This window comes from Ranitomeya imitator, chromosome 1, assembly GCF_032444005.1.
Source record: "Ranitomeya imitator isolate aRanImi1 chromosome 1, aRanImi1.pri, whole genome shotgun sequence".
In the NCBI taxonomy this organism is placed as follows: domain Eukaryota; kingdom Metazoa; phylum Chordata; class Amphibia; order Anura; family Dendrobatidae; genus Ranitomeya; species Ranitomeya imitator.
Window position 1 is genome coordinate 193,270,929 of NC_091282.1, and position 72,089 is coordinate 193,343,017.

Below are 72,089 nucleotides of genomic sequence, written 5' to 3' on the forward strand. Positions count from 1 at the left end.
AAAAACGCAACGGAAACGCATAAAAAACGCAACGTGGGCACACAGCCTAAATCTTAGAATAGAAATGTTAGGTGCCCTGGACAATTGACCACTTTGCACCCCCCCACCCTATCAAAACACCAGTCCTGACCTTAACTAGGGCTTAGATTTCAAGAATACTCCAAGAATGCTGGAAAATCATGTAAGCTTATTTTCGGGGTAGGATTTATTTTCAGGAAAGCATGGTACTACAAAAACAAACAAACCTAGAGTAGACATCTGTACCTGTGAATGCTGTCCGAGAGTGGTTGTCATAACTTTGCTCCCCGTTCTAGATTCCTAGCTTCTTTGAGCATTGAGTTCAAAATTAAAAACAGGGGTGAGGGGGGGGGGAAATTTTCTGCCAAAGGCCATATGGGCAGTTATATCATGAGTCATGTACACAAGTCTCAATTTGAAATTTATCCTGCTATACTGACAAATATTCAATTAACTCATCCCTAATGTAATGGCTTCTTTTTTGGGAGTTGTGTGACATTCGGAGGTAATGATGTGGCTACTTGCAAATGATTTTTCAGGTTTGTGTCAGTCTGGAGCGCAGTCAACTTTTTGCGATAAGTTTTGTAAAGAACTGATGGCAGCAGCAAGTTGTTCCGAACATAGATGCACATTTCATGTCCGCTCATAGTGGAAAATTCATGAATCACATAACATAGTAACATAGTAACATAGTTAGTAAGGCCGAAAAAAGACATTTGTCCATCCAGTTCAGCCTATATTCCATCATAATAAATACCCAGATCTACGTCCTTCTACAGAACCTAATAATTGTATGATACAATATTGTTCTGCTCCAGGAAGACATCCAGGCCTCTCTTGAACCCCTCGACTGAGTTCGCCATCACCACCTCCTCAGGCAAGCAATTCCAGATTCTCACTGCCCTAACAGTAAAGAATCCTCTTCTATGTTGGTGGAAAAACCTTCTCTCCTCCAGACGCAAAGAATGCCCCCTTGTGCCTGTCACCTTCCTTGGTATAAACAGATCCTCAGCGAGATATTTGTATTGTCCCCTTATATACTTATACATGGTTATTAGATCGCCCCTCAGTCGTCTTTTTTCTAGACTAAATAATCCTAATTTCGCTAATCTATCTGGGTATTGTAGTTAATATTAACGTTAATAGAAGTCAAGCAGTGGGACGTCTGCTGACTATATCTCATAGGAGACACTGGGGCTGATATACATAGAGCACATGCGAGCAGGACAGGAGCAGAGCGTGCGCCATCTCCACCTAGAAAAGATGAAAAATAGATGTTGGCGTGCACTCCGAGTTTCACTAGTGGAGGTGCCAATTGAGGGGATTGGCAAAATCCCTCATAGACCATGTAGAATAAATTTCAATTGCACACTCCTTTTGAATGCAAACAAGATTTCTTTTATTAAAAAGGTCAAAAATAAGAGCAACCTTGAATGTCAACTCGGCTTTTTTCCCACAACAGTTGCACTCAGACTGAGTGCACATTTAAGCAAGCACCCAGTCTGGGACATGTGAAATACAGGCTTTCCACATTCATCAATCTACCCAAGGATCTCATGAACTATACCTTCCAGATTTAACAAATCGCACCTCCAGGGAAGAAAAATCCCTGTCTAGAAGAGAATACCTGCTGAGTGCAACTGTTTGCATTCAAAACGAGTGTGCAATTGAAATTTATTCTACACTAGATGGTTGCCCGATTCTAATGCATCCGGTATTCTAGAATTTGCATGCCCGTGCAGTACATTGCCCAGCCCGCGCAGTACATTGCAATGTGGGCATCATATCCCTGTTAAAAAAAAAAAGGATTAAAATAAAAAATAGTTATATACTCACCTTCCGTGGATCCAGGAAGCGTTTACCGATGCTCCTCGCACGCTCCGGTCTCCAGAGTGCATTGCGGTCTCGCGAGACTGCTGCGTCATCATCTCGCGAGATCGCAATGCATGGACTGGTCACCGGAGCGTCGCGAGGAGCGGGAAAGGCGCCAGAAGGAGAGTATATGATTATTTTTTATTTTTTTTTAGAACATTACATCTTTTTACTATTGATGCTGCATAGGCAACATCAATAGTAAAAAAGTTGGTCACACAGGGTTAATAGCAGTGTTAATGGAGTGCGTTACATTGCGGCATAACACAGTCCATTAGCGCTGCCATTAACCCTGTGTGAGCGCTGACTGGAGGGGAGTATGGAGCGGGCACTGACTGCGGGGAGGAAGGAGCAACAATGTTGCTGCCGGACTGCGCCCGTCGGATTGGTCGTGGGCGTTTTGCTACGACCAATCAGCAACTTGGATTCCATGACAGACAGAGGCCGTGACCAATGAATATCCGTGACAGACAGACAGAAGGACAGACAGAAAGACGGACAGAAAGACGGAAGTGACCCTTAGACCATTATATAGTAGATGGTCCACCTACAAAAGAACGTCCTGACGCTGGAAGTAATGAAGATCAGGACGTTGTCCAGCATGGTGTGTGCCACAGCCTTCAGTAGTGAACACTGTTTGCATGTGCCTGTACTCTAGGGCAGACCTGGGCAAGATGCGGCCCGCGGGCCGCATCCGGCCCGCCTGATGATTTTAAACGGCCCAGCCAGCCGCCAGAGTCGCTTCTAAGGAGGACCGCTGGCGGCTGGAGAGAAGGCCCCGAGCTCCTCCACCGAGCTCATCCACGCAGCGCATATAGTTCCGGGGTCAGGATGTGATAGACACAGCATCAGGAGCCATTGGCTCCTGGCTGTGTCAATCATTCATGTGACCGGAGGCAGCATTATGCCACCGGTCACAAGAGGCTGAGCTCCACATCGGCCCTGTACGTCACATGCGTACGTCACTTCAGTGCCTCGCGGGATGTGCTGCGGTGAAGTTGCTTGCTGGCTGGCGGTCTCCTTTGGGTGAGTATCCGCGCCCGATACAGAAGATTCATTTGTATCCGCGCGGTCGGGGGGAGAGGGGGTCCCTGTGTTGCTAGGAGTGTGAGGGGGGCTACTACATGGGGCTGCCGTGGCTATCACACATTAGCAGCGCTAAGCTAACGGCACTAGTACCAGCATTGTGTGTAGCATGAAACTACTGCAAAGAATATGTTAATGGCCGGTGCTGCAGATGTTTCTGTGGGTTTTATCAGCCCTTTGCTTTGTAATCACAGAATTTGCACAATAAATACATTTTTGCTAGGGGGTCTGTAGAAGAAATGTCCTATGGATGCATGCCCTAGGAGAGAATAAAGCCTAAGTTAGTTGCATATCCATATTTGCATTGTGAGACGAAGCTTACATCCAGTTAGTCTACATTAGTCCGGCCCTCTAAAACCATTCCAATTTCTCATGCGGCCCCATGGCAAAATTAATTGCCCACCCCTGCTCTAGGGGAAAAAAAAAAAAAAAATTAATGGGCTGGCAGCGCAATCACAGACCATTGGAACACTGTTCAAAGGTCAAGAGATGCCAAAAACAGCCCATGGACCAGACATTACGCATGCTTTAAAACATGGCAAAGAAACAAAAATAAAAGGTTGTTCTCCATAACGCCTCTTTGCAAGTCTAGTACAACATTCGGAAGTGCTTACAATAGTGTAGAAATGTAAAGCAATCAAACAATTAATTTTGGGGATTAAAGTGGAGGGTGGGGAGATAATTAAGGATACACTTACTACAAATGTTCTAAACACACACACAATATTAAAACCGTCAACACAAATGCAAAAAGAATAAAATGAATTTGAACTTTATTGTTCCTGGTGAAGATTCCAAATTCATATGCCAACTTTTTTCTAAAAATATATATAGATCGAAATGTACATTTGTTACAAGAGCAGTAAAAGTCTATACACAAATCTTGGCTTGGTTTCCACATAAATGAACTGTCCTTTGAAAAGCTAAGAAACAACTTGTAAGGTTAAGGCTAAACATTTACAATTATATACTTAAAAATTGGAAAGAAAGAAGGATTCTTTCATTTAAAAATATAAAAGTTATATTACTATTTATTTAAGGCTTAGACCCTGAGGAGAACTTTAAAACATTTAACATTCCAGAACGGCCATCTTGTGGGCCCTACTGAGGGAGTATGTACAGTTTGGTCAAGAACTTCAGAGGCTACAAGATTTTCATATGATCTTCAGGGCTCCACAGTATTTCAAGAACAATTCCAACAAAAATTCTGCAAAAGTTAGTTGTTTTCCTGGGATTGTGCGGTTGCCTGCAAATGAGAAAAATCAAAAAGTTTTATTCTACGTGACCCTATGGGCATCGAAATTTTTCACCTCATGTCAATTATTGGAAGAGCATTACATTTAGCAGCTTCATTATAAAGCAAATTGTGTCAAATTTACACAAATTAAAGGGAACCTGTCAGCAGGATTGTGCACAGTGACCTACAGACAGGGTCAGGTCGGCGCCGTTCTACTGATTAAAATTATAACTTGGTTGATGAAATCCATCTTGTGGTTGTTTTTAATCTTTATTTTCAGTTGTGTTAATCTGTTCTGTGATCTGCTCGTGCTCCGAGGCTGCCTGTGGGGGGGTGGGGGTCTGCATATGGTACTCTGATTAGATATTCATAATGCAGACTGCTGACAGGTCACTGTCCTGCCCCCTAGTTTATATAATGAATACCTGTATATACTGAATAAATTAAAAAAAAAAAAAAATTAAAAAAAACAAAACACGCTTCTGCAGGCAGGACCCAGCCGTGGCTCCTGCACTGCAGCATAAATCGTATGTTTAGTGGCCGGTTAATAACTATTCTTGATGTTACTGAGCATGTTAACCCCTTTACCCCCAAGGGTGGTTTGCACGTTAATGACCGGGCCAATTTTTACAATTCTGACCACTGTCCCTTTATGAGGTTATAACTCTGGAACGCTTCAACGGATCCCAGTGAATCTGACACTGTTTTCTCATGACATATTGTACTTCATGACAATGCTAAAAATTCTTTGATAGTACCTGCGTTTATTTGTGAAAAAAATGGAAATTTGGCGAAAATTATGAAAATTTTGCAATTTTCCAACTTTGAATTTTTATGCAATTAAATCACAGAGATATGTCACACAAAATACTTAATAAGTAACATTTCCCACATGTCTACTTTACATCAGCACAATTTTGGAACCAAAATTTTTTTTGTTAGGGAGTTATAAGGGTTAAAAGTTGACCAGCAATTTCACATTTCTACACCACCATTTTTTTTTTTTTTTAGGGACCACATCTCATTTGAAGTCATTTTGAGGGGTCTATATGATAGAAAATAACCAAGTGTGACACCATTCTAAAAACTACACCCCTCAAGGTGCTCAAAACCACATTCAAGAAGTTTATTAACCCTTCTGGTGCTTCACAGGAATTTTTTGAATGTTTAAATAAAAATGAACATTTAACTTTTTTTCACAAAAAATTTAATTCAGCTCCAATTTGTTTTATTTTACCAAGGGTAACAGGAGAAAATGGACCCCAAACATTGTTGTACAATTTGTCCTGAGTACGCCAATACCCCACATGTGGGGGTAAACCACTGTTTGGGCGCATGGCACAGCTCGGAAGCGAAGGAGCGCCATTTGACTTTTCAATGCAAAATTGACTGGAATTGAGATGGGACGCCATGTTGCGTTTGCAGAGCCCCTAATGTACCTAAATAGTAGAAACCCCTCACAAGTGACACCATTTTGGAAAGTAGACCCCCTAAGGAACTTATCTAGATGTGTGGTGAGCGCTTTGACCCACCAAGGGCTTCACAGAAGTTTATAATGGAGAGCTGTAAAAATAAAACAAAAACGTTTTCCCACAAAAATTATTTTTTAGCCCCCAGTTTTGTATTTTCCCGAGGGTAACAGGAGAAATTGGACCCCAAAATTTGTTGTCCAATTTGTCCTGAGTGCGCCGATACCCCATATGTGGGGGAACCACTGTTTGGGCGCATGGGAGGGCTCGGAAGGGAAGGAGCTCCATTTGGAATGCAGACTTAGATGGAATGGTCTGCAGGTGTCACATTGCATTTGCAGAGCCCCTAATGTACCTAAACAGTAGAAACCCTCCACAAGTGACACCATTTTGGAAACTAGACCCCCTAAGGAACTTCTCTAGATGTGTTGTGAGAGCTTTGAACCCCCAAGTGTTTCACTACAGTTTATAACGCAAAGCCGTAAAAATAAAAAAAATTTCCCACAAAAATTATTTTTTAGCCCCCAGTTTTGTATTTTCCCAAGGGTAACAGGAGAAATTGGACCCCAACAGTTGTCCTATTTGTCCTGAGTACGCCGATACCCCATATGTTGGGGTAAACCCGTTTGGGCACACGGGAGGGCTCGGAAGGGAAGAAGCACGGTTTTACTTTTTCAACGCAGAATTGGCTGGAATTGAGATCGGACGCCATGTCGCTTTTGGAGAGCCCCTGATGTGCCTAAACAGTGGAAACCCCCCCAATTATAACTGAAACCCTAATCCAAACACTCCCCTAACCCTAATTCCAACGGTAACCCTAACCACACCTCTAACCCTGACACACCCCTAACCCTAACCCTATTCCCAACTGTAAATGTAATCTAAACCCTAACTAACTTTAGCCCCAACCCTAACTTTAGCCCCAACCCAAACTGTAGCCCTAGCCCTAACCCTAACCCTAGCCCTAACGGGAAAATGGAAATAAATACATTTTTTTAATTTTTCCCCAACTAAGGGGGTGATGAAGGGGGGTTTGATTTACTTTTATAGTGGGTTTTTTAGCGGATTTTTATGATTGGCAGCTGTCACACACTGAAAGACGCTTTTTATTGCAAAAAATATTTTTTGCGTTACCACATTTTGAGAGCTATAATTTTTCCATATTTTGGTCCACAGAGTCATGTGAGGTCTTGTTTTTTGCAGGACGAGTTGACGTTTTTATTGGTAACATTTTCGGGCACGTGACATTTTTTGATCGCTTTTTATTCCGATTTTTGTGAGACAGAATGACCAAAAACCAGCTATTCATGAATTTCTTTTGGGGGAGGCGTTTATACCGTTCCGCGTTTGGTAAAATTGATAAAGCAGTTTTATTCTTCGGGTCACTACGATTACAGCGACACCTCATTTATATCATTTTTTTTATGTTTTGGCGCTTTTATACGATAAAAACTCTTTTATAGAAAAAATAATTATTTTGGCATCGCTTTATTCTCAGGACTATAACTTTTTTATTTTTTGCTGATGCTGTATGACTGCTCGTTTTTTGCGGGACAAGATGACGCTTTCAGCGGTACCATGGTTATTTATATCTGTCCTTCTGATCGCGTGTTATTCCACTTTTTGTTCGGCGGTATGATAAAGCGTCGTTTTTTGCCTCTTTTCTTACGGTGTTTACTGAAGGGGTTAACTAGTGGGCCAGTTTTATAGGTCGGGCCGTTACGGACGCGGCGATACTAAATATATGTACTTTTATTGTTTTTTTGTATTTATTTAAAGAAATGTATTTATGGGAATAATATTTTTTTTTTTTCATTATTTAGGATTTTTTTTTTTTTTTTTTTTTTTTTTTTTTTTTTACACATTTGGAAATTTTTTTTTTTAAACTTTTTTACTTCGTCCCAGGGGGGGACATCACAGATCGATGATCTGACAGTTTGCACAGCACTCTGTCAGATCACCGATCTGATAGGAGTGCAGGCTGCTTCACAGTGCCTGCACTGAGCAGGCGCTGTGAAGCCACCTCCCTCCCTGCAGGACCCGGATCCGTGGCCATCTTGGATCCGGGCCTGGAGCAGGGAGGGAGGGAGGTAAGACCCTCGCAGCAACGCGATCACATCGCGTTGCTGCGGGGGGCTCAGGGAAGCCCGCAGGGAGCCCCCTCCCTGCGCAATGCTTCCCTGCACCGCCGGCACATTGCGATCATCTTTGATCGCGGTGTGCCAGGGGTTAATGTGCCGGGGGCGGTCCGTGACCGCTCCTGGCACATAGTGTCGGATGTCAGCTGCGATAGGCAGCTGACACCCGGCCGCGATCGGCCACGCTCCCCCCGTGAGCGCCGCCGATCGCGCTGGACGTACTATCCCGTCCGTGGTCATGGGGGCCCACCCCACCTCGACGGGATAGTACGTCCAATGTCAGAAAGGGGTTAAAAAAAACAACAAAAAAAACCACACAATTTGAAAATGGCACCTGTGCAGTAGCAGCTCTCTAATCTCCGAGTGCTGCTATCTTGGAGGAGGAATTTTCTCTTCAGTATATACAGGTATTCAGTTTGTAAACTAGGGGGCAGGTCAGTGAGGGATCAGTGACCTGTCAGCAGTCTTCATTATGAATACCCAGTCAGAGCACCACATGAAGACCGCCACAGGCCGCCCCGGAGCACGAGCATATCATTAACTGAAAATAATGATTACACAACAACCACAATACAGATTTCATCAACCAAGGAATCATTTTAATCAGCATAACGGTGCCGACCTGACACTGTAGGTTACTGTGCACAATCCTGCTGATAGATTCCCTTTAATGGATTTGAAATATGAATGCTGTATTTTAGATTTCCATAGAGGCAATCTACCATTAACATTTCATAACAAAAAGCCTAACATTCTTAAAGAAGTGCTCCCATCAAAAGGTTTAGCCTCTTAATATATTGCAGTCATCATATTATACAGTACATCACTGTGCACTTACAATTGCCTATTTTGCCTTTCTACCAAGCCAATTCTTCTCTTTTCTCTTAAGGTACCTTCACACATAACGATATTGTTAACGATATCGTTGCTTTTTGTGACGTAGCAACGATATCGTTAATGAAATCGCTATGTGTGACAGCGACCAACGATCAGGCCCCTGCTGGGAGATCGTTGGTCGCTAAATAAAGTCCAGAACTTTATTTCGTCGCTGGACTCCTGCTGACATCGCTGGATCGGCGTGTGTGACACCGATCCAGCGATGTCTTCACTGGTAACCAGGGCAAACATCGGGTAACTAAGCGCAGGGCCGCGCTTAGTAACCCGATGTTTACCCTGGTTACCATCCTAAAAGTAAAAAAAAAAACAAAAAACAAACAAACAGTACATACTTACCTACAGCCGTCTGTCCTCCAGCGCTGTGCTCTGCTCTCCTCCTGTACTGGCTGTGAGCGTCGGTCAGCCGGAAAGCAGAGCGGTGACGTCACCGCTCTGCTTTCCGGCCGCTGTGCTCACAGACAGTACAGGAGGAGAGCAGAGCACAGCGCTGGAGGACAGACGGCTGTAGGTAAGTATGTACTGTTTGTTTTTTTTTTACTTTTAGGTTGGTAACCAGGGTAAACATCGGGTTACTAAGCGCGGCCCTGCGCTTAGTTACCCGATGTTTACCCTGGTTACCGACATCGTTGGTCGCTGGAGAGCGGTCTGTGTGACAGCTCTCCAGCGACCAAACAGCGACGCTGCAGCGATCCGGATCGTTGTTGGTATCGCTGCAGCGTCGCTTAATGTGAAGGTACCTTTAGGTCTATGACATCACGAGATTAAAAGCTGACATTGTTAATCCTTTTAAGCTTTATGTAGAAACAAAAGGCCAATTTTCCTGCACAAGTCATCAGTCAGTGCAAAAGTCTATGGTAAGGGTAAGGAGCAGAGCAGCTGGGAAAAATTTTAAGGGGAATTGAGAAAAAAACAAAAACAAAACAAACCCCCCCCCCCAACTGTAGACCTACACAAGGCTGGGATAGGCTACAGGACAATAGGCAAGCTTCTTGGTGGGAAGGCAACAACTGCTGGCACAGTTATTAGAAAATTTAAGAAGCACAAGATGACTGTCAATCTTCCTTGGTCTGGGGCTTCATGCACAATCTCACCTCGTGGGGAAAGGGCGATTCTGAGCTCTGTCAGGAATCAGATAAGAACTACAAGGGAGGACATGGTCAATGACCTAAAGAGAACTGGGACCGCAGTCTCAAACATTTCCGTTAGTACAACTATGTAGCCATAGATTAAAATCCTGCAGGGCACACAAGGTCTCCCTTCTCATGCAAGCACATGTCCAGGCATCTGTTTGAAGTTTGGCAAAGACCATCTGGATAATCCATAGGAGGCATGGGAGAAGGTTATGTGGTCAGATGAGACTAAAATAGGAATTTTTGTTGTTACCAACTCCACTCGCAGTGTTTGAAGAAAAGCACCCTCAAAGTATGAGGTCACCCCCCCCCACCCCCCCGTTCTTTGGGATTTTAGTCATCCTTTATCCAAAGGGGACGGGACGACTGCACCGCATTGAAGGCAGGATGGATGGGGTATCCTGTATCATGAGATTTTGGCCAACAACTTCCTTCCCTCGGTATGAGCTTTGAAAATGGGTTGTGGCTCGGTCTTCCAGCATGACAATGACCCGAAACACAGCCAGAGTAACTAAGAAGTGGCTCTGTAAGAAACCCTTCACGGTCCTGGAGTGGCCTAGACCTGAACCTAATAGAAAATCTTTGGAGGGAGCTGAAACTCCATGTTGCCCAGAGACAGTCCGGAAACCTGAAAGATCTGGAGAAGATCTGTATGGAGGCATGAGCCAAAAGCCCTGTTGCAATGTGTGCAAACTTGGTCAAGAATTACAGGAAACGTCTGACCTAATTGCAAAGACAAGTATTTGATACAATAGAATAACATAATATTTGGTACAGAAACCTATTTATTGCAAGAAAATGCAAATTATGTTAAAATCATACAATGCGATTTTTTTTTTTTTTTAGATTCAGTCTCACAGTTAAAGTGTACCTACAATAAAAATTAGAGACCTCTCCATTCTTTGTAGGTGGGAAAACTTGCAGAATCAGCAGCGTATCAAATACGGATTTTGCCAATTGTACAATGCTTTAAATAAAGTGGCAGTCTTTGACATTTCCTGGTATTTGGCTTTGACCTAGCATGATAGCATCAATAAAGTTTTAAATTACATCTGTTTCTTGAGGTGTTTCTGCACCAGAAACGCAATATCTCATATTTTACCTGTGGATTTTCTTCATCTAGTGCATTTCTGTGGAGCAAATCTGTACAAACATCTCAGTTAAATTGAGGTGTTGCAGATTTGAAACAAGCACCACAGGTCAGGAATTGGAAGAATAGAGTTTGGTGGCCTTCAAGTTGAGCCAAGGGATTTTAAATGATCTGAATTACAAGATGAACACACAAACTTGCAAACCAAAACAATTGAGTTTTCTTGTTTGCCAAGAGAAAATATTCAAGGTTGGCAATATTGTGAGCAAAACTCCTATTCCGATATAACGGCTCATGTAAGCTGTTGAAGACAAGTCAAGGATGTTTCTTAAACCATTATTTGAAAAATTTGAACACTCACCACTGGGGTCCGTTCACCAAATTTGCTCCAAAAAGTCATTTTAACTGTATTTTTGTGTCCTGTTCGTTGGTCAAAAGTTTGGCAATGGTCAAATGGAGGACTGTACAAGTGAAGGCTCACAGCAGTCTCTGTGTGACTTGAGTTTTCCACTCGGTGAAGGCCAATGGAGTCTGAAAGGAGGAGAATGGAGAATTACACATTGTAATGTAGTAAACTGCTTTAAGAAGACTATGTACTTTTCGTTTAGCAAGTTAGAAACAATGGACAGAAAAAAAATACAAAAAAAAAAAAAACAACTTAAATTGTTAGTTATGAAAAATTGTGTTCCATCTATGTTCTGCAGCTTGTGTTTCCATATGCTGCAAGCTGTATGACACTGACCAAAACCCATCAGAGAAGCTCCATGGCTGGTACCTCCTCTCTATTGGTAGTGGAACCAGTGCACATGCCCGGATGAGTCGCCACTTCCCTCACTAACTCAATGTAGTATGCCCAGATTCACACACCACTCTTCTGGTCGTCATGGTCAGTTTCCTTAGTTTAGAACTTGGAACAAAAGCACATCATGTAATGAATGTGCAGCTCAGTAATGATTTTGGTAAACGATCTCTCAGCAAATGTTGCCAGTTACAGACCTTGGTGTATTGGCAGTTGTAATTTTACTAAAATCTCCACGCATACCTTGCTGTGTGATTGGACACTAGATTTGGAGAAACAACTGCATACAGGGTGTGGTAACCGGCTGGCGTTCATCAAGTAATGTGCATGGTCCCAATTCTAAGCAAGACAATTTATGAAAATGTACCACCCAATGTGCATTTGTGTGTCTCCATACCTGGGCGTCTGACTGATTATACCTGATACTTTTCTAAAAATGTAACCCAGATTTAAATATAAAAGCATATTGAAAGTGAAATTTGTAAATTTTTTTTTTTTTTTTTTTTATATATACTTTCTCCAAATCATCCAGCTGTATGGCTTTTCATCCATTTTTTAAAGGGACACTGTCACCTGAATTTGGAGGGAACAATTTTCAGCCATGGAGGTGGGGTTTTTGATTCACCCTTTCCTTACCCGCTGGCTGCATGCTGGCTGCAATATTGGATTGAAGTTCATTCTCTGTCCTCCATAGTACACGCCTGCGCAAGGCAAGATTGCACTGTGTCCTCTGTAGTACATGCCTGCACAGTGCAATCTTGCCTTGCGCAGGCGTGTACTATGGAGGACAGAGAATGAACTTCAATCCAATATTGCAGCCAGCAGGTAAGGAAAGGGTGAATCAAAAACCCCAAAACCCCGCCTCCATGGCTGAAGATTGTTCCCTCCAAATCCAGGTGACAGTGTCCCTTTAAGTTAGATACCGTCATATACTTAGTATTCGTTCTATTGCATCAGTGGCGGTACCTCTGTCCCCCCCCCCCCCAAATAAATAAATAATGCGGTATTTGGCCACCTTATTTTTTATTATTTTTACTTTATTTTTGTCCCGAGTGTTGTTTAGGTTTCTTGTTTGTGTGCTTTTCAAATTTTTTCTTAATTTCTTCTCATTTATTCCACGGCTCCGCAGCATTTTGATATTTCTGCAGTGGTGTTTTCTTGTTTCCTTCATGAATATTAATGTCATATTACCTCACTCTTTATGACGTGTTGATGATGCAGTCCCGTCGTGTAATCGTTGATTCTGAAGGGATTCTTATTACGAGTCATGTGTTGAGATCACCTGATCTCTCGCCCAGATACCTGGAAGCTATGCATGCGTTCCAGGAGATGTTCTTCCTCCCGTTGGAACGCAACATCGCCGAGGTCACCTGATCTCTCCATGTCCCGACACCTGGAAGGTATATTTGCATTCCAGGGGGATGTTATTCTCCTTTTTGAAACGCAACGCTGCTGCTGCAGTGCGTGGGTAGGATGATGTGGTGGATCATTTGGTCTCGTCTCATGTGTCCTTCCTAGGGTGACGAGCATACAAGTCTGTATAATATGTTTAATAGTGATGAGCGAGCGTACTTCTTGCTCGGGTTTTCCCGAGCACGCTCGGGTGACCGAGTATTTAAGACTGCTCTGAGATCTAGTTTATCACCTCAGCTGAATGATTTACATCTACTAGCCAGGCTGAGTACATGTGGGCGTTGCCCGGTTGCTAAGGAACATTTAAATCATTCAGCTGCTGTGATGAAAACTAAATCTCCGAGCAGTCAAATACTCGGAGGTCACCTGAGCGTGCTCGGGAAAACCTGAGCAACGAGTACACTCTCTCATCACTAATGTTTAATTAAAAGGCAAAAATGCCTGTCACTGGCCAATGACCATATAAAAAGCCTCTCCCCCAGCTACCAACCACCCCTGGACGAAACGTTCCATAGCGAAGTGTGCGTCGGGTGTGGTGGGTCCCTGGCTTGTGGCTCTTACTAGGTACCGGTAATTATAATTATATTATTGTCTATACATTGTGGGTTTGTTTCATACTATCTTATGTGAAGGTTTTTCTCTGTTCATGGTGTTTTCATGGTACCATATATTTTTACTTTCACTATTACTATGTATATGTGATTTATTTATTATTAATTTTAAACTGTTTATAGTATACTAGATTGTGGCCCGATTCCAACGCATCGGGTATTCTAGAATATGCATGTCCCCGTAGTATATGGACAATGATGATTCCAGAATTCGCGGCAGACTGTGCCCGTCGCTGATTGGTCGAGGCAACCTTTATGACATCGTCGCCATGGCAACCATTATGACATGTACGTCGATACTGTGCCCTTCGCTGAATCAGAAACGTGAGATGTCTACGTCCTTTATGACATCATAGTCGCTGTGCCCGTTGCTGATTGGTCGAGGCCGCCAGGCCTCGACCAATCAGAGACCAGCACAGCATTGACGTAGAAATCCCGTGTCTGATTGGTCGAGGCCGCCAGAGACGCAGGATTTCCAGGACAGACAGACAGAGACAGAAATAGACAGACAGACGGAAAAACCCTTAGGCAATTATATATATAGATGATGTGGTGGTTATCACCATGGAATGACTATTACATTTTAAAAGCATTTGCATTTGTTTGCTTATTTACTTACTGAGATATTATATATTAGTCTATATGTGCACTTGCACTTTGTCACACTCATGCCCAGACTGGTTGGCGTGGGCGTGCGGGGGTGTGGCCCCACTGAACCACAGACCAGACTACCCTGGAAGGGGCGTAACCAAGTAGCTTCCTTGGTCTTCGCTGGAGCCTCTGATGGCGAGGTCAGACTTGTGCGGCAGGAAGCTACCAGGTACCACTCCAGGGTGGTGTCTGGCTGTGGCTGCTGATCACACCAGGGAATGGAATTTAGACAGGCAAGCAGGCACGGCTTGCACTCTGGCAGACAGGTGGGCACGGCTGGGACACAGGCAGGCAGATGGGTACAACAGACACTGGCAGGCAGGCACGGCTGGCTCTTTGGCAGGCAGGCACTACAGAGACACTGGCAGGTGGGCACGGCTGGCAGGTACGGGTGGCTCTCTGGCAGGACAGACAGACTAGACTGGTACACTGGAAGAACCGATAGGGACCGGTCTGCAGGCAGGTATGTAAAACAGGTAAGAACCTGTTCAGACAGGAGGACTTAAGAATGGGTAGAGAAAGACCGCAAGAGCGGATGCAGAGTGAAAGCACAGTTGCAGGAGGCAGAGCCAAGTGCAGAAATGCAGAAGGCGGAGCCAAGAGCAGGAGGTGGAGCCCTGAGCAAGAGACGCAAAACTGCAAGGAGCGGAGCCAGGTAGAACCACAAGGAGCAGAGCGAGAGCTGAGCAGAGCCGCAGAGCAAAGCCACAGTGCAGAGCAAGGCAGAGTGCAGAGCAAAGAGCGGAGCAAAGCAAGGGAAAGGAAACCAAGGCAGGGATATAAACGGACACAGGAACAGGTATAGGCTAAGACAGTCAGGGACAAGACAAGGCACAGAGACATAGACACAAGCCAGGGTACAACGCCCCTCTGGGTGGCGGACATAGGCCAGGGTACAAGGCCCCACTGGATGGCAAACACAGGACACAGACCAGGGTACAACGCCCCCCTGGGTGGCGGACATACGAGTAACAGAGACAGGGCCTGACACCTCAGCAGCTAAGAACTGACTGAGGGAGTAAGTTGCACAGGTCCCCACCAATGGGTGGGGAAGTCTTAAATACAGGCAGCCTCATGGCAATTGGCCAGGGACATCTTAGCAAGGTGCACACAGTCTCAATAAGACACAGGAGTTGCTGGCGCCACCCCCCTATGCACACAGACAGAGCATGCACAGAGCAAACAGCAGACATGAGGCACACAGCATGGAGCTGGCAGCAGAGAGGAGTCACAACATGGCCCAGAGAAGTGAGTGAGTTTGAGTGTAATGCAGGTGGGGGATGGGAGGCCATGCAGTGATGCCAGCAGGGTTTTTACACACCATCATGAAACTCTGTAAATATATATATTTTTGTTATACACACAGTATATGCTATGCCACTTTAAGCCATACCCACCCCTTCTTTCCTGTATTTTGGTTCCCTTCCCCATTAGTCTTTCATTTAGGCTTTTATAAACCAGTGTGGTTTCTTTAATATTTATTGTAATAATAAAATTCATTTGTTTTAAAATCCATTGCATTGATGCATTATTGTTAGAGTTGTTCAGGAAAATAAAGCCAAGTCTGATGGAGTCTTCCAGTCTTAAGTGAGCACTGGCTTTTTTTTTTTAGCAAATTCAAGGGTTTTGAAGATATAGGCAATGGTGAGGCAAATGGCTCCGGCTGCGGCTCCAGGCCATTCTTTCGGTTGTCTGTTCTAAAACAGGCTGTGCCAACACCAACTATAGTTATATATTATAATTGACTAGAAACTTTCCAATCACACTTTAGTTACTTCTACACAAGATGAGCTTGGTGTACACCAACCCAAGAGCTCCGTCTAAAAAGGTTATATTTTAGGTTTCAGAATGTAAAAAGATAATTGAGGAGAATGGCGATTCCACCTCATGAGCGTGACACCTTTTGTTTTTCCATAACAGAATGGGAAGATAAAGCAAACAAGATATTATATTTAATATCTTCCTCAGTGATTGGTCTGTAGGAGAGGAGTGATTCCAGCAGCGCAGGTTATTTGTGTACAAGGCAGATAAGACAGCAATGACAAGATAATTAATATCACCTTGAACATAAACCCTTTGATCGGATAAATAAAACCATGAAGAGATACAGTCAGAGCTAAAGAGATTAGGGTTTCTTTAAAAACGTATGAAAAACAATAGTTTGTTATTGCCATATGGACCCAAGGAGCACAGATTCAGGACAGCGACAGTCACACAAAAACAAAATAGATAAGCCACACACACGAGTCATGGGTCCGCCAAGAGTTGCAAACCACAGATGTGTATAGAGTATGGAATACCCAACCTCACTGGTGAACATTGTAGGAGGGTGTAATTTACAGTCAGTCTTGGTCAATTATTAAGCTATCCACTAATTGAGTGCTCATTTACCTGTAGCTGGATCGGAAATGGGGAGCTAGTGGGGGAGGGGACAGAAGTGACAGTCCAAAGAAGACAGACATTTTACCATAGAGCAAATGAGGAAAATAAAAAAAAAAAGTAACATTTTGTTTGATAATGACTAAGTCTCCGCATGATTGCCCGTAGAAATTACCGTTGATATACGCGCATTGATTTAGCTTGAGTACTCCTTCCGACTTCTTTACCATCGATCCATTTGACTTTTTTTGAGGCCAATCATATAGCGTCTCTTTGAGGTTGCCTTGTAGTAGTTTCAGGAAGCAATGAGAGTTGGTGTGATCATGGATGCTGCTGCATAGGGGAAAGGGAACAATCAGATGAGAAAGGGATTTTAGATCACAACTTAATACAGGTTTGTCTTTGGAAAAAGCCATTTATAAAGACGATTGGAGTAGGACAATAGATCAATTAGTGTATAAAACGGGAAACACTGTTGGTGGTGCTTATCTTTCTAAATAACCAAATTCTAGAAAATATTTTTGCAATAACCATTGAGTTAATTCTTCAGTTCAATACGGCCGGGTGGGGGATTACCCAATACATGCAAGTTTGTTTTCTCGGCTATAATAAAAAAATTTAGTAAGTTTTGTGTAATATTTAGTGATGAGCGAATATACGCGTTACTCGAGACTTCGAGCACGCTCGCAGGTCCTCCGAGTATTTTTAGTGCTCGGAGATTTTGTTTTTATTGCTACAGCTGAATGATTTACATCTGTTAGCCAGCATAAGTACATGTGCGGATTCCCTAGCAACCAGGCAACCCCCACATGTAGTTATGCTAACAGATGTTATGTCTCCGAGCACAAAAAAAAAAAAAATACTTGGAGGACCCCCGAGCATGATCGAGAGATCTCGAGTAACGAGTATATTCTCTCATCACTAGTAATATTGTTATTTTATTGTTGCCCATGACATTAGTGAAAAGTCCTCTGAGTGGTTTAACAGCCAGGACCGGAGGATGATGCAATCTCACTTGCTAGTAATATGGTTTTTATTGACAGCTGTGTATGGGCTGCAGTATGGCAGTGGACACCTTCCAGGAGTCATAAAATAAGACCCCATAATGGAGTGGCAGTTCTTGAAAGGTTAATACGACAGGGAGCATCCCTAATTAAATGTTGATTGTCCAACTGGAAAATAAACCTGGATATGGACCATTTTATAAACCATTTAGACACAGTTGATTTAAATAGTTTTTTCTGGACCGGACTGTGGTTTGTCCCCATTCTGCTGTGTGACAGGTCATGTAACGACACAGTTGCGACTATCACCTGACATTTCATAATGCACGGTCCTAATTAAACAAGTCCAGCAGAATTCGGAATTTACTTTCCTATCTAAACAGCTAACAGAACACGATGTAACCAAAAAGTGGTTCAAGATAAGTCAAGCAAATGATTTACAGAGTTACCTAATTTTTATGTAAAGACCAGAAAAAAAAAAAAAAGTGCAAGTCGGTTGTGGTGTGTTACTTGCGCTGCTGATAACACTCAAGGCAGAGGTAAAATCCAAAAAGTTTAATATTAAGACTTAGGGTATGTGCACACGTCAGGATTTCTTGCAGAAATTTTCCTGACAAAAACCCGGACATTTCTGCCAGAAATCCGCATGTGTTTTCACCGCGATTTTGATGCGTTTTTGGTGCGTTTTTTCCCAAATGCATAGAATTGCGGGAAAAACGCAGAAAATCCGTAAAAATAATGAACATGCTCATTTTTTTACCGCAATGTGCACAAAACATGCAGAATGCATTCTAAATGATAGAATGCATAATGTATGCGTTTTTAATGAGTTTTTATAGCGTTTTACGCGAAAAAACCTGTACGTGTGCACATAGCCTAAGAGTCAATGTGTTTCAGGCCGGCGTCACACACAGCGTATGAAAATACGGTCCGTATATTACAGCCGTAATACGCTGAAAAGTCCCGAAAATAGTGGTCCGTAGCTCCTCCATAGGCAGGGTGTGTCACTGTTTTTTTGAGCATGGCATCCTCCGTATGTAATCCGTAATGCGTGTTTTTAGCGCAGGCTTGCAAAACCGACATACCGCTATACAAGGGATCCAACAAAAAAAAAAAAAAAATATATAATATAATATAATATAATATAATATAATATAATATAATATAATATAATATAATATAATATAATATAATATATATATATATATATATATATATATATATAGTCAGTAGACACATATGTTTATATTATTGCTTCATACAGCGCGAGATAGTAGAAAGCCGGTAATTCAATTTCCGGCTTTTGCTTTCTCCTTCCTAAAGGAGGCAGAGGGCGCCTCACCGCAAATGAAGCTAAATATAGCTCATTGATCTATATTTAGCTTCATTCGCCGGGGTTTTGCAGAAATGAGCAGCCTGCATTAGCGGAGCTCATGTCTGCAAAATATTTTAACCCCTTCAGATGGATCTACATCGTTGGACCTTACAGATCCTCGGAAGGTAAGTATATTGTTGGTTTATTATTTTTTTTTATTTACAGATCGAGGGTCTTCAGTGAGTGGATTGAGAGTAGAATAAATTAATACAACAGCCTTTGTGATTTTTTCAATAAAATTAATTTTTAATAATGTGTGTGTTTTTTTATTTAACCCTTTACTAGTATTGGATTAATAATGGATAGGTGTCATAATTGACGCCTCTCCATTATTAATTTGGCTTAATGTCACCTTACAATAGCAAGGTGGCATTAACCCTTCATTACCCCATATCCCACCGCTACACGGGAATAGGAAGAGAGTGGCCAAGTGCCAGAATAGGCGCATCTTCCAGATGTGCCTTTTCTGGGGTGGCTGGGGGCAGATATTTTTAGCCAGGGGGGGGCCAATAACCATGGACCCTCTCCAGGCTATTAATATCTGCCCTCAGTCACTGGCTTTACTACTCTGGCGGAGAAAATTGTGCGGGAGCCCACGCCAATTTTTTCCGCCATTTAACCCCTTATTTTACTAGCTAGAACGGCCAAATTTTGCACATACACACTACTAACATTAGTAATGTGGAATATGCAAAAAAATGGTGATATGAGATGGTTTACTGTATGTAAACCAGGTCTCATATCATGTCGGGTTTAGGAAGGAGAAAGCAAAAGCCGGCAATTGAATTACCGGCTTTTCTCTCTAACACCGCTGCGTATTCCTCGCAAGTCACACTGCTGGTCCGTGTGGAATCCGTATTTTTGGGGCTTCCATAGACTTTCATTGATGTTTTATTTGCGCAATACGGTGACAAACGCAGCATGCTGCGATTTTCTACAGCCGTAGAAAGCCGTATAATACAGATCAGTTTAATACGGCAGATAGGAGTAGGGGCATAGAGAATAATTGTGCCGTATTTTTTGCGAGTTTTACGGACGTAGTTTCTGCGCTCTTACGTCCGTAAAACTCGCAAGTGTGACGCCGGCCTCAAGGTTCTACATATGACAGTCATCAGGACAAAACCAAAAGAGGACAGCGGTCAGGAAAGTTCGTCTTTTTTTTTTTTTTTTTTTTAAAGAAAAAAAAACAAAAAAAAAACCCCACATGAACTGGGCACATGACAAACATGTTCAAACAGTTAATCCGGAAGCAAGTGTGTTATGTTTATGTCACATATATTATTCTTTTAATACAGATTATCAGTACATTTTGGACACCTTCTCATTTAAAGATTTTTCTGTATTTTCATGACTATGAAAATTGTACATTCACACTGAAGGCATCAAAACTATGAATTAACACATGTCGAATTATGTACTTAAGGGCCACTGTCACCCCCTCCAGCTGTTATAAACTAAAAGCGCAGTCTGCAAGCCTGGCTGGGACGTCAGACGGCCAGAGCTGACCGCCTGCGCAACACAGTAGTAGACAGCGCAGGCACCGGTTTTGAAGCGAAAACAGCAGAGGGGGTGGCGCTGAAAGCCCCTGAAGATTTGAGTGACGGCAGAGTACCGGTTCAAGCTGGGGAGTGAGGACCTGCCTCCATGGACAAAGACAGGTATTTTGGATAACTTTCAAAACGCTTTATTTTCGGAATACATGAACCAAAAACTAAAAGAGCCACCTTGTTAGAATGCAGCATTATTGCTCCACAAGGTGGCTCTTTTAGTTTATAACGGCTGGAGGGGGTGACAGTGGCCCTTTAACAAAAAAGTGTGAAACTACTGAAATTATGTCTTATACACAGCAGCACATGTGCATGAATCTAGGCCATGTGAAGACAGACAAATATTCAATATAGATTATACCTCAAGAATATTTTTTTTCACAAAGTTTAAAAATTTTTTCATAAAACTTACAGTAATAGATGAACTGAAGGTTCTTGGCACATAAATTGGCCAATTCAGGTGTGCCAATCAACCACGACAAGGTGACCTCCCTCTGATGGGTCCTATATTGAATATTTGTCTGTTTTCACATGGCCTAGATTCATGCACATGTGCTGCGGTGTTCTTTTTTTTAATCTATCCATCTTACTTTTTTTATTAAATTAAAACTAAATAAATTCATTAAAACATTAAGGAAAAAGATTAAAATGGAAGGTTGGGAAGCGCCTATTAATGTAAAATGTGGTCAAATAGTTGAGGAGAAAAGCAATCCCAAAGGGGGATCAAACTGGATCTTGCAAAGGGATTTCTCTGATGGAAAACCCCAATAGTAAAGCTTAGTGCCACTGCACTGGTTACTGATTTGTGGATTCCAACCCAGGTAATGGGGGGAAAAAAAAAAAAAAAAAAAAAAATCAGGGCCATCATTATGCAGCACCCCAGAGATCTGGTCGTTGCAGTATGACACTCTGCCGCTAAGGGGAGTGATGGTACGTCTGATGGCACTGAAGGAATTCTACTGACCAGGTATCACCAGCACACATTACACTTCACACTCCAGCCACTAGGGGGAGAAAAAGGCTTTATTTATTGGGCCACTCCTCACACTGGTAAAACTAGGGGTTGGATAGGAAGTTAGTCAGAAGCTGACTGGGTTGGATTCAGGCAACATCCCGTGGCAGGGGGTGTTACAGGGAGAAGACACAGGGGGGTCCCTGTCGGGCGTGGGAACCTGGCAGGTGCCTAGCGAACAGAGCAGAACGTTACGGAACCACACCTGCACACCCCGCGGCGGTATCCTAAGAAAGTGACACGAAGGGAAGGATATTGTGGAACAGTGAGAAACGAGATCAAGCACAAAGGAGAGCCAGTAGGAGTCGTGCCGTGAGACCGAGGCAACATCCTACTGAGGCGCGTAGCCGGAACACCGCGGGAGTAACTGACTAGGCCTTACTTCGAACTCCGCAGGACAGTTAATTATAGGTTGGCTGTCTACCTTAAATTTCCTACAAAGACATAGGGGGCAACGCGTGGAGAGGGGCGTCTCTAGGGTCCCGGAAGAGCTCCGAGCCTTCCCGTCATACGGGTGCGTCCTAGCCATAACATACCTGGGGGACGAGAAGCTAGTAACATCTGGAACAAAAGAGAGAAAGAACTAGAAAGAACGAACGAGAACAGCAGTTGTGAGGACTATTCCGAATGCTCAGCAGGGTAGCACTACAACACACAGGCGCTAGTGGTAGGCACTGATTTCCACCTGAAAAGGGAACTCTGGATGTGCCCATCGGACCGGCCGGTCTCAGATAGTCCTGTTAAGCGTACTCTGGATTGCGGATCCTGAAGTCTTCAGTAAAGCGGTAAAGAGACTGCAACCTTGTGTCCTCGTTATTGACTGCACCTCACACCATCACCATCTACCTTACTGGGAAGCCCTGGGGACATACTTCACCTGTGGGAAGGTATACCATCCAGCTGCCATTCCATCACCCCAGCGGACCCCACAGCAGCGTCGGTTACCCTGACTGAACACCACAGGTGGCGTCACGAATCCCTGACAGACTGTACCACATTTATTGGACGCCCCTTAGCAGCTTTGCGGACCGGGTCTAGCCACCGTGACAGCCTCAGAACCAAACCAGAGAGGCCCGGTACCGAGAACTCGTGGCCCTGTGTCTGGGGGCGCTCCAACTAAACATAGGTTTTTAAACCTTTTTGGGATTTTATCTCTGCCATGAGTTTTGTCCTCCCCCTTTTTCTGCTTAGGTAAGTTGACGAGTTGTCCGCATTTAGTCCCATTAATACATTGGTGTGGCATTTACCTCATACCATGTTTTAAATAATCCTATTTAAGGATAACCAATGTTGCCAATGTCATTGATGAGCTATTTTTTGTTTTCATGAGTTATCAGCAATTGAACTACACCACCGGCTTGACAGTCTTTTTTCTGGTCTTTCCTTGATCGGTGTCTTGCGGCAACTGTAAATATACATTTTTCATGTTGCTAGCTTGCAACCACACCAGGTGAGTGGTTCCACATCTCTTATTTATCTGTACCATCGGATATGACCCTATTGCACTTCTTGTCTCCTTGTTTTCTCTCCACTAATTTATATGTAGACTTACGTAGAATATTGCAAGAGATTATTAAAGAGAGAAGTTTGCCTTAAAAAGAGTTAAAGGGGAAGCCATCATTTTTTTAGATTAGGTTTACGTGTTATACATGTATAAAAAAAAAAAAAAAGTTTAATTTCTTCATATAGTCTTAAAGTTTTCAGCAGGCTCCATATCAGCAGAGAAAGGATTACAATGACTGGTGGATCCTATGCCATCAGCTTTGTATAGAGGAGTTACCCATCACAATAGGCAATGTCATAGTGGAGGATGCTACTCCTCCCTCCACAATGACCTTTGCACAGGCTCATTATTTATCGGCCGTCGGATCTATCTCAAGCCATGGCAATTTGATGGATGAACAATCTGTAGGAAGAGGGATTTTGTGCAACTCTAGATAGGTCCAGCAGGATCTTCTCTGCCGGTATCTAGATTGTATCAAGCCATGGGGTTGCTGGTCTTCCTCTTCACTTGTTCCTTCTATTCTTCTGACCATGATGGCCTTCTCCAGTGATTGTTCTCTTCATATGATGTGTCCAAAGTAGGCAAGTCAGCTTGGTGAATCTTGCTTGAAGAGACATGTCTGGCTTGATTACTCCCACCCTTGACCTTTGCACAGGTTCATTAGATGCTTCAATATTGAAGGAGTCCGCGACTGTCATTGTAGCCATTTATGACAGACAAGTTCAGTGCTGGTTGTAGACAGGCTCCAGTGGTAAATGACAGACAGAACAGGTGCAAAATACTAATGAACAACCCCCACCCAACCAGAGTGGGAGAGGGATGGTTGAGGGGAGGGGCTTACTGCTTAGTATTTTAAATGCACATGGATAAGAACTGAACTTATATAGTGCCGGGTAGGTTTCCTGATCTAATGATATGGGTATCACTAGAAGGCAGTAAGCAGACATTATGCACTACCCCTATCTGTGGGCATTTAAAATACTAAGCATCCACCCACTCATGGATGATCGCGGTGAGTGATTGTTCATCAGTATTTTGCACCTGTGCTACCTCTATCAATTACAATTGAGGCCAGTCTATATTGCAGAGGACTGACACTTTATTCATGTATTAGGAAGTATGATCTTATTTTCAGGGGTCTTTAAATCTAAATATATAGCCCCCCCCCCCTTCCCATTTGGTCTCACATCCTGCACTCTAGTCTTGATGAAGACTGCGCTGGAGTAATACGTGCCAAAATTAATTAAGAAGGAGTTTGTCTCATCTCTCAGCCGCCATGTTCCATTGCAAGATATGTATTACACATTCCTGTGTAATTTACACCACCCTTGTGGCATTAAGCATGACAAATTTGTTGGCTATACTTAACCACACCCCTTCCTTCAAAGCTCCACCCACTTATCAAAATTATAGTGTGGTTGGACTTGGGGGAAGGAAGGGGGAATTGAGAGACGGTGGCCGAGAGCCTTGTCAGGTGCATTACCATCGTGATGGTACCATATCTTTACTACAAATGGCCAATAACTGGAAGTCACTGTTTGAGCAGATAATAGTCTACAAGAGCAGGTTGTTATATCTATATCTATTTTTTTTTTTTTTTTTTTTTAGTTTCTCTTGAACCATTACCTAGATGTAATTTCTAGCACATGTCTATTGGCTGCCATGTTTAGCTATCTTTTCAAAGAGAATTTTTTTTTGCTTTCAAAACATTAAATGTGTATTGTTTTTGTTCTTTATTCTAGTAAAGCCAATAAACTGGCTGAGAACATATGATAGGGAGTTTTTAATTTAATATATAGTTCTCCAAATTTTTTGTATTATTTATGCTGTATTAGTGAATAAACAGGGAACACAGCACCATTGTAAAAAATAAGCAAGAAGCAAAGTTACTACTGGAAATTTGAGTAATCATTTTATATACGTGAAGGAATGCACACAACTATTAGATAAGTGATACTGGTTTGACAGCTCGAGGCAAAGTTTCCAAGTCTAAAAAGAATAAAAAAAATTCTTGATTTTACACTACAGTTTATTGGAAGGAAACAAGTAGAAGAAGAAAGCGTAAACAAGTAAGACAATGGTCAGTAATTAACAGAAAAACACCAAGAACAATAATAAGTAGGATAATGGTCATTAGATAAGAATACATTGAACAGGTGGAACTTGGACTTCATTATGTTGTGAGGAGAATGAGCGTCGTGCCAAGTCTTCTGTGATCTACTGTGTAAGTGGCCTTTGATCTATGACATACAAAGTTGTACCAAATCAATAGTTCAGTTCTTTAAGTGGTGAGGGATCAACAATTGGTCGTTGAACGTTCGTAGTCTTCCAAAACATCAATTGGATGTCTAATATTTTTATTTTCTGTCATCCATAGCAGTACCGTAGCTACCAGGGGTGCAGAGGCAGCACCGTGCGCTAAGGGGCCTACCCAGAGCTACGCTACTTTTAACTATATAGGCGTGCGCAACTCGCAGTTATAGTTAAACTTTCCGGCAGAGCAGGGAGACACAATCTCACTGCACTGCCGCTATGGGGCCCCGGTATCAGTGCCAACGGGATGCTCACTCGTCAATGCTACTTTAATTGTATAGGCATCCTAGATGCTGCTACAGAAAAAAAAAAAAAAAAAAAATTATATATATATATGTCAGCTTCCTCCCCCACCATTCTTTGGCATTTCATGTCTCAGCAAAGCAGGCGCAATGACGTCACTACATAGCACATGCTACGCTGAGATTCAGAGCACTCGCTGCAGAGACCAGAGCAGGGGGAGAACAAGAGGGGAGTATTGAATTTTTTTATTTTTTTTTAAATAATATTGTGGTAGCTTGAGTACTGTACTGAGGGCTATGGAGTGCATTATCCTGTATGCAAGCAATTCTACAGTGTATTTAGCCAGTGGTGAAATCCAAACAGTATTTTAGTATTTAGCGTTTTGGATTAAAATATAACCTTTAATCATATTTTATTTAAAAATAAATAAAAAAAAAAACACACAAAACAACCACCATCACTGCAATAAACTAAACAAAAGTGCAAGGTGCATAGGACAAAAAACTAAAAACTTATGGAGTGCACATGACCATGTGGGGAAGTCATTGTATAAAACCCTTTTTTTGTTGGTGTGGGGTTTTTATATCTATTCTCTATGGATCAGTCTTTTTTGGACAATCCCAATATTGTGGTCATGCCCAATCAGTGCATCCTCCATATACTTCAAATAGTCAGAACACCCACTCCACGGTTCATCAAAACACAGGTATCATATATTCAGTACATCATTATAGTAGGTTTGACCACTAGACATACCAGGACCCCATTAACGCTATTAGGCCTGGATGTTTGCCACACGAGACCCTCTTCTGAAACCACATGTCCAAAAGGACCAATATGCAGCAGACCATAAGGTCAACAATGTCAATCCCAGGGTGGTATTACTTATTAATGCAGCCTCTCATTCTATCAGGGCATATTATAAGATAAATCTCCCACCTTACTCTTTAAGATTGACGCAGCATGTGCAATAGGCATATTCCACAAATTAAAAATATCTCACCCGCATGGATATTGTCACAAACATGACCTTAAATCCTGGTTCAGCGGTGGACACTTTCTCCCTCACTCCCGACATGTTTCGCTATGCTCATCAGGGGATGCTTTAGGGCCAGTGTGATCATGCCATCAAAAAGACAATGTTATTGCGCGTGGACAATATAGCATTGTCTGGCCTTATATTTGCACCCTGCAATCAAACATATACAGACTTCCGGTTTCTGCTATGCATAATTTCCAGTCCCTGGAACGCATGCACAGACCAGAAGTTCGCTCGGTGGAACGCATATTGGAGCCGGAAGTCATCCACATGCGACCCCAAGCCTCTCGTGGAACGCAGTTGCAATTCTACAGTGTGAGGATTTGTGTGGGGTCCATCATGCTGTGCAGGGGCCAATATACTTTATGTGGGCCAATTATACTGCATGTAGGGCTATGGGGAAGGAACAGATGGCAGATCATCCGGTGTTGGGGGGGAGGGGGGGGGGTCACCATACTTTTCTGCGGGAGTTGAGGGGTTGGGGTACAGTGTGTTAATAATACTGTGTGGCGGAATCTACAGTGTTCGTTACTTTGAGTGAAATGAAAAGGGCAGTCTAGGGCTCCAGTAGGAGGAGAATTAGAGGGCACACAGCACCACACAGTAGGTGCAGTAATAGGGACACATACTGCTGCAGCGGCTCAGCAGTTTGTGCAGGTTGTGGATAGATGTGGACGGTGCCTGAAATATGAAAAGTCATGTGTGTCTTTGTTGTAATCGCTGCAGCAGAGTCTTGGCAGGAGAAGTGGTCACGTTGGTCTGGACCAGAAAGTCACGAAAAGTGATTGACTGCAGAGCTCGTTTCTTCCACTATATGATTGCAATATGGCGGTAATATCAGTGTTGGTCTTTGTATAAATGACTTTGTATAGAAATTTTTTTAAGTAACAGCGCTGTCATTTGTTGAGGTTCTCCTACATCAACTATTAAGTGTACGCCACCATATTTGTAAATCGGGGTTACCTGGTTAGAGGCCCACTAAAAAGTTTCACCCCTCCACTGAACCAAAACCCTAGCTATGCCTCTGAGCCATGGCATAATGTGAGGGTGTTGATTGTTTGGAAGAGTAACAAACTTAACCCCATCCACCCATTATCAATTTTTTTTGCCATACATTGAAAGTGTCTGGCTTTAACTAAACGATATTTGGACAATGTAATCAGACAAGTGTATGGTACAGATGAAGTGCCGTATGAACAACTTTATTGTTAGACTGTCATCTTATCTTTTTGGGGTCTTCATAAAAGGTGTGATACTGTTAGAGATGCATGCCAATGAAGTCTGTATTTTAAATTTACTCACCCACCGCCGTCTTCTCCAGGATCCAGCACCGTTCGGCTCCCATTCTCAGTAACCTCATAGCTCTACATACTCTGCAGCTCACTATGCATGAACCGGTTGTCTCTTTTACAATGCAAGTCTATGGACACTCGTTCTGATGCTCTGTAGACTTGCATTGTAAAAGCCACTTGCAGGTCACTCGCAGAGTAAGGCCGGGGTCACACATGCGAGTGCAAAGCTAGAAATTCGCATGAGTCTCTCGCCTCAACACCGGGCATTGTCGCCAGCACTCTGGTCCGGAGCGTGCATGTATTTCTATGCAGCTGAACGCTCTTGTCCCGAGTGCCGGCGGCAGTGCTGGGTATTGAGGAGAGTTTCTTGCATTGCACCCGCAAGTGTTACCCCGGCCTAATCCTGAAAGTCTGCAGAGACGTTACGTCTTTGAAAAGAGGAGCAGAATGGCGCTGGATCCCACAGAAGATGGCTGTAGTTAAAATAAATATGTATATAAATAATAATCTTCATGACAGGGCATCTTTAGTGTGCCATATATACATTAGGGAGAACTCAAATTAACTCTTATCCAATGTGTATGGGATTACAGCGGGAAGTCAATTTTTCCTCAATGGCAGATGATGGATTTCACCATGCTCGCACCTTTGTTTAAATAGGAGAAAAACCAAGGGAAGAAAAGGATATGCTAGATTTTTTTCCACCCAATCATTTGTTCACCCAGGAGAGTTAGTTAGTTAGTTAGCTAGAGATTATATATATATATATATATTTTTTTATTTTTTTTTTTAAAGACACACTGTTAAGAGATGTGTTTTTACTCTGGAAGAAAATCATGAAGGCTCCTTGGCAATTATAAAACTTTTGCCCTTTGCACAATTCACCCCAGTTGTCTTTAGGGATTTGAGAAGACCAATGGATGAAAATTAGTGGGATCTACTGACAAGCTAGACAAGCAAAGAAAACCCAAAACCCACCTCACACACTTTTGGTCTGTGCATTACATTAAGGAAGGAAACCAGGGATTTTATCAGACAGAGGATCAGGTAATTTTTTTTTTTTTTTTAACGATACATGAGGAAGGTATAGTGTTAAGGTACCGTCACACTAAACGATATCGCTAGCGATCCGTGACGTTGCAGCGTCCTGGCTAGCGATATCGTTCAGTTTGACACGCAGCAGCGATCAGGATCCTGCTGTGATGTCATTGGTCGCTGCAGAAAGTCCAGCACTTTATTTGGTCGCTGGACTCCCTGCAGACATCGCTGAATCGGCGTGTGTGACGTCACCGCTCTGCTTTCCGGCTGCTGGGCTTACACAGGGCAGAGAAGCAGAGCGCCGAGGGACAGACAGCGGAAGGCAAGTATGAAGTGTTTTTTTTTTTGTTTTTTTTTTACTTCTACGCTGGTAACCAGGGTAAACATCGGGTTACTAAGCGTGGCCCTGCGCTTAGTAACCCGATGTTTACCCTGGTTACCGGCATCGTTGGTCGCTGGAGAGCGGTCTGTGTGACAGCTCTCCAGCGACCAAACAGCGACGCTGCAGCGATCCGGATCGTTGTCGGTATCGCTGCAGCGTCGCTCAGTGTGACGGTACCTTTAGGCTAAAGGTACCTTCACACTAAACAATATCGCTAGCGATCCGTGACGTTGCAGCGTCCTCGCTAGCGATATCATTCAGTTTGACACGCAGCAGCGATCAGAATCCTGCTGTGATGTCGTTGGTCGGGGCTAGAAGGCCAGAACTTTATTTGGTCGCTGGCTCTCCCGCTGACATTGCTGAATCGGCGTGTGCGACGCCGATTCAGCGATGTCTTCGCTGGTAACCAGGGTAAACATCGGGTTACTAAGTGCAGGGCCGCGCTTAGTAACCCAAGGTTTACCCTGGTTACCATCCTAAAAGTAAAAAAACAAACGCTTCATACTTACCTTCCGCCGTCTGTCCTCCGGCGCTGTGCTTTCCTGCACTCACTGAGCACAGCGGCCGGAAAGCAGAGCGGTGACGTCACCGCTCTGCTTTCCGGCCGCTGTGCTCACAGCCAGTACAGAGAAGCAGGGCGCCGAGGACAGACAGCGGAAGGTAAGTATGAAGCGTTTGTTTTTTTTTACTTTTAGGATGGTAACCAGGGTAAACATCGGGTTACTAAGCACGGCCTTGTGTGACAGCTCTCCAGCGACCAAACAGCAACGCTGCAGCGATCTGGATCGTTGTCAGTATCACTGCAGTGTCGTTTAGTGTGAAGGTACCTTAAGGGTACCGTCACACTATACGATTTACCAACGATCAGCGATACGACCTGGCCGTGATCGTTGGTAAGTCGTAGTGTGGTCGCTGGAGAGCTGTCACACAGACAGCTCTCCAGCGACCAACGATGCCGAGGTCCCCGGGTAACCAGGGTAAACATCGGGTTACTAAGCGCAGGACCGCGCTTAGTAACCCGATGTTTACCCTGGTTACCAGCGTGTAAAAAAAACAAAAACAAACAGTACATACTTACATTCCGGTGTCTGTCCCTTGCCGTCTGCTTCCCACACTCACTGACTGCCGGCCGTAAAGTGAAAGCACAGCACAGCGGTGACGTCACCGCTGTGGTCAGCTTTCACTTTACTGCCGGCAGTCAGTGAGTGCAGGAAGCAGACGGCAAGGGACCTGACGGACACCGGAATGTAAGTATGTAGTGTTTGTTTTTTTTTACATTTACGCTGGTAACCAGGGTAAACATCGGGTTACTAAGCGCGGCCCTGCGCTTAGTAACCCGATGTTTACCCTGGTTACAAGCGAACGCATCGCTAGATCGGTGTCACACACACAACGATCCAGCGATGACAGCGGGAGATCCAGCAACGAAAGAATGTTCCAAACGATCTGCTACGACGTACGATTCTCAGCAGGATCCCTGAACGCTGCTGCGTGTCAGACACAGCGATATCGTATGGATATCGCTGGAACGTCACGAATCGTACCGTCGTAGCAACAAAAGTGCCACTGTGCGACGGTACCCTAAGGCCACATGGAGACTGTCTGGTGATCAAAGTTTGCTAGGTGTCACTGCTACATTGCAAAGCAGTACAAGTGAATAGGTTCACATTGCGACCCCAATAGTATTGCAACTGGGTTGGATTTTCACTTTGGAAACATGCTGGGGCAGACATTGACAGCTGAAAGGCTGATGGAACAGTAGAAGGGCCTACACTTCATTAGCTTATCATAGAGCTTCCATTTATGGATTTTTAACAATTGACAAGTAATTGGGAAACATGAAATGCATCATCTTAAGTCCTAAAATAAGAATAGCTAGTAAAAATGTGCGTTGGCCCCCTCCATTTGGCCCCTGTATGCTGGTTGCACATACATGTCTACGCCTGCAGCTGCTTCCAGATCTACCACTAGACTGCCTAGTCTTGAGGAAGGGGGCTTTGCAGGCCGCCACTGTACAGTTAGTTGGACTCTTCAGTTGGCGATATTTTCAGCTACATTAACTAATCAAGACTAAATAGTCAAAAAGTGTGAATGTTTTACCTGCCATGTCCTTCACCCCAGCAGAGAATCATGAGATTAAACTTTCCATTTCCTTCATTCACCAAGTTTCTTGTGTACCTGCAAAACAAACAGATAAAATGATCTCCACGACCGTAGGTATAACGTATGTTTAATGATTGCAAAATCCCAGTTGCATACTGAAAGCAAGGGTGGTTACACTAATAGTGGCCCACCCTATAGAGGACAATACCAACGCCAAAGAACATGAGATTAGTAGGAGAATAAGGAGGAGTAACAGGCAAGTACAATAAAAGCATACGTTTTTATTAGAAAAGCATTAAGAACCGGTAACAAGTAGTGATGAGTGAGTGTACTCGTTGCTCGGGTATTCCTGAGCACGCTCGGGTGACCTCCGAGTATTTGTTATTGCTCGGAGATATAGTTTATCGCCTCAGTTACATGATTTATGGCTTCCAGATACGCTGAATACATGTGGGAATTCCTTAACAATCAGGCATTCCTCACATGTATTCAGCTTATCTGGAAGCCGCAAATCATGCAGCTGAGGCGATAAACTACATCTCCGAGCAAGAACAAATATTCGGAGGTCACCCGAGCGGGCTCAGGAATACCCGAGCAATGAGTACACTCGCTCATGACTAGTAACAAGATAAAAGTGGCACAATACAAACAGATGTAACAGGGACACTGATCCTGCCATCCGGCTCAGGGTCACCTTCCCTTCTGGTAAGCTCTGCCCCCTGGCACTACTTGCTTATACAACTGTTAATTTGCACTTCAGCTTTTACCTCCTCTGCTCATACTTGGGGACTGACCTTACCAGCATATAGTACCTGCTACACACGCACTTTCTATCATTTAGCACAGATATGTTCTATTTCTCTCCTATATATGATGGTGTCTCTGTTATATCTGTTTGTCTTCTCCCAATCTCATATACATTATGTTTAGCAGTACCACCGTCACTTGTTGGCCTCCTCCACAATAGACATTACGACAGTCAGAAGGTGGGCAGAAAAAAAGACTGATGTGGATGATCACAAGGTGATGAAACAAGGAGGCAACTAAACTGTTCACGTGCACTGTTTGATGCAGTGGTTTTTGTCTCTTGTTGCTCTGTCAAGGTTTAAATTAAGCTGCTCTGTTTTTTTTATACTTCCTGGTATTTGGCTTTGATGAAACTTTATTGATGCAGTCATGTGCAGATTACATGCATTTTTACAGCGTTTTTGTAGTGAAAAAGCACTTTTTTTATCTGCAGATTTTCAACTTCTAATGCAATTCTGTGGGGAAAATCTCAAGAAAAACAAACAAAAAAAAAAAGAATAAAAAACACTGTGCCCCCAAGAGAAAGCATTAAGCTACTTACTGGTAGCAGCATTTTTCGGAGGCCCATGACAGCACTACGAGAGAGGGGATCCGCCCTTCAGGAACAGGAAACCTACAGATACAAAAGGGCGGCACCTCTCCCCATGCATCAGTTGTATATTAGAGCCTGAGAGGACTACCGCGGTTAGTAGCACACAAACATACATTATATACAGTTTATGTACAAAAATAATCCATCATATTGAACTATATACCACACGTGAGATCTATCTATCTCATTATATATACTATAGGAAGTGCAACCCCCACGTGAATAGGGAGGGAACTAAGGGTGCTGTCATGGGCCTCCGAAAAATGCTGCTACCAGTAAGTAGCTTAATGCTTTATTCGGACTCCCATGACAGCACTACGAGAGAATTACAGAGATGTAAACTACCTTAGGGAGGGACTATAGCCTGTAGCACCCTTAACCCGAAGGTGAGATCAGAAGAGAACCCCAAGTCCAACCTATAGTGCTTGAAAAAGGTGGAAGGGGATGACCACGTAGCCGCCTTACATATCTGGTCGATGGAAACTCCAGATCTTTCAGCCCAGGATGTAGCCATGGCCCGGGTGGAATGTGCCCTCAGATTCTGCGGAACAGGACTTCCACCTGCAGTATAAGCCAGAGAGATAGCCTCCCTAATCCACTTCGCTAACGTGCACTTTGACACTCTAAGACCTTTCCTGGGACCTTGGAAGGATAGAAACAAAGCCTCCTCTCTCTTCCAAGCATCAGTGACTGAAATATATTCTAAGAGACATCTCCTAACATCTAACGTATGGAGTAACTCTTCTTTGGAATTAGAAGGATTAGGGAGAAATGATGGTAGAACTATCTCCTGAGATCTATGAAAATCTGAGGCCACTTTCGGTAAATAAGCTGGATCTGGTCTGAGGACTACTCTGTCCTGTAGAAACTCTGTATAGGGGGACAGCCTAGAAAGAGCCTGTATGTCTCCTACCCTACGAGCAGATGTAATTGCCACCAAAAATGCTGTTTTGAGGGATAGTAATTTAAGTGAGGCTGAATGTAAAGGCTCAAACGGTTCTTTAGTCAAAGCAGAGAGGACTAGATTGAGATCCCAAGGCATTGACCTATTCCTGTGTATAGGTCTGGACCTACTAGCTGCTTTGATGAACCTTGATACCCAATAATTACCAGCAATGTTACAAGAAAATAGGGCCCCTAGGGCTGAGACTTGTACTTTTAGCGTACTCGTGGATAGATTTAGCTCTAGCCCTCTCTGCAGGAATTCTAGAATCTGGTTAATTGGTAAACCCTCTTCGATATTAAAATTTGAAGAGGCCAGAAACTTCCTCCAAGTTCTAGAGTAGATCTTAGTTGTTATGAGTTTTCTACTCTTCATAAGGGTACCGTCACACAGTGACATTTTGATCGCTACGACGGCACGATCCGTGACGCTCCAGCGTCGTAATAATATCGCTCCAGCGTCGTAGACTGCAGTCACACGTTGCAATGTACAACGCTGGAGCGATAATTTCATGACGTATGTGCGATGTAGAAGCCGTTGGTTACTATGCGCACATCGTATACAATATCGTGCACACCTTTGTTACACCATACGATCATGCCGCCACAGCGGGACACTAGACGACGAAAGAAAGTTTCAAACGATCTGCTACGACGTACGATTCTCAGCGGGGTCCCTGATCGCAGGAGCGTGTCAGACACAGCGAGATCGCTGGAACGTCACGGATATATCGCTCGAACGTCACAAATCGTGCCGTCGTAGCGATCAAAATGCCACTGTGTGACGGTACCCTAAGGGTATCAATGAGATTTGGAGAAAATCCTCTGTTTTTTAACAGTGACCTCTCAAAGACCATGCCGTCAAATGGAGACCCTTCACTTGTGGATGGTTGATCGGACCTTGATGAAGTAGGTCCGGGATGTCCGGCAGTACCCAGGGGTCTTCCACCGACATGGTCCTGAGCCAGGAGAACCAAGCTCTTTGGGGCCAGAACGGAGCGATCAGTATGATTCTCGCTTGATCCTCCCTTATCTTTCTGACCACCAGAGGCAACAGGTTTAGCGGGGGGAACGCATATGCCAATCGGAAATCCCATCTGATCAGGAAGGCATCCACTGCCAGCGGATATTCCCTGGGATTCAAGGAACAGAATATTTTCGTTTTTCTGTTGTCCTTGCTGGCAAATAAGTCCACCTCTGGATGACCCCACCTGCGGACAATTTGGTTGAAGATTTTTGAGTTCAGAGACCATTCTCCTTGTCTTAAGGTGTTTCGACTTAGAAAGTCCGCCCTTATATTTTCCTTCCCTTTTATATGCACTGCTGTTAAAGATAGAAAATGGTTTTCCGCTATCCGGAGCAGGCGGTCCGCTATTTCCATCAGGAACTCGGAGCGTGTTCCACCTTGGTGATTCACGTAGGCCACTGCCACCTGGTTGTCGGAGAGGATTTTGACATGGTGACCCTGTAGATACACGAGGAGTTCCTTAATTGAGAATTCAATTGCCATCAACTCCTTCTGATTGGAAGAGGCTGATGTTTGGGGGTCCCATAGACCCTGGACTACCACGTCACCCATGTGAGCCCCCCACCCCGTGGGACTGGCGTCTGTTGTGATTACCCGAGTCACCTGAGTCACCCAGGGAACTCCTGCTGACAGATGGTCTTCCTCTAGCCACCATCTAAGAGATGTAAGAACCCCTGGACTCAATGTCATCTGACCCTGCAAGGAACCCTGTAAGACCCTATCATAATGTAGTACGTCAAACTGTAAAGGCCTGGAGTGGAACTGGGCCCAACGGACGGCGGGGATACAGGAAGTTAGGGAACCTAACAAAGACATAGCCTGTCTAAGGGTCATGGATGGTTTATTAATTGCTTTTAACACCTGTTGTTGGATATGAAGCAATTTATCAGGCGGAAGACAGCATTGTTGGGACTCGGAATTTAACAGCAGCCCTAGGAACCTCTGGGTCTTTAGGGGTTGCAATCGGGATTTATCATAATTTATGATCCAGCCCAGATTTTCCAGTTTAAATATAGCTGTTTTAACCTGAGCCAGGCAATGGTCTACTGAGTTCCCCACTATTAGGAAATCATCCAGATAAGGAACAATGAGAATATCGGATTCACGTAAGTGCGCCATAACCTCCGCAACTACTTTAGTAAATACCCGGGGAGACGTTGAGAGGCCGAAGGGAAGGGCTCTAAATTGAAAATGGCGAACAATACCTCCCATAGACACCGCCACACGTAGAAACTTCTGGAAGTTTTCGTGGATAGGAACATGATAGTATGCATCCTTTAAGTCCACAACTACCATGAAGCAGTGTTTAAACAACATCTTTATTGCAGAACTGATTGACTCCATTTTAAACGTGTTATTAACCAGGTATTCATTAAGGGATTTAAGATTGATAATAGTCCTGAACGACTTGTCTGGTTTTTGAATCAAAAAAAGAGGAGAGTAGAATCCTCTTCCTCTCTCTGACTCCGGAACCTCAATCAGTACATTTTTACGGCATAAAGTCATGACCTCTGACTCTAAGGCCGTCTGCTCAATAGTGGAGGAACGCAAGGGGGTTAACATAAACTTATCACGAGGCCAATGAACAAATTCCAATTTTAGGCCTTCCGATACAATACCTCGGACCCAGACACTATTCGTGATGTTAGTCCAAGCGGAAGAGAAGGTTGACAATCTCCCTCCCACAGGGATTGCTAGTCATTGGTCTGGTTTCTTACGTTCTTTTGAGGAACGGCGAAACATGTAACCCGTACCTCTCCTGCGTCTATCCTCCCATCTAAAATTTTCTCTAGAGGGTGAGGATGCGCGCTTCCTTCCACGACCAAATCTCCTTCTGTTAAATGGACGCCGGTAAGAAGCTGATGACAAATTAGGAAATTTCTTCTTATCATCTCCAGCCTTTTCGAGCAGCTCATCCAAGGTTGGCCCAAAGAGATATTCCCCTTTACATGGGATAGCGCATAATTTGGATCTTGACTGGATATCCCCCGACCAACACTTCAACCATAAGGCTCTACGAGCCGCGTTGGAGAGTCCTGCTGCTCTGGCCGCCATTCTGACCGAGTCCACCGACGCGTCCGACAAGAAAGCCGCAGCATCCTGAATCACTGGAAGCGCACCTAGAATAGAATTCCTGGAGGCGCCTTCTTTAAGCTGGGATTCCAACTGTTCCAACCAGACCATTAGGGATCTGGCTGTACAAGTCGCAGCCACTGCTGGCCTCAAGGATCCGGCTGCCATCTCCCACGTACCCTTAAGGAAGATCTCCGCCTTCCTGTCAAGAGGGTCTTTAAAGGGACCCCATGTCCTCGAAAGGTAAAGCTGCTTTCTTAGATGCCTTCGCCACCGCCGCATCTAATTTAGGGGCCTTGTCCCAGGTATCCACATCCGTATCTTCAAAGGGATACCTGCGCTTTAAAGCCGGTGGCAAAGAACCTTTCTTCTCCGGTTTTTTCCATTCCCGGAGAATCAGGTCTTGAATCTTATCAATCACCGGGAAGGATCTGCGTTTCTTGTGTTCCAAGCCGCTGAACATTAGCTCCTGACGGGAAAGCTGAGTCTTAGGCTCTTCTAGGCCCATCGTACCTCTGACCGACTTGACTAACTTATCCACCCGGTCCAGAGGCAGACAGAATCGGCCAGATTCCTCTTCTGATGACGAGGAAGAGAGATTTGAGCGATAAGAACCTTCCTCTTTATCTTCCTCTGACGAATCAGAGATCACCGAGGCTCTCTGTTTTGAACTTCCCGCCTGGGACATAGACCGCAGGGATTCCCTTACTTCTGTACGGATCATCTCACGCAGATTAGCCGTAGAAGCAGATTCTTCCGCTACCTAGGGGAGGACAATAAGGGAGATACCATCTATCTAGCCTGATGTCACTCAACCCTTCCACTCCTGTAAACCTCACCGTCTGTTGTATACAGGAGGCACACAATTTTTTAGGGTAGGAATCTGGTAAGGGAACTTCACATAGGGCACACTCCTTATGTTTCGACTTTGCACTTCTCTTCCCCTAGAATGACAAAGTATAAGGGGCCCGCGTCACTGAGTGAACATTCACGTAGATCACTTACCAGTGTACGTCAAAGAGAAAGGTACCGGAACACGAGGGGGCTCCTTGCCAGTCGAAGCTCTAGATCCTTGCCTGGACGAGCTTTTACGGCTGGACTGGTCACTTCTGATATTCTCCTTTCCCACGGCTTCCTGCCGTACTTTATCCAGAAGTTGAGGCTGCTGCTCACCATCATCTGCCATGATGAAGCTGTGGCCAAAAGCAGGGTTCTATCGCCAACACCTGCTTATATCCCCCTGTATTCCGGTCAGCAGGCCATCTGGCGTGTCCCCATTGGTTCCTGATGATCAGGCTGCAGCTGGGAGGTTAGCGGTGGTAGTACAGAAGAACCGGCGACCGGACCATGGGCGCCGCCATTTCCAACGCCGGCTTCCGGAGACAAGGAATCCTCCGGACCCTGCTCCCTGCTGCCAACGCCACTGACGTGCAGTCCAGCCTGGACCACCGTGGCGTCTCCAGGACTTTCCGCACCGGTCGAGGTAGGAGACCCCCCCGCTACCAGATTCGACCGGCCGGCCTGGGCTCCTTACGAGATGAAATCTGTAGGATCCTGTCCCTCCAGGAACAGGAAACCAACTGATGCATGGGGAGAGGTGCCGCCCTTTTGTATCTGTAGGTTTCCTGTTCCTGAAGGGCGGATCCCCTCTCTCGTAGTGCTGTCATGGGAGTCCGAATAAATGGACATGCTGCGGATTGAAAACGCGTACCACAGAGATTATATATATATATATATATATATATATATATATATATATATATATATATATATATATATATATATATATATATATATATATATATACACACATATACACACATATACATATACATATACACACACATACTGTACATATATAATAGAAGCCGCTTGCTGCTTTGAAGCTGGATGTCGGCTCTCATCTCTTGGGGTCTGTCAGTTTGGACCCTACGCTACCAAGGTCAGGATCCCTTACAAGATACCATTAACTAATTGACGAACAGTATTGAAGAATAAAATGCGTTGTGTGGTCTTTCTAAACTAGATCAGAAATGGCCTTTGTGACGTTTAGGTTTGACAGAGTTACCAAAACTACTGTTGCACTGTAAAACTAAGGGTAAGGTCAGACGACCGGTTTCTCCACATCTGATAAAAACAGTCCGATTATTTTGATCATAATGGAGCCAGTTTTCTTGGATGGGGAGAAAAATAAAATCATCCCTTCTTTAGAACAGGGAGGACTTATAAGAACAGGTAAGTTGCAAAGTGTTTTTAAAAGCACATGGGCTCAACGCTAAGCCTCATTGACTATTTGTTATAGTGCCATTTATTCCATGGTGCTTTATATAATAAAAACAAGTACTGCACAATAATCTAATCTAGACAATACAAGTCACCGACTGGTGAAGGTGGAGAGAGGACCCTGCCCGAGAGGGCTCAGTCTACAAGGATTTGAACCAAATCTTTGAGGTTTGCTGTAATTTTTGTTTTGCCAAATTAAAAAGATTTTTTTACTGAACAAACCGTAAATCAAAGGTTTCACTTTTTCCAAATCTAAAGTAAATACGTTTATGGCGATCTTTTGACCTAGGTTAGCTCCTAACCTAGTTTTTAATGGTTATCAACGCAGTGCTTATGAGGTCAGCAGGTTTAATAGATGTTGTAGCTAAAATTTAACTTTCGTTACCAAGTTATAACACTACATGCCATCTAGTATTTATCACACATCCTCTGCAAAAAGATGCTGTTCATGTTAGCGTCGTGCCTTCTGTTTATAATGGCCATGGCTCCAATTCATTCTACTGATTATAAGGGTACGTGCCCACGATCAGGAATAGCAGCGTTTTGGATGCACATCACGAGCGCTGTGTTCTACGATGCAAGCAGTGGATGGGATTTATAGAAATCTGCCCACGGTACTTTATTTACCGCTGGATAAATTCACCCACGGCGCGGGTTTACAAGCCATAGCAGGTCAATTTCTGCTGCGGAGACTAGAGTATCCACAATAGAATATATTGGATGCAGTAAATCTGCATGGTTCAACACATGCGGATTTAACGGTAATTAAAAACAGTGAAAACACGCTGCGTCCAAAGTGCCGCCATTTCCTGATCATGGGCACTTACCCTAAAGGGTTTTTTGATGGTAAAAAAAAAAAAAAAGATCACTTCCAAACCCTGAAGTAGCTAAAAAAAGTGACAAAGACAGAACATGTGCTCAGCAATGACGTTTTGACATTAACATGCATTTTGTTCATTTTATGGGAAGCATATTTTAACAGCAGATTTTGTGAGAACAAATTTCGTGAACAAGTGCAATGTGCAAATGTGCATTGAGCAGGGGGTTGGACACGATGACACTTGAGGTCCCTTCCAACTCTAACATTCTGTGATTCTAAGGGTACCGTCACACAGTGGCACTTTGATCGCTAGGACGGCACGATCCGTGACGTTCCAGCGATATCGTTACGATCTCGCTGTGTCTGACACGCTACTGCGATCAGGGACCCCGCTGAGAATCGTACGTCGTAGCAGATAGTCTGAAACTTTATTTCGTCGCTGGATCTCCTGCTGACATCGTTGAATCGGCGTGTGTGACTCCGATTCAGCGATGTCTTCACTGGTAACCAGGGTAAACATCGGGTTACTAAGCGCAGGGCCGCGCTTAGTAACCCGATGTTTACCCTGGTTACCAGCGTAAAAAAAAAAAAAATATTACATACTTACCTTCCGTGTCTGTCCCCGGCGCTCTGCTTCTCTGCACTGGCTGTGAGCGCCGGCCAGCCGGAAAGCACAGCGGTGACGTCACCGCTCTGCTTTACGGCTGACCGGCGCTGACAGTGCAGGAAAGCACAACGCCGGAGGACAGACATGGAATGTAAGTATGTAATGTTTGTTTTTTTTACGTTTACGCTGGTAACCAGGGTAAACATCGGGTTACTAAGCGCGGCCCTGCGCTTAGTAACCCGATGTTTACCCTGGTTACCAGGGGGCTTCGGGATCGTTGGTCACAGGAGAGCTGTCTGTGTGACAGCTCTCCAGCGACGCTGCAGCGATCGACATCGTTGTCGTATCGCTGCAGCGTCGTTTCAGTGTGACGGTACCCTTAGGGCTCATTTCCACTTGCGAGACATACGTCCGTGTCTCGCAGGTTAAAACCCTCTTATGGCGCAGGCACTCCAGAGCGGGGCGTGCGGCTGCATAGCAACACATGGAGCCGCACGCTCCGCTCCCAAGTGCCGGCGCCAGAAAAAGGTTTTAACCTGCGAGACACGGACGTATGTCTCGCAAGTGGAAATGAGCCGTAAGTCACATCTTTCAGGCAGAATTCATCTGAAAATCCTGTCAAAGCAATCAAAAGAATGAATAAATGCCCTTCTATGTAAAAACGACTTGCTGTGCCAATGCTCAGACTTCTGAACTTTATCTGCTTCAGGTTTCTAAAAACACCAAGCCATTAAAAAGTAGTAACATGTCCTTTCTTCTGGCATTTTCTGCTCAGAAGACGCTCTACAATCCTAACAAACAGGCAATCCCCGCACGTGGAGCTGTTGTCTCGCAGCTGTTAGACATGCAGCCGCTGGGACTCTAACATGTTATTCAAGATACTTGGATAGCACCTGAGCATGCTCTCAACACCTTATACCCGCAAGTTCGCCCATCACTACTCCAGACGAGCAGATCTGCTCTGAAAACTGCTGCGGGCCTAGCGACTTATGACTTCAGAAGAGGGGGAGAGAAATTAGCGCAACTGCTGTATAGAAATCAATAGGCTGTAGAGAGCTGTCTGGGAGTTAACCCCTCTCCTGCAATTACGGTAACTACTGTCCTAAAAGAAAAAATAAACTTCTAGAAATTGTTCTATTACAATCAGCTCATTGTATGGAGCAAGCGATTAAGTAATGTTCCCGAATGCAGCTAGTACTTCTTGTCAGAGTGGCTGACAGTATTTGCTGTATGATTAGTGCAAGATTAAGCAAAGTCTATACACACACACACGTAAGGAGGATACAATGTGAAACCCACATTTATTTGCAGGCTATGGACTGCCATGTACAGTATGCTTTAGAAGTTCCTACAAGGACTTAGGTTATGCTAATCAGTCACTCAGAAGTTGCTCTTAATAAAAATGTGAATATTCATATGGCATAAACCGTACAGATCCAAGGGAAAAACAAGTTACCGCACTTATATGATCTTCTACCTTGTTTGACCTAACATGAACTTATGTATTTATCTGCATATTCAGTAGTGGCCTTAAACCCCTGTTGTGCTAGATAAGGCTATATGACATGGTGTTAACAGGCTTTAGCCAGTGCAAATACATTACATTATCCTACCCTGCTACCGCCCATTTGTTAGAAGTGGCCAGGCTCAGTAAATAAAAACAAACAAACAACTTTAAAGATCTATTTTAATGTAACTCAATAAGTGTTATAAAATTAATAGTAGTGAAAAAACTTGTACCGCCACCAAAATATCATATAGACACTTGATAATACCAGGGGAGGTGCCTATCCCTGTAGTACACTAATCTTGCCCCTACCAGCAGAGGTTGGGTCCCTAGATCCTGTGCAATGGCGCCCCCCGCTTGTTGACTGCTCACCCTGCTGGCCCCAATTTGGAGACTGGTAGAAAGAAAAAAAGGTACAGCACTAGATTGAAATAGAGTGTTGGAGTATAATAATGGTGCTGGAGACATTTTAAAAATTGTCCTTCAAAGATGTGTTGTACCATACAATTCAATTGAATTGTAACAACGCATTTTTTTTGAATCACAATTTAAAAATTCTCACGCACCTACCGCTGGTAGGTAGGGGCAAGTTTAGTGTACAACAGGGATAGGCACCTCCCTTGGTATTTCTTGCCAACTGTTTATATGATACTTTGGTGGTACAGGTTTATCTCACTACTAGCTGAAGAGCCCGGCGTTGCCTGGGCATAGTAAATATCTATGGTTAGTTATAGCGCCTCACTTCTCTTATTTTCCCATCACGCCTCTCATTCCCCCTAACACTTGTCATTTTGACATCACATCTGTCATTTTCCGATCACTCCACTATTTTCCCTCACTCCTTTTGCACACCTTTTCATTTTCACCTCAGTATATACACATGTCTGTCATCTCCCATATATAGTATACACCTGTATGTCATCTCCCCTGTATATAGTATATACCTGCTGTGTGTCATCTCCCCTGTATATAGTATATACCTGTGTGTCATCTCTCCTGCATATAGTATATATCTGTGTGTCATCTCCCCTGTATATAGTATATATCTGTGTGTCATCACCTCCTGTATATAGTATATATCTGTGTGTCATCACCTCCTGTATATAGTATACCTGTATGTCATCTCCTCCTGTATATAGTATGTACCTGTATGTCATCTCCTCCTGTATATATAAATAATTAGATCCGAGACACATATATAAGTCCTCAGACGGACAGAACAACACTCCAAAACAGTATATATCATCCGAAGAAAGGAGTCCCGAAACTGCCACTTCAAATATATAAAAGTAACATTTATTGATAACCATTAAAAAGCTCAATAGACATACACAAACATATCATAGATAGGGTAATATTGTGAATCACGGATAAGGTAACAGAACGAACATGCACAACTAAAATCTACGGCTTGAGGTCACAGGTTCACTGCAAGCACGTATAGTTGTGCAAGTGGTCACGCACAACTCAGCTGACATGGGTGAGGTCCAGTCCTACATGTTGATTTAGATTTGTATTCATTTACGGGTCCAAAGTTGGACTAGTCATGTATTATTACTCACTATATACGTGCTTGCAGTGAACCTGTGACCTCAAGCCGTAGATTTTAGTTGTGCATGTTGGCTCTGTTACCTTATCCGTGATTCACAATATTACCCTATCTATGATATGTTTGTGTATGTCTATTGAGCTTTTTAATGGTTATCAATAAATGTTGTTACTATCCTCCTGTATATAGTATATACCTGTATGTCATCTCTCCTGTATATAGTATATATCTGTATGTCATCTCCTCCTGTATTAGACCTCGTTCACACGTTATTTGCTCAGTATTTTTACCTCAGTATTTGTAAGCTAAATTGGCAGCCTGATAAATCCCCAGCCAACAGGAAGCCCTCCCCCTGGCAGTATATATTAGCTCACACATACACATAATAGACAGGTCATGTGACTGACAGCTGCCGTATTTCCTATATGGTACATTTGTTGCTCTTGTAGTTTGCTTATTAATGAGATTTTTATTTTTGAAGGATAATACCAGACTTGTGTGTGTTTTAGGGCGAGTTTCGTTTGTCACGTTGTGTGTTGAGTTGTGTGGCAACATGCGTGTAGCAACTTTGTGTGTGTCGAGTTGCATGTGACAGGTTAGTGTAGCAAGTTGTGTGCAGCAAGTTTCGCGCATGGCAAGTTTTGCCCGTGGTGAGTTTTATGTGTGGTGCCTTTTGAGTATGTGCAAGTTTTGTGTGAGGCAACTTTTGCATGTGTTGCAACTTTTGTGCATGTGGCAATTTTTCCGCATGTGGCGAGTTTTGCATGTGGCGAGTTTTGCGCGTGGCGAGTTTTGCGCGTGGCGAGTTGTGTTTCGACTTTTATGTGGCGAGGTTGGTGTATGTGTGGTGTAATGTGTGCTGAGGGTAACATGCGTTCAAGCACGTGGTAGTGTGTGGCGCATTTTGTGTGTTCATATCCCCGTATGTGGTGAGTATCCCATGTCGGGGCGACACCTTAGCAACTGTACGGTATATACTCTTTGGCGCCATTGCTCTCACTCTTTAAGTCCCGCTTGTTCACATCTGGCAGCTGTCAATTTGCCTCCAACACTTTTCCTTTCACTTTCCCCATTATGTAGATAGGGGCAAAATTGTTTGGTGAATTGGAACGCGCGGGGTTAAAATTTCACCTCACAACATAGCCTATGACACTCTCGGGGTCCAGACATGTGACTGCAAAATTTTGTGGCTGTAGCTGCGAAGGTGCAGATGCCAATCCCATACATACATACATACACCTACCTTTATATATTAGATATTAGTAATTTTATAACATTTATTAAAAGTTATTATTTGAATGCATCTTTAAAGTGTATTTTTTTGTTTGTTTTTTTGACAATGAACCAATAATTTTGGACTTATTCCTCCTAAAATCATGTAATACAGCTGGGTATTATCGTCAGTCCCCTGTGCAGACCGTGTACCTGCACTGTATGACAGCTTCCAATCAGTGCTGACTGTCATTGAGTCTAGGGGCACAACCCACTGACAAAAGCAATGGTTTCACACTTAGGAGGAATAACAGATCTAAGGAAACTATCCTTTAGAACTGATAATTTATAAAGAATGAGCCTTTGGTAAGACCAAGCACAAGCAAAATGTGGCCATCTGTTAAGCAGAGAATGACGTGCAGGAAAGCCCTCTTAGGCTACGTTCACATTTGCGTTGTGCGCCGGCGACGCAACACGCAAATAAAAACGCACCAAAACGCGTCGCACAACGCAGGACAACGCATGTCCATGCGTCCCCCATGTTAAATATAGGGGTGCATGACGCATGCGTCGCCCGACGCAAAACGCCAATGTGAATGTAGCCTAATAGCACATTGCTGCAGAATTGTAAAACATGGGGCCTATTTTGTGTAGAAGTATTGCCTCTGGCAGGGATTTGTGGAGTCAGCCTACAGGTTTGGCAACTTATTTCAGATATGATGTTTGCTGTAGCATATTCAGGTGCGATGTCTACCTGTACAATAATAGAGGAGGACGATTCCTAAGAGGCAGACGGACTCATTACCATGACTATTATAAAACATTCATTTGTGGCTTGAGAGCCTTGGTCCTCAGGATTGAGGGGGTGAGGGCCAGCAATCGGGATATTATACCACCATCTCATTGACAGGGGATAACATCCAAACTGGAGAATACCCCCTAAAGCAATCACCCGGCCCAGGACATGTGAAATACTGGCTTTTCAACCTACTTATGGATATTTCTTGAACAAAAGCCTACAGACTTAAATTGCACCGCCAGGGAAGAGAAAATCCCCGTCTAGAAGAGAATACCTACTGAATGCAACTGTTGTGAAAAAAGCCTGTTCGGCCAAAACCGTGTTGCCTCTTATGTCTTGAACTGTAATGAAAAATCTTGTTTGCCTTCAAGAGGAGTGTGCAATTAATATTTATTCTATATAGTCTGAGGGACCTCCCCAATCCCCTCAATTGGCAGCTCCGTTGGTGAAATACCTCAGTGTGCACGCCAATATCTATTTTTCATTACCTCTTAAAGAGAACCTGTGACCCCCAAAATCGAAGATGAGCTAAGCCCACCAGCATCAGGGGCTTATCTACAGCATTCTGTAATGCTGAAGATAAGCCCCCGATGTATCCTGAAAGATGAGAAGAGGTTAGATTATACTCACCTGGGGGGCGATCTGATCCAATAGGCGTCGCGGTCCGGGGCCTCCTATCTTCATAGGATGACGTCCTCTTGTCTTCACGCTGCGGCTCTGGCACAGGCGCTGAGCCTCTCGGACCTTTCCCGGCGCCTGCGCTCTGCAGTACTTTGCCCTCAACAGGGCAGACAAAGTACGCCTGTGCCAAAGCCACGGCGTGAATACAAGAGGACGTTATCGTAAGAAGATGGGAGGTCCCGGACCGCGACGCCCATCGGACCGGAAAGCCCCCAAGTATAATCTAACCTCGTCACCTCTCGTGTCTCCCCTTTTCCTCATAGTTTGTAAGCTTGCGAGCAGGGCCCTCATTCCTCCTGGTATCTGTTTTGAACTGTATTTCTGTTATGCTGTAATGTCTATTGTCTGTACAAGTCCCCTCTATAATTTGTAAAGCGCTGCGGAATATGTTGGCGCTATATAAATAAAAATTATTATTATTAACCTCTTTCAGAATACATCGGGGGCTTATCTACAGCATTACAGAATGCTGTAGATAAGCCCCCGATGCCGGTGGGCTTAGTTCATCTTCGATTATGGGGGTGACCGGTTCCCTTTAAAGCTGGTCGCTAGAACAATTATGCCCATTAACGTCACCAGAGGGGAAGGTTCACTAAACCAGACAGCGGTTGTTGGAATTACTGATGAGCGAGTGTCTTATCCGAGCATGCTCCGATACTATGTTTGAGTGATGGTGGCTGCTCAACAGCTGCAACCCATGCAGGGATTGCCTGTTTGAGACATGCAGCCACTGCGACTCAAACATTGTATTAGAGCATGCCGAAGATACTCTACTAGCACTCGAGCATGCTCAGATAACACTATCTATACATTTCTAAACTTCCTTTAAAGCATCATGTTAATGGAGTGGTTTAGTAGGCTTTATCAATATTCAGTTTAATCTCCTGAAGTCTGGGCAAATCTACCTCTGACAGCTCATACACATGAGTCGCCCACAGGGCAGTGGGGTAGTCAGTACCGCTTCTCAAGGGGGATGGCACGGTGGCTGCGACCCGGTCCATGGCCCTGGGCCTCAATGTTAAAGGGGAAAATCTCCAAAGCTTGTTGTGACGCCATCTGTGGAGTTCGGTCAGTAGTTGGACCGACGCTGCATTAAAGAGATCCCCGGGGGGACAGGCCACAGTCCAGGGCACCGTCAACAGGTGAATTAGGAGTCCAGAGACAAGCGGAATCCCCTTGGCAGGTCAGGTAGAAGCCTTCCACTCTGCGCTAGCTGTAACTGAGGTCCCTGCTGCCACTAAGTGTTCCCAGCAAAGTCCTATTTCATTACCCTGTCCTGGAACAGGTACCTGTATGGTAGGTAGCTTGAGCCATGCTTACTGGTATCTTTTCACAGAGACTCCAGGCTCCAAGGTGCTGCTGTACCACAGGTGAATATGGGCAAAGTCCATGTAATCCTATGCCCTCTTATTCTGCTCTGTGTTTTAGTACTCCACAAAAGCCTCCGGCTCCCGGTACCCGGATTCTGCGCACTGACTCCATGGAGGCCTTCTCGTAGCCTCCTGGAGTCCTGTATCTCCACGCTCACAGACTTTCTGTGCAGACTCAACTGCACTGTCTGGTCTCCAGGGTTTTGAGCTCCCCCTCTTGGCCTGGATTTGGAAGGTGTGTGTGTGTGTGTGTGTGTGTGTGTGTGTGTGTGTGTGTGTGTGTGTGTGTGTGTGTGTGTGTTTTAACCTGCTAAAGAGAATCTCACTTGTCTCCAGGCATAACATTACCCTCCCCGAGAGGAAGGCAGGACTAATGTGGTACCCAAACTCCTGGGGTGCCACACACATATGTAGAGTTATCTTTGGTGAACTTGCTTCTTGCCATAGATGTTAGAAAAAGAAAAGTGGTTTATTTGCAGTGCCATGCAGACTGCAGCTCATACTGAGCAAGTGCAGGAATTCAGGACCAGGAGAAGGGCAGTATAAAAAAAAAAAAAAAAAAAAAGAGCTTGAATCAGGATTGGAATTACTGTTGTAAAGCCTTACTTATCTTGTGTTTATCAGCAGTCAGGCAGTATGCATCCTCACCAGCTCAGTGACTAAAGCCTTATTCACACCAGTTGTTCCAAAGTGCAGAAGAGGCACGAGTGTTTCCATCCATCTCCTGTAGGTTCCGCTCCTAATTTTGGCTGATAGGCGAATAAGGCTGGTCCCCTTGGCACAGGCCATTTAGATATTGATAATTATCAAACTTCTGTTAATTGATCTGGTAGTCTGATAAATAATTCAGGGAATCCAAAGCCACTAAACAGAAGAATCATACTTGTGCCATGTCCATGTATTCTACATGCAAACAACCTTTACCAATTTCACCTGCGCAATACACATTGTGTGGCCAGAAGTAGAACATGGAATGAATATATATATATATATATTAGTATCTAAACATGCATAGGCTCTAATTAGATTTAATATTATACAGAGATTCTCCTTATGCAATAGACCTTCCTTGAAAATCTCTTTGCAACACACTTTTAAGTGTCAATGGTGAAGTAACACTACTGAATAGCCAGCACTGGGACATGAATGTCAGAATGACAGAATAAAATATAATACTAATAGGGGGGGGAACCCACCTAGTTCTTCATTGTATGTGCCTGTCAGAAGAACACTGACTTCCATATTGCGTACTCTGCTGATGAAGTGCTAGATATAAGCTGAGGTAAAACAAGTCAGATCTGCAGAACATTGCTGGAGTTTTTACCTCTACAAGAGAACACCACCACTTCTGTAGCCAGCATCCCCAGAGGGGACATGTATGGAGCAAGGGTGCGGCCCAGGAGGGGAGCCACCTCGTAAGCACATGTACAGCAAGGCAGCAATACTAGGGAGGGGATAGCTGGAGAAAGTGAAAAGGTTTCCTTTGAGCTCCATGTGAATTTGGGAAGCAGTTTGCACTGAAGATTTCATCCCTTAGGCCGGTATCACACTTGTGAATACAATGCGAGTCTTTCGCATCAATACCCGGCACTGCCGTTGGCACTCAGGACCGGAGCGTGCGGCTACATAGAAATACATGCAGCTGCACGCTCCGGTCCAGAATGTGGGCAGCTGTACCGGATATTGATGCGAGAGACTCGCACGAGTTTCTCACATTGCACATGCAAGTGTGACACCGGCCTTACAAAAAGCAGGGCCAGTCATATCAGGGATCTGTATTGTATTTTGGCTTACAGATACCATTACAAACTATTAAAATGTGAGTCTTCAGTGGTTGATACCTTATAACGGCCAACTAAAAAGATGATACTTATTGATGAGTTTGCCTAGGGTGCTTGGGTATGCATAGAGTATCGTGGGTGCTCAGGTGACATGTTCGCGTCCCCATGTTTCGCTGCTGTTAGACAGCCACAAAACATGCGGGGATTGCCTGACAGACGGGCAGTAAAGTAAAATGACACTCGGGTCACGCTCTCAGCAGATTTTGAGCACAGGGTCATTTGTATATAGAATCCAATGCGCTCATCAACTGATACTACCCACCAGTGTGAACCACAACACAGGTCTCCTAGGACTGTATCCAACTAATTTCGAGGTTGTTATGCAAACACCGCCTTAGTAATGTGAAAAAGGACCTCAACATACATATCAACTGGTCTTCACTGCTGTCCTGACAATATCTGGAATGTTTCAGTGTTTGACCGGGGGCCATTACCGTATTAGCATTAGATGATTCATGCAAGAGCAGCGTATGCAATATACTAATGACACTCGGCTTCAGCTCTGCTGCGAGCAGGAGCAGTGTCAGAACTCTGTGCTCTGATCCTTTCGCATGACCGGATCTGAGCACAGCAGGCGGGAATCACATTGCACTTGGATATCACCCAGTGCTGTTTCACATGCGTGCCATCCAATTCTCAAGTGCAATCGCAGCATGCTGCAGTTTTTGCATGCCAAATTAGCGTGACAAAATAATTGCAGATGTGAGCTGCACTATAAACATTGGAGCGATACAATCTGATTTGCATTTTTTATTTTTTTATCGGATTGCACCACAAGCGGGAATGAGCCCTTCTATGGCTTTTCTCCCCATCTATATTGCCAAGCTATGACTCCCACTATCCAGATTCACCCCAAAATGGTTCCCGAATTCCCTGCCTCTTTTATACAGTCTATGGTGGTATAGCACAGCTGATCAGGAGGGACTTTGATAGCTGCAAGGATAGTCTGGCTGTTCTGGGGTCATGCACATCTTCTTTGGCTGATCCAGTTTTCTGCAATGTGTAAAATGTCAGGCGAACTTTTTTGGTAATTAATCAAATTACAAATTTATTGTATTTGTCAGATTCAGCGAATGTTTAAAAATTCAAATGGTAATCGAACAAATGTGCTCATCGCTATTATCCACAAATAGCTGAGCTGCTGTAGTCGGACAGGTCACCAGACTATGGGGCAACTTGGTTAAACCTGTGCAAAAGACAATTCCCGAAATTCATCAAGAGACTTGGTGTTTTTTCAGTGGATGAGCCAAATTCATCAAGAGGAGAGTGCAAATTAATGAATGTGGCAGTGATTTCAGCATCTGTGCCCAGACACTGACTGGAGCACGTTTCAGTTGTAATTTACACCCCTTTGCTCATTTTGGTCACAATTACTCCATGCGAATCGCTGCTCACTTTTCATGAAGCTTTTGGAGCTAGTCAGGGTGAGCGTAAAAAAAGTTAAAAGTTGCGCCAGTGGTTTTTTACCATGTCAAACAGTTTTAAAATAGATTTTAAACAGCTGGCAAAAAAGGCTTGTATTAATAGGGCCAATATGTCTTATGCACTGCAATTGCTTGCTGATAAATCTACTATAAAGAAAGCTCAGTGTTGCTCTTTTCCTTACACACTGATTTCCGACATCAGTTGGAGGACTGCCAGTAGCACCATTTAAGGGTTAACAGTATATAGTTAAAAGGTTACAAATAAAGTAAAAAAAAAAAAAAATTCAGGTTAGATCTGGATAAGCAGCCAGCTCAGCCATGCATTGCTGGAAGGCTGGACTGCCAAGAGCCTGTGGTTGTGTCAGTGTACAGGACATGTGATTGGCTGGCGGACACACGCCCTCGCCACTCCCAACCAGAACTCTAGGATTCTGTATGTTCTGCGTGGCATGTGCAGAGGTGTGCTGTCCGCAGCGTGGGCTACCCATAGTGTCACTCAGAAGCCAGGAGCCTAGTCAGGTCCTATAGAGTAGATACCTTATATAGATTGTGTCTACCTTTCCTAGTTACACTGAGCCACAAATGAACCCAAATCCATGGGATTATTGTAGGCAGCGATCCTGAGCATCCTGCACCGATATAACCGATGCCCAAAAAGGATAAAATAATTACAGATAATGGTGTTAGGTCATGTCCCATGTGAGCAAAGGCTGCATTTTTATTTTTTTTTTTAATACAGGTGCATACACCAACACGTGACAGCAATCTGCTTCGGTTATTGGATTATTGCTGAGTTTTTTTTTTTTTATGGAGATTTGACACATTGCTTTTTTAATGCATCAGAATTAGAACTCTGCATTAGAACCCCCCACCCCCACCCCCACCCCCCGTGTAGTTTCTCCCTCAAAGACTATAGCGCATCAAGAAATGGACAGTTCAATAGCATCTTTAAATGTACAGTGGACATATTTTTCTTAGATCAAGTCTACCTCAAAGGGCACCAGTCAGAACCTTCATGTTGCCGTCTGACACCAGTGGTGCAATGGTTTGGGAGAGCCTACTGGAATAGTCCGAGCAGTTGGATGCATTCATCATATAAGGTACAGGTTTTATTGACTGAGTTTTTTTTCCTAGAATGCAGATTTTGGGGAGAAGCCGATCAGTCAGTCATTGGCTGGAGGTCAGGGGGCGCATGTGTATCAAATCTTAGACACCTCACCATCAGCCCTGCAATAGGAGTGAACAGCAGAAATGGTCAGACAGGTTCTCTAAGGCTATGTGCACACGTTGCGGATTGGGGTGCAGAATTTTCTGCACAAAATCCGCATCTCCTGGCAGAAAACGCAGGTGCAGATTTGACGCGTTTTTTATGTGGATTTTATGCGTTTTTTACCCCTGCGGATTTCTATAATGGAAGGGTGCAGAAACGCTGCGGATCCGCACAAAAGTAGGGACATGCTACTTTTGATCCGCAGCGGTTTTCATGCGGAATTTTCCACACCATTAGCACAGCATTTTTTTTTCTATTGATTTACATTGTACTGTAAGTCACTTAACGGATCTGCAGCGTTTTTGCGTGGAAAAAACGCTGCAGATCCGCACTAAATCCGCATCGTGTGCACATAGGCTAACACTCCAGACAACACCACTGCGCCAACTCTCTGGAATTAGAAATGCAAAACATCTTTGAAGAGACAACACACATGTACCCTTCCATCAATATTTGCCATACAATGGCATGGTTGTGTAGCTCAGGGGTGTCAAACTGCATTCCTCGAGGGCCGCAAACAGGTGATGTTTTCAGGATTTCCTTGCATTGCAGAGGTGATAATTTAATCATCTGCAGAGAATGATTCCAGCACCTTGTGCAATGCTAAGGAAATCTTGAAAACACGCATGGTTTGCGGCCCTGGAGGAATGCAGTTTGACACCCCTGAGGTAGCTGGAGACCTGCAGGGCAGGAGGCGGCTTTAGGAAAGACCATTACTGGATTCACAAGTGGTTGAATATATGAAGTAAGGATTTCTAGTTTTCCTTTCGGCTGCACCCTCTCCTTCATGGCGTGGGCTATAACATCAAACCCTGAATGTGTGTCCAGCCGAATTAAAGTTCTGCAATCATTAATAAGATTAATATTCCAGATCAAAGCATTAGGAGTTTAGTTTCCCCTAGTCTGGGCCACCAAACTAGTAATGCTGCTCAACCAGTCCTTGAAACTGTCATTTCACTTCCATATGTCAATTTATACATGTCATGCGGCAATAAGAAAAAAAAGTCATTTTCTATATTTGATTAATACAACCTATAGTATTTATGACCCAAAAGCAAGAAGTGTGGGACATGAGCTGTACAGGAGACCTAGCAGGCCATAAGAGCTTACATAGCACATTCCTACAGCCATGGAGCCCCACACTTCCCCCTAGATGTATGCACCTTTAATGCTAAATTACAGAATCCAAATGTAAAGAAATCAAGAAATGACTTTTTATCTAAGGACTAATCCTAGTAATGAACAGATACCTGTATGGGTCAAACTTTGCATATTTCATCCATTCCAGTGGGTTACTTTCATAGGACTCCATGATACTCTGGACTTCCTCTACATTGACTTGATCACTGGCAAAGATCTCATGCAGGATCTGGATCAGCTGATCCAGGGTCTGTGGCTTCAGAATGTCTGTGTGATCCATCCTGCACGTCTGAGCTGCCTGGACCACCAGCTGCCAACTGAGCAGGCTGCAGCTTTCTGCTGTATTTATGCTCTCAGCTTGCAGAGGGATGTACCAAGTCTCTTAGGGGAGGCAGGAAAGCCAAGGGCAGTGCCTGTCAGCCCCTGTCTCTCCACAGCTATGTGCTGATAACTAGGACAGGCTGATCAATCCATAAACACCACAATCAGGCCATAAAGATTATTTCTTTGTTTCCCATCAGAGTCATTAGCAGTCACTTGTGACATTTCCACCTTTTCCAGCAAGGTCTTGTGCAGTCACACATAGCTGCAAAGCTCTTGTCCTGCTGAGCTGTAAAATAAGGGGCTTGCAGGGGGTGTTGGTTTTATTCAAACCAACAGAGAAGGGAACATTCAGGGCCAAAGCAAACTCCTGACACTGAGCCTCCTTCCCTGGGAAAAAAGAGCTGTGCTATTTGGTTAAGATATTTTGAAAACCCTGACAATTTAATATTTTTATGTCGGAAACTTGGTTGGAACTTATTAACTTTTGTGCAATAAATAACTTTTGTTGAGTTGTTTTTTTTCACACATTTCAGCTGTGTGAGAGCCATATTATTAGGCAGAATTCACACACGCAGTTTTTACTAACCAAATACTGTGGGTCCAACAGGAAGGTAGGTTATAATAAGGCTGGAATCACACAGGCAGTTTCCGCAGGCAAAACCAGAAAAAGTCAGCTCACCCTCGGGACTGTCCGGAGGCACAGAACTATTGGTGCTACTAGTACAGGAGAAAAAGGGAGGTATAAATCCAGCTTCCAGGGACATCTACTATATAATTGTCTAAGGGCACTTCCGTCTTTCTGTCTGTCACGGATATTCATTGGTCGCGGCCACTGTCTATCATGCAAATCCAAGTCGCTGATTGTTTTGCCGCAACCAATCAGCGATGGCCACAGTACGATTAGTCCCTCCCTACTCCCCTGCAGTCAGCGCCTGGCGCCCGCTCCATACTCCCCGCAGTCACCGCTCACACAGGGTTAATGGCAGTGTTAACGGACCGCGTTATGCCGCGGGTAACTCACTCCGTTACCGCCGCTATTAACCCTGTGTGACCAAGTTTTTACTATTGATGCTGCCTATGCAGCCTATGAAGGACCTGCCATGACGTCACGGTCATGTAACCGCGACGTCATCACAGGTCCTGCGCGCCTGCGCGAGAAGGACCTGCCATGATGTCACGCTCATGTGACCAAACTACAAGGGGCCCTCGGAAGGTGAGTATATGTTTATTTTTTATTTTTTAACCTGTGACATACGTGGCTGGGCAAGATACTACGTAGCTGGGCAATATACTACGTGACTGGCCAATATACTACGTGGCTGGGCAATATACTACGTAACTGGGCAATATACTACGTGGCTCTGTGCTGTATACTACGTCGCTGTGCTGTATACTACGTCGTTGTGCAATATACTACGTGACTGGGCAATATACTACGTGGCTCTGTGCTGTATACTACGTGACTGGGCAATATACTACGTGACTGGGCAATATACTACGTGACTGGGCAATATACGACGTGACTGGGCAATATACTATGTCACTGGGCAATATACTATGTAACTGGGCAATATACTACGCGGTTGGGCAATATCCTACGTGACTGGGCAATATACTACGTGACCGGGGAATATACTACGTGGTTGGGCAATATACTACTTGGCTGGGCAATATACTACGTGGGCTGTGCAATATACTACGTGGCTGGGCAATATACTACGTGGCTGGGCAATATACTACGTGACTGGGCAATATACTACGTGGCTGTGCAATATACTACATGGGCTGTGCAATATGCTATGTGGCGGTGCAATATACTACGTGGCTGGGCAATATACTACGTGGCTGTGCAATATACTACGTGACTGGGCAATATACTACGTGGTTGGGCAATATACTACTTGGCTGGGCAATATAGTACGTGACTGAGCAATATACTATGTGGCTGGGCAATATACTACGTGGGCTGTGCAATATACTATGTGGACATGCATATTCTAGAATACCCGATGCGTTAGAATCGGGCCACCATTTAGTCTACTATATAATTGTCTAAGGGTCACTTCCGTATTTCTGTCTGTCCTTCTGTCTGTCACGGATATTTATTGGTCGCGGCCTCTGTCTATCATGGAAATCCAAGTCACAGTCCGGCGGCAACATGGCCGCTCCCTCCTCCCCGCAGTCAGTGCCCCCTCCATACTCCCCTCCGGTCACCGGTCACACAGGGTTAATGGCAGCGTTAACCGACCGCGCTATGCCGCGGTGTAACGCACTCGGTTAATGCTGCTATTAACCCTGTGTGACCAACGTTTTACTATTGATGCTGCCTATGTGGCATCAATAGTAAAAATATCTAATGTTAAAAATAAAAAAATAAAAAATCGTTATATACTCACCGTCCGTCGGCCCCTCGGATCCACAACAGGCCTTTCCCGCTCGCGACGCTCCGGTAACCAGTCCATGCTGCGATTTCGCAAGACCGCAATGCACTCTTGAGACCGGAGTGCAGGAGGAGCGTCTGTAACCGCTTCGCTTGGATCCGGGGGCTCCGGAAGGTGAGTATATACCGTAACTATTTTTTATTTTAATTCTTTTTTTTTTAACAGGGATATGATGCCCACATTGCTATATACTACGTGGGCTGTGCAATATACTACGTGACTGGGCAATATACTACGTGGCTGGGCAATATACTACGTGACTGGGCAATATACTACATGGGCTGTGCAATATACTAGCAAGAAAGGGGAGAAGCCAGCACTGCCTATGGTCAGAACGCAATACATAAAGTGCAAATGCACATATTGATTCCTAACTGTATTTAAAATGAGACATTTAGCAAACAATTGATCAATTCTTTGAGCTACCCCGCCACTTCACGGCAATCTCATAATGGGGCAGTCCTACTCTACGTTTTTTATATTCGCTGTGCCATAAAGGCCTCTATATAAATTGAAAGCAAGACCACATTAAATGCAGACTGTACCTGGAGCATTTCTGAATCACTCCCATGGCGTCAGAGGGGCAGGTAAGGATAAAGGTCGACCAAGTCCAGACATAGACATTTCAGGTTTAACCTCCACACTGCCCATCCAGCACCACAGATAAAGGGTGAAACAGGCTGAGACACAGGTGCTGGATGGGCAGTGTGGAGGTTGGACCTGAAATGTCTATGTCTGGACCTGGTCAATCTTTATCCTTACCTGCCCCTCTGACGCCATGGGAGTGATTCAGAAATGCTCCAGTTACAGTCTGCATTTAATGTGGTCTTGCTTTCAATTTATATAGAGGCCTTTATGGCACAGCGAATATAAAAAATGTAGAGTAGGACTGCCCCATTATGAGATTGCCGTGAAGTGGCGGGGTAGCTCAAAGACTTGATCAATTGTTTGCTAAATATCTCATTTTAAATACAGTTAGTAATCAATATGTGCATTTGCACTTTATGTATTGCTGTTGTGAATTCTGTGGCAGAGCTCCCTCCTGTGGTCACAAGTGGTACTTCGGCTGATTCTCTCTGTGAGCTTCTGTTGGTGGAGGGAAGTGGTACTGCGGCTTCTGAGTTTCCTCCCTCAGGTGATCTGGTGAGGTCGTTAGGTGCTTCTCTACTTAACTCCACCTAATGCTTTGATCCTGGCTTCCTTTCAATGTTCCAGTGTTGGACTTGCTTTTCCCTGGATCATTCCTGTGGCCTGCTGCTCTGCATAGCTAACTTCTTCTTTGCTATTTGTTTGCTATTTTTTCTGTCCAGCTTGTCTAATTTGTTGCTGGAAGCTCTGGGATGCAAAGGGTGTACCTCCGTGCCGTTAGTTCGGTACGGAGGGTCTTTTTGCCCCCTTTGCGTGGTTTTCTTTAGGGTTTTGTGTAGACCGCAAAGTTACCTTTTCTATCCTCGATCTGTTAAGAAAGTCAGGCCTCACTTTGCTGAATCTATTTCATCTCTATGTTTGTCTTTTCATCTTAACTCACAGTCATTATATGTGGGGGGGCTGCCTTTTCCTTTGGGGTATTTCTCTGAGGCAAGGTAGGCTTATTTTCTATCTTCAGGCTAGTTAGTTTCTCAGGCTGTGCCGAGTTGCATAGGCAGAGTTAGGCGCAATCCACGGCTGCCTCTAGTGTTGTTTGGAGAGGATTAGGGATTGCGGTCTGCAGAGTTCCCACGTCTCAGAGCTCGTTCTATGATTTTGGGTTATTGTCAGATCACTGTATGTGCTCTGACCGCTATGTCCATTGTAGTACTGAATTGCCTTTTATAACAGTACAGGAAGCCCAAAGTACTAATGATTCTCAATAGAGGGAAAAAAGAAGTTCTGAGACCATTTTTTTTCTTTGCACTGTGTTTTGCCTTTTTTTCCCCTAGACATTTGGGTGGTTCAGTACACAGGTGTAGCGATGGACATTAGAAGTCTGTCTTCATTTGTGGATCAGCTCTCGGCAAGAGTACAAAAGATTCAAGACACTATTGATCAGAAAGCTATGTTGGAACCAAGAATTCCTATTCCTGATTTGTTTTTTGGAGATAGAACTAAGTTTCTGAGTTTCAAAAATAATTGTAAATTATTTCTGGCCTTGAAACCTCGCTCCTCTGGTGATCCAGTTCAACAGGTTTTGATTGTTATTTCTTTTTTGCGCGGCGACCCTCAGGACTGGGCATTTTCTCTTGCGCCAGGAGATCCTGCATTGAGTAATATCGATGCGTTTTTCCTGGCGCTCGGATTGCTGTACGATGAACCTAATTCAGTGGATCAGGCAGAGAAAAATTTGCTGGCTCTTTGTCAGGGTCAGGATGAGATAGAGGTATATTGTCAGAAATTTAGAAAGTGGTCCGTGCTCACTCAATGGAATGAATCTGCGCTGGCAGCTATGTTCAGAAAGGGTCTCTCTGAAGCCCTTAAGGATGTCATGGTGGGATTTCCTATGCCTGCTGGTTTGAATGAGTCTATGTCTTTGGCCATTCAGATTGGTCGACGCTTGCGTGAGCGTAAATCTGTGCACCATTTGGCGGTATTACCTGAGCTTAAACCTGAGCCTATGCAGTGCGATAGGACTTTGACCAGAGTTAAACGGCAAGAACACAGACGTCTGAATGGGCTGTGTTTCTACTGTGGTGATTCCACTCATCCTATCTCTGATTGTCCTAAGCGCACTAAGCGGTTCGCTAGGTCTGCCACCATTGGTACGGTACAGTCAAAATTTCTTCTGTCCGTTACCTTGATCTGCTCTTTGTCATCGTATTCTGTAATGGCATTTGTGGATTCAGGCGCTGCCCTGAATTTGATGGACTTGGAGTATGCTAAGCGTTGTGGGTTTCTCTTAGAGCCCTTGCAGTGTCCTATTCCATTGAGAGGAATTGATGCCACGCCTTTGGCCAAGAATAAGCCTCAATACTGGACCCAGCTGACCATGTGCATGGCTCCTGCACATCAGGAGGTTATTCGCTTTCTGGTGTTGCATAATCTGCATGATGTGGTCGTGTTGGGGTTGCCATGGCTACAAGCCCATAATCCAGTATTAGATTGGAAATCCATGTCGGTGTCCAGCTGGGGTTGTCAGGGGGTACATGGTGATGTTCCATTTCTGTCAATTTCGTCATCCACGCCTTCTGAGGTTCCAGAGTTCTTGTCTGATTACCGGGATGTATTTGATGAGCCCAAGTCCGATGCCCTACCTCCGCATAGGGATTGTGATTGTGCTATCAATTTGATTCCTGGTAGTAAATTCCCAAAAGGTCGACTGTTTAATTTATCCGTGCCTGAGCACGCCGCTATGCGCAGTTATGTGAAGGAATCCCTGGAGAAGGGGCATATTCGCCCGTCATCATCACCATTAGGAGCAGGGTTCTTTTTTGTAGCCAAGAAGGATGGTTCGCTGAGACCTTGTATAGATTACCGCCTTCTAAATAAGATCACGGTTAAATTTCAGTACCCCTTGCCATTGTTGTCTGATTTGTTTGCTCGGATTAAGGGGGCTAGTTGGTTCACCAAGATAGATCTTCGTGGTGCGTATAATCTGGTGTGAATCATGCGAGGAGATGAATGGAAAACTGCATTTAATACGCCCGAGGGTCATTTTGAGTATCTAGTGATGCCATTCGGACTTGCCAATGCTCCATCAGTGTTTCAGTCCTTTATGCATGACATCTTCCGAGAGTACCTGGATAAATTCCTGATTGTGTACTTGGATGACATTTTGATCTTCTCGGATGATTGGGAGTCTCATGTGAAGCAGGTCAGAACAGTTTTTCAGGTTCTGCGTGCTAATTCTTTGTTTGTGAAGGGATCAAAGTGACTCTTTGGTGTGCAGAGGGTTTCATTTTTGGGGTTCATTTTTTCCCCTTCTGCTATCGAGATGGATCCTGTTAAGGTCCAAGCCATCCATGATTGGACTCAGCCGACATCTCTGAAAAGTCTGCAAAAGTTCCTGGGCTTTGCTAATTTTTATCGTCGCTTCATCTGCAATTTTTCTAGTATTGCCAAACCATTGACCGATTTGACCAAGAAGGGTGCTGATTTGGTCAATTGGTCTTCTGCTGCTGTGGAAGCTTTTCAAGACTTGAAGCGTCGTTTTTCTTCTGCCCCTGTGTTGTGTCAACCAGATGTTTCTCTTCCGTTCCAGGTCGAGGTTGATGCTTCTGAGATTGGAGCAGGGGCTGTTTTGTCGCAGAGAGGTTCTGATTGCTCAGTGATGAAACCATGCGCTTTTTTTTCCAGGAAGTTTTCGCCTGCTGAGCGAAATTATGATGTGGGCAACCGAGAGTTGCTGGCCATGAAGTGGGCATTCGAGGAGTGGCGTCATTGGCTTGAAGGAGCTAAGCATCGCGTGGTGGTATTGACTGATCATAAGAACTTGACTTATCTTGAGTCTGCTAAGCGGTTGAATCCTAGACAGGCTCGTTGGTCGCTGTTTTTTGCCCGTTTGACTTTGTGATTTCGTACCTTCCGGGCTCTAAAAATGTGAAGGCGGATGCTCTGTCTAGGAGTTTTGTGCCCGACTCTCCGGGTTTGTCTGAGCCGGCGGGTATCCTCAAGGAAGGAGTAATTGTGTCTGCCATCTCCCCTGATTTGCGGCGGGTGCTGCAAAAATTTCAGGCTAATAAATCTGATCGTTGTCCAGCGGAGAGACTGTTTGTCCCTGATAGGTGGACCAATAAAGTTATCTCTGAGGTTCATTGTTCGGTGTTGGCTGGTCATCCTGGAATCTTTGGTACCAGAGAGTTGGTGGCTAGATCCTTTTGGTGGCCGTCTCTGTCGCGGGATGTGCGTGTTTTTGTGCAGTCCTGTGGGATTTGTGCTCGGGCTAAGCCCTGCTGTTCTCGTGCCAGTGGGTTGCTTTTGCCCTTGCCGGTCCCGAAGAGGCCTTGGACACATATCTCTATGGATTTTATTTCTGATCTTCCCGTTTCTCAAAAGATGTCAGTCATTTGGGTGGTCTGTGATCGCTTTTCTAAGATGGTCCATCTGGTACCCTTGTCTAAATTGCCTTCCTCCTCTGATTTGGTGCCATTGTTCTTCCAGCATGTGGTTCGTTTACATGGCATTCCAGAGAATATCGTTTCTGACAGAGGTTCCCAGTTTGTTTCAAGGTTTTGGCGAGCCTTTTGTGCTAGGATGGGCATTGACTTGTCTTTTTCCTCGGCTTTCCATCCTCAGACTAATGGCCAGACCGAACGAACCAATCAGATCTTAGAAACATATCTGAGATGCTTTGTTTCTGCCGATCAGGATGACTGGGTGTCCTTTTTGCCTTTGGCTGAGTTCGCCCTTAATAATCGGGCCAGCTCGGCTACCTTGGTTTCGCCATTTTTCTGCAATTCTGGGTTCCAACCTCGTTTTTCTTCAGGACAGTTTGAGTCTTCGGACTGTCCTGGTGTGGATACTGTGGTGGACAGGTTGCAGCAGATTTGGACTCATGTAGTGGACAATTTGACCTTGTCCCAGGAGAAGGCTCAACGTTTCGCTAATCGCAGACGCCGTGTGGGTCCCCGACTTCGTGTTGGGGATCTGGTTTGGTTATCTTCTCGTCATATTCCTATGAAGGTTTCCTCTCCTAAGTTTAAACCTCGTTTCATTGGTCCGTATAGGATTTCTGAGGTTCTTAATCCTGTGTCTTTTCGTCTGACCCTTCCAGATTCTTTTTCCATACATAACGTATTCCATAGGTCATTGTTGCGGAGATACGTGGCACCTATGGTTCCATCTGTTGATCCTCCTGCCCCGGTTTTGGTGGAGGGGGAATTGGAGTATATTGTGGAGAAGATTTTGGATTCTCGTGTTTCTAGACGGAAACTCCAGTATCTGGTTAAATGGAAGGGTTATGCTCAGGAAGATAATTCCTGGGTTTTTGCCTCTGATGTCCATGCTCCCGATCTTGTTCGTGCCTTTCATGTGGCTCATCCTGGTCGGCCTGGGGGCTCTGGTGAGGGTTCGGTGACCCCTCCTCAAGGGGGGGGTACTGTTGTGAATTCTGTGGCAGAGTTCACTCCTGTGGTCACAAGTGGTACTTCGGCTGATTCTCTCTGGGAGCTTCCGTTTGTGGAGGAAAGTGGTACTGCAGCTTCTGAGTTTCCTCCCTCAGGTGATCTGGTGAGGTCGTTAGGTGCTTCTCTACTTAACTCCACCTAATGCTTTGATCCTGGCTTCCTGTCAATGTTCCAGTGTTGGACTTGCTTTTCCCTGGATCATTCCTGTGGCCTGCTGCTCTGCATAGCTAAGTTCTTCTTTGCTATTTGTTTGCTATTTTTTCTGTCCAGCTTGTCTAATTTGTTGCTGGAAGCTCTGGGATGCAAAGGGTGTACCTCCGTGCCGTTAGTTCGGTACGGAGGGTCTTTTTGCCCCCTTTGCGTGGTTTTCTTTAGGGTTTTGTGTAGACCGCAAAGTTACCTTTTCTATCCTCGATCTGTTAAGAAAGTCGGGCCTCACTTTGCTGAATCTATTTCATCTCTACGTTTGTCTTTTCATCTTAACTCACAGTCATTATATGTGGGGGGGCTGCCTTTTCCTTTGGGGTATTTCTCTGAGGCAAGGTAGGCTTATTTTCTATCTTCAGGCTAGTTAGTTTCTCAGGCTGTGCCGAGTTGCATAGGCAGAGTTAGGCGCAATCCACGGCTGCCTCTAGTGTTGTTTGGAGAGGATTAGGGATTGCGGTCTGCAGAGTTCCCACGTCTCAGAGCTCGTTCTATGATTTTGGGTTATTGTCAGATCACTGTATGTGCTCTGACCGCTATGTCCATTGTAGTACTGAATTGCCTTTTATAACAATTGCGTTCTGACCATGCGCAGCACTGGCTTCTCCCCTTTCTTGCTTCGATATTGGTCCGTGGCTGACCACCACTGTAGTCGTGCGCGCCTGGTCACGTGCGCCATTCTTTCTGTGTTTCCTGTGATTGATAGGTTGCTGTACACACATACAGCAGCCCTGCCCTGCCCTAGGCTGTGTTTAATTATGCACCTGTGTCTCAGCCTGTCTCAGCCTTTATCTGTGGTGCTGAATGGGCAGTGTGGAGGTTGGACCTGAAATGTCTATGTCTGGACCTGGTCAACCTTTATCCTTACCTTCCCCTCTGACGCCATGGGAGTGATTCAGAAATGCTCCAGGTACAGTCTGCATTTAATGTGGTCTTGCTTTCAATTTATTTAGAGGCCTTTATGGCACAGCGAATATAAAAAACGTAGAGTAGGACTGCCCCATTATGAGATTGCCGTGAAGTGGCGGGGTGGCTCAAAGAATTGATCAATTGTTTGCTAAATGTCTCATCTACTATATAAAGCTGAATGTGTGTATGTGTGTGTGTATGTGTGTGTGTGTGTATGTCCGGGATTGGCATCTGCACCGTCGCAGCTACAGCCACAAAATTTTGCACAGTCACACGTCTGGACCCCGAGAGCGTCATAGGCTATGTTGTGAGGCGAAATTTTAACCCCGCGCGTTCCAATTCACCAAACAATTTTGCCCCTATCTACATAATGGGGAAAAAAGTGAAAGGAAAAGTGTTGGAGGCGTCGCAGCTACAGAAACAAAATTTTGCACAGTCACACGTCTGGACCCCGAGAGCGTCATAGGCTACGTTGTGAGGTGAAATTTTAACCCCGCGCGTTCCAATTCACCAAACAATTTTGCCCCTATCTACATAATGGGGAAAAAGTGAAATGAAAAGTGTTGGAGGAGTCGCAGCTACAGCCACAAAATTTTGCACAGTCACACGTCTGGACCCCGAGAGCGTCATAGGCTACGTTGTGAGGTGAAATTTTAACCCCGCGCGTTCCAATTCACCAAACAATTTTGCCCCTATCTACATAATGGGGAAAAAAGTGAAAGGAAAAGTGTTGGAGGAGTCGCAGCCACAGAAACAAAATTTTGCACAGTCACATGTCTGGACCCCGAGAGCGTCATAGGCTACGTTGTGAGGCGAAATTTTAACCCCGCGCGTTCCAATTCACCAAACAATTTTGCCCCTATCTACATAATGGGGAAAAAAGTGAAAGGAAAAGTGTTGGAGGCGTCGCAGCTACAGAAACAAAATTTTGCACAGTCACACGTCTGGACCCTGAGAGCGTCATAGGCTATGTTGTGAGGTGAAATTTTAACCCCGCGCGTTCCAATTCACCAAACAATTTTGCCCCTATCTACATAATGGGGAAAAAGGTGAAAGGAAAAGTGTTGGAGGCGTCGAAGCTACAGCCACAAAATTTTGCACAGTCACACGTCTGGACCCCGAGAGCATCATAGGCTACGTTGTGAGGTGAAATTTTAACCCCGCGCGTTCCAATTCACCAAACAATTTTGCCCCTATCTACATAATGGGGAAAAAAGTGAAAGGAAAAGTGTTGGAGGCGTCGCAGCTACAGAAACAAAATTTTGCACAGTCACATGTCTGGACCCTGAGAGCGTCATAGGCTACGTTGTGAGGTGAAATTTTAACCCCGCGCTTTCCAATTCACCAAACAATTTTGCCCCTATCTACATAATGGGGAAAAAGTGAAATGAAAAGTGTTGGAGGAGTCGCAGCTACAGCCACAAAATTTTGCACAGTCACACGTCTGGACCCTGAGAGCGTCATAGGCTATGTTGTGAGGTGAAATATTAACCCCGCGCTTTCCAATTCACCAAACAATTTTGCCCCTATCTACATAATGGGGAAAAAGGTGAAAGGAAAAGTGTTGGAGGCGTCGAAGCTACAGCCACAAAATTTTGCACAGTCACACGTCTGGACCCTGAGAGCGTCATAGGCTACGTTGTGAGGTGAAATTTTAACCCCGCGCGTTCCAATTCACCAAACAATTTTGCCCCTATCTACATAATGGGGAAAAGTGAAAGGAAAAGTGTTGGAGGCAAATTGACAGCTGCCAGATGTGAACAAGGGGGACTTAAAGAATGAGTGCGATGGCGCCAAAGAGTATATACCGATCAGTTGCTAAGGTGGGGCCCCGACATGAGATACTCACCACACATGGGGATATGAACACACACACAAAATGCGCCACACACTACCACGTGCTTGAACACATATACCACCCTCAGCACACATTTCACCACACATACACCAACCTCGCCACATAAAAGTCGAAACACAAAAGTCGCCGCTCAAAACTCACCACGCGCAAAACTCGCCACATGCAAAAACTAGGCTCACGCAAAACTCGCCACAAGTGCAAAACTCACCTCATGGAAAACTCGCCACACGCAAAACTTGCACAAGCGGAAAAATTGCCACATGCACAAAATTTGCAACACATGCAAAAGTTGCCTCACACAAAACTTGCACATACTCAAAAGGCACCAGACATAAAACTCACCACGTGCAAAACTCGCCATGCGCAAAACTTGCTGCACACAACTTGCTACACTAACCTGTCACATGCAACTCGACACACAAAAAGTTGCTACACGCATGTTGCCACACAAAACTCATCTCACAAAAGTCGCTACATGCATGTCGCCACACACAACTCAACACACACAACTTGACAGACGAAACTCGCCCTAAAACACACACAAGTCTGGTATTAGCCTTCAAAAATAAAAATCTGATTAATAAGCAGACAAACTACAAGAACAACAAATGTACCATATAGGAAATACAGCAGCTGTCAGTCACATGACCTGTCTATTATGTGTATGTGTGAGCTAATATATACTGCCAGGGGGAGGGCTTCCTGTTGGCTGGGGATTTATCAGGCTGCCAATTTATCTTACAAATACTGAGGTAAAAATACTGAGCAAATAACATGTTAACGAGGTCTAATACAGGAGATCACACAGGTATATACTATATACAGGGGAGATGACACACAGATATATACTATATACAGGAGAGATAACACACAGGTATATACTATATAGAGGAGGAGATGACATACAGGTACATACTATATACAGGAGGAGATGACATACAGGTATATACTATATACAGGAGGAGATGACACACAGGTATATACTATATACAGGAGCAGATTACCTACAGGTATATACTATATACAGGAGGAGATGACATACAGGTATATGCTATATATAGAAGATGACATACAGGTATATCCTATATACAGGAGGAGATGACACACAGATATATACTATATACAGGGGAGATGACACACAGGTATATACTATATACAGGAGGAGATGACATACAGGTATATACTATATATAGAAGGAGATGACATACAGGTATATACTATATATAGGAGGAGATGACATACAGGTATTTACTATATATAGGAGGAGATGACATACAGGTATATACTATATACAGGGGAGATGACACACAGCAGGTATATACTATATACAGGAGGAGATGACATACAGGTATATACTATATATAGAAGGAGATGACATACAGGTATATACTATATATAGGAGGAGATGACATACAGGTATTTACTATATATAGGAGGAGATGACACACAGGTATATACTATATACAGGAGGAGATGACATACAGGTATATACTATATATAGAAGGAGATGACATACAGGTATATACTATATATAGGAGGAGATGACATACAGGTATTTACTATATATAGGAGGAGATGACATACAGGTATATACTATATACAGGGGAGATGACACACAGCAGGTAAATACTATATACAGGGGAGATGACATACAGGTATATACTATATACAGGAGATGATATACAGGTGTATACTATATATAAGGGAGATGACAAACATGTATATACTGAGGTGAAAATGAGAGGTGTGAGGTGAAAATGAAAAGGTGTGAGTGCAAAATGAGAGGAGTGAGGGAAAATAGTGTAGTGATCGGAAAATGACAGATGTGAGGTCGAAATGACAAGTGTTAGGCGGGAATGAGGAGTCAGGGAGAAAATGAGAGGTGTGAGGGAGAAAATGAGAGATGTGAGGGGGAAAATTAAAGATGTGATTGGGAAAATGAGAGGAGTGATGGGAAAATAAGAGAAGTGACGTGCTATAACTAACCACAGATATTTACTATGCCCAGGCAACGCCGGGCTCTTCAGCTAGTTTTAAATACAGTTAGAAATCAATATGTGCATTTGCACTTTATGTATTGCATTCTGACCATAGGCAGCGCTGGCTTCTCCCCTTTCTTGCGCAATATACTACATGGGCTGTGCTTTATACTACGTGGGCTGTGCAATATACTACGTGGCTGGACAATATACTACATGGCTGGGCAATATACTACGTGACTGGGCAATATACTACGTGGCTGGGCAATATACTACGTAGCTGGGCAAAATACTACGTAGCTGGGCAATATAGTATGTCACTGGGCAATATACTACGTGGCTGGGCAATATACTACGTGGCTGGGCAATATACTACGTAGCTGGGCAATATAGTACGTAACTGTGCAATATACTACGTGGCTGGGCAATATACTACGTGACTGGGCAATATATTATGTGGCTGGGCAATATACTATGTGGCTGGGCAATATACTATGTGACTGGGCAATATACTACGTGGCTGGGCAATATACTACGTCACTGGGCAATATACTACGTGACTGGGCAATATACTACGTGGTTGGGCAATATACTACCTCAATGGGCAATATACTACGTGGCTCTGTGCTGTATACTACGTGGCTGTGCAATATACTACGTGCCTCTGTGCTGTATACTACGTGACTGGGCAATATACTACGTCACTGGGCAATATACTACGTGGCTGGGCAATATACTACGTGGCTTGGCAATATAATACGTGGCTGGGCAATATACTACGTCACTGGGCAATATACTACGTGACGGGGCAATATACTACGTCACTGGGCAATATACTACGTGACTGGGCAATATACTACAGAAAAGAAAAGAAGAGCAGCATCCATACCAGGTGATTAATATCCAAAAGAAGATTTATTCTGCCATCATAGAGTTACAACGTTTCGGCCGGAGTGGCCTTTGTCAAGTTGAAGGACCCTTTGAAAAGGAAAAAATTCTGGGATAAGGCAAAAGATAATAATTGTTCCACAAATGAGCCCATGTGATTGGATGTGGAGGATGACTGTAAAAAGAATTTAGCAGCTCGTATACCATCTGCATGGCATATATTTGTATACAATGATTCCACGTCACACGTCACTAGAAGAGTGTCCGTGTCAACGTATAAGCCATCCACTTTTTTAAAAAAAATCATTTGTATCCTTGATGAAGGATGGTAGTGTTTCCACAAGATGTTGTAATTCAGAGTCCAAAAACCTATTTACATTCTCTAGATAGTTTCCACAACCAGAAATTATTGGTCTTCCTGTCGGTATCGTTTGGTTTTTATGAATTTTAGGCAGCAGATAAAGGGTGGGAATGGATGGTTCACAAATTTGTAATGCAGTGAACAAGTCCCTACTAATAATTCCTGTGTCTCTAGCTCCTTGTAATAGAGACAGTAATTCAGTCTGGAATTTAATTAAAGGATTATAAGTTATTTTTTTATAACACGTACCATCTTTTAATTGGCGAAATGCCTCTGCTTCGTACATGGATTTAGGCCAAATCACCACATTCCCACCCTTATCTGCTTATTTGAAAACGACATCCTATAGTTTTTTGAAGTCTCCTAAGGGCCATGCTTTCTTCATTAGATAAATTATTAGAATTAGGATACCGGGGTATTTTTTCGAATTCCTGACTCACTGTTTTTACAAAAACATCAATAGTAGGGCAAGAAGACAGAGGGGGAAATTTTTTGGACCAGGGTTTAATTGATGGAGGGATCTTACCTCCTGGGGGAGTATCATGTTCAATTCTTAGTTCCTCCAGAATTGCTAGCGCCTCCTGTTCCGTATCTGTGGGAAATAATTTTAACATCATGGAATTTTATATCCTTGTCATTCACTACACAATTTTTACACTTATTCATGTATTCCTCCTTGTCCGTCGTTAGTTGTTATTTTCCTCTGCCCTATACATCAGGTGCCTGTTCATTGATCCTTCCTCCCTTCCCCTCTCCCCCTTTCTTCCCATACCGGCATTGTCTGGCATCTGCGTCCATGGCGGTGGACATGTCTGTGTGCGTGCGCTGTCTGTGTCCCGGCTTGCTCGCATCCAGCGTCTGGGTTGCCAAGCAGCGGCTCCTCCACTGCCAGGTTACGTGACGCTGGCTCTATGTGCTTCTGGTGTCCTCCTGACAGCGCGTGCGCCGCAATAGTCATTGTCCACTTCCATCGGCGCTCTTGGTAAGTATACAGTGGGGCAAAAAAGTATTTAGTCAGTTAGCAATAGTGCAAGTTCCACCACTTAAAAAGATGAGAGGCGTCTGTAATTTACATCATAGGTAGACCTCAACTATGAGAGACAAACTGAGAAAAAAAAAATCCAGAAAATCACATTGTCTGTTTTTTTAACATTTTATTTGCATATTATGGTGGAAAATAAGTATTTTATATACCGCTCTGGTTCTGCTCGCACATCACCCCCTGACGAATGAATCTCCAAAACGCGCGTCAGGGTGCTCTGTACTTGAGTATGCAGGACTGACAGGTATACAGTGGGGCAAAAAAGTATTTAGTCAGTCAGCAATAGTGCAAGTTCCACCACTTAAAAAGATGAGAGGCATCTGTAATTTACATCATAGGTAGACCTCAACTATGGGAGACAAACTGAGAAAAAAAAATCCAGAAAATCACATTGTCTGTTTTTTTAACATTTTATTTGCATATTATGGTGGAAAATAAGTATTTGGTCAGAAACAAACAATCAAGATTTCTGGCTCTCACAGACCTGTAAAATCTTCTTTAAGAGTCTCCTCTTTCCTCCACTCATTACCTGTAGTAATGGCACCTGTTTAAACTTGTTATCAGTATAAAAAGACACCTGTGGACACCCTCAAACAGTCTGACTCCAAACTCCACTATAATGAAGACCAAAGAGCTGTCAAAGGACACCAGAAACAAAATTGTAGCCCTGCACCAGGCTGGGAAGACTGAATCTGCAATAGCCAACCGGCTTGGACTGAAGAAATCAACAGTGGGAGCAATAATTAGAAAATGGAAGACATACAAGACCACTGATAATCTCCCTCGATCTGGGGCTCCACGCAAAATCCCACCCCGTGGGGTCAGAATGATCACAAGAACGGTGAGCAAAAATCCCAGAACCACGCGGGGGGACCTAGTGAATGAACTGCAGAGAGCTGGGACCAATGTAACAAGGCCTACCATAAGTAACACAATACGCCACCATGGACTCAGATCCTGCAGTGCCAGACGTGTCCCACTGCTTAAGCCAGTACATGTCCGGGCCCGTCTGAAGTTTGCTAGAGAGCATTTGGATGATCCAGAGGAGTTTTGGGAGAATGTCCTATGGTCTGATGAAACCAAACTGGAACTGTTTGGTAGAAACACAACTTGTCGTGTTTGGAGGAAAAAGAATACTGAGTTGCATCCATCAAACACCATACCTACTGTAAAGCATGGTGGTGGAAACATCATGCTTTGGGGCTGTTTCTCTGCAAAGGGGCCAGGACGACTGATCAGGGTACATGAAAGAATGAATGGGGCCATGTATCGTGAGATTTTGAGTGCAAACCTCCTTCCATCAGCAAGGGCATTGAAGATGAAATGTGGCTGGGTCTTTCAACATGACAATGATCCAAAGCACACCGCCAGGGCAACGAAGGAGTGGCTTCGTAAGAAGCATTTCAAGGTCCTGGAGTGGCCTAGCCAGTCTCCAGGTCTCAACCCTATAGAAAACCTTTGGAGGGAGTTGAAAGTCCGTGTTGCCAAGCAAAAAGCCAAAAACATCACTGCTCTAGAGGAGATCTGCATGGAGGAATGGGCCAACATACCAACAACAGTGTGTGGCAACCTTGTGAAGACTTACAGAAAACGTTTGACCTCTGTCATTGCCAACAAATGATATGTTACAAAGTATTGAGATGAAATTTTGTTTCAGACCAAATACTTATTTTCCACCATAATATGCAAATAAAATGTTAAAAAAACAGACAATGTGATTTTCTGGATTTTTTTTCTCAGTTTGTCTCCCATAGTTGAGGTCTACCTATGATGTAAATTACAGATGCCTCTCATCTTTTTAAGTGGTGGAACTTGCACTATTGCTGACTGACTAAATACTTTTTTGCCCCACTGTATATATGATCCATCCCTGAATTTACCATATATCTCTCTACCAGTGGTGTGCATATGCAATCTTGAATTGCATGTGAGGACACGTCTATGTATGGCGTAGTTCCTTTTCCTTGCTTATTTTTGCACACATTTGCTTGGCATTTTCCATTGCGTTTTTTATATAGCACATGCATACTTATAGCACATGCACTTTAGTTTTATCTTTTTCAATTGATTTTAGCACCTTTTATTCAACTTTACCTCACTATTTATATATCACGTATACACATATATATGTGTCCATAAAATGCACACCATTATGAGTTTTTGATAAAGATTATGGGATTGTCTATTTCATTTTTTATATTGTATTTTATCCTGTCTATCCCCTATGTATTTTAATTTATATATATCCCAAGTACGTGCACTGTTGTGCCGCTGCTGCCGGATAAATATAATAAAGGCTTATTTTATATTAGTCCTAATCTTGGTTATTGTGGCTTTGTATAATATATATATATATATATATATATATATATATATATATATATATTTTATATATTTATATTTTTTATATATAATTGTTAGGCTTGAGTGTCCAGGTGACTTTTTTTGATTCTTATACA

General features: G+C 44.0%; 1 protein-coding gene across 1 annotated transcript; it reads right to left on the bottom strand.

Annotated features, from left to right (window-relative positions):
* Positions 1 to 3,732: 3,732 nt before the first annotated feature.
* Positions 3,733 to 53,914, bottom strand: CDO1 (cysteine dioxygenase type 1). The gene is made up of 5 exons (XM_069753165.1): positions 53,697 to 53,914; positions 31,640 to 31,717; positions 16,966 to 17,123; positions 11,299 to 11,468; positions 3,733 to 4,222 (listed from the first exon to the last, which is right to left on the bottom strand). The coding sequence occupies exons 1-5, from the start codon at positions 53,864 to 53,866 to the stop codon at positions 4,193 to 4,195; spliced, it is 606 nt and encodes a 201-aa protein (XP_069609266.1). The 5' UTR covers positions 53,867 to 53,914; the 3' UTR covers positions 3,733 to 4,192.
* Positions 53,915 to 72,089: the final 18,175 nt, after the last annotated feature.

Coding starts and splice junctions, on each gene's coding strand:
- CDO1 (XM_069753165.1), bottom strand. CDS start 53,866: ATGGATCACACAGACATTCTGAAGCCACAGACCCTGGATCAGCTGATC. Junction 31,718..53,696: donor GCAAAGTTTGACCCATACAG/GTATCTGTTCAT, acceptor TTTGTTTTGCAG/GTACACAAGAAACTTGGTGA. Junction 4,223..11,298: donor TTGGTGAACGGACCCCAGTG/GTGAGTGTTCAA, acceptor TCTCATTTGCAG/GCAACCGCACAATCCCAGGA.